General features: G+C 35.0%; 2 protein-coding genes and 1 pseudogene across 3 annotated transcripts in view; all 3 read right to left on the reverse strand.

The window, feature by feature from the left end:
• LOC143245307 (retinoic acid receptor RXR-like) overlaps positions 1 to 20,645 on the reverse strand; it is a 39,676-nt gene extending 19,031 nt beyond the window's left edge. Inside the window, exons 1-3 of one of the 2 annotated variants that reach the window (XM_076491498.1) lie at positions 20,476 to 20,645; positions 1,829 to 1,962; positions 506 to 621 (exon numbers count right to left, since the gene is read on the reverse strand). In XM_076491498.1, the coding sequence (XP_076347613.1) occupies positions 506 to 621; positions 1,829 to 1,962; positions 20,476 to 20,494 (269 nt within the window). In that variant the 5' untranslated portion in view covers positions 20,495 to 20,645. The remainder of the gene's footprint in view (positions 1 to 505; positions 622 to 1,828; positions 1,963 to 20,475) is intronic. The other variant, XM_076491499.1, reaches the window with a different exon arrangement.
• Positions 20,646 to 37,735: 17,090 nt separating this feature from the next.
• Positions 37,736 to 41,764, reverse strand: LOC143245627 (SNW domain-containing protein 1 pseudogene; annotated as a pseudogene).
• Positions 41,765 to 47,387: 5,623 nt separating this feature from the next.
• Positions 47,388 to 50,073, reverse strand: LOC143245308 (beta-1,4-galactosyltransferase galt-1-like). The gene is made up of 2 exons (XM_076491500.1): positions 49,985 to 50,073; positions 47,388 to 48,737 (listed from the first exon to the last, which is right to left on the reverse strand). The coding sequence occupies exon 2, from the start codon at positions 48,673 to 48,675 to the stop codon at positions 47,401 to 47,403; it is 1,275 nt and encodes a 424-aa protein (XP_076347615.1). The 5' UTR covers positions 48,676 to 48,737; positions 49,985 to 50,073; the 3' UTR covers positions 47,388 to 47,400.
• Between the last annotated feature and the right edge of the window lie 21,651 nt (positions 50,074 to 71,724).

Raw genomic sequence — 71,724 nt, forward strand, 5'->3', positions numbered from 1 at the left:
ATAACATAACATTCAGAATATATACATCTACTAACTACAAAGAGGAATTCTCCAAATACTTATAACAGCTAGGAATTTATATGCCCTGCTGACAAAAATAGTATCCGACAGGACACAAAATTCTTTTGTTTTACAAAATAAAAACTCCACTATATTAAAATAAAGGACTTTATAGGATATTTAGGGAAAATAAAAATTTCAAAAGGTTCCTATATAGGACCTGCAAGAAACATTTTAAAATGTTTGAGTATAAAAAATTACAAAACAAAAAAATACAACATGCTAGTGGCCAACAATATCTAAAGTAGTATACAGTTTTATAAATAGTTCAAACAAATTCAAATAGCTTGCCAAAATCATCACTGCTACTGATACAGCTGAGCCACCTGGTGGTTTTAAGTAACTGGGATCATTTTGAACTTCAAAGGTTTCATTATTTGGTAGAATGAAAAGAGTACTTCAACCACAATGATACCACAAAAATGAAAACAGGACTTTAAAGTACCTAAATAGGCCATAGTGTTTCCCAGATGCTTGGTCTCCACAGATGGAACACAGATTCTTTGAAGTGTTAAGTGGATAACTTGGTTGTGGAACATGTACATCTTGATGAGATGACATCTGAAAGATGTTGAACCACATTACAAAACTAAAACTATTTCACAAAACTTAGTTACACAGAAGTTTCTTTAACATTTACTGTGATCTGTAGAATACTTGTGTTGTTACAATTTAAATGTTATGTGAAAAAAATGTAAATTCTAAAAATGGTAGGAAAATATAAGCAGTTGTTTTTCAAAGAAGAATCTTCAAGTTAAGTTTATCCAAAGTTTTATGAAATACACAGTCAGGAAGGTAACTCACATCGTAGTTTTGTTTATCCGAAATGTAATATTTTAAGACTTAAAACAACACAGTGAACATGACATGCTAATTAATATTAAGATATTAATGGAAGATAAATATACGTACATTATTCTATGTAGTTGATGATACATTTAGTTTAATACTTGGTTGCCTATTAAAGCCTACTATGGGTTGGTTGGTTGGTTTGTTGTTTGGCATTTTATGGTGCAAGGCAACTAGGCTATCTCCATTGCCTACTATACGAATAACATGTTTCTGGTATACATGCTTTATTGTTTGGACATCTGTTAATATTTACCACTACATATAAATGTCATGAAAAAAGGTCCTTTGCTGCATACAATGTCAGATTTAGGCACACACAGGTAGTCACTGTTTTTACCTTTCAAAAAAGTGCAACAAAACATGTGATATTTAATCCTTTAAATAAAAGATGGATCTTGATTTTTATTTGGTGGTGAGAGAAGTCCCTCTAACTTCCCCCTAGCACAACGACTATCAGCCATCTGTCTAATCTGTTTACAATACCATTCGTATGTTTACAATACCATGGTGTATGCTACGGCTACCACTAACTGCTTGAACTTGTACCATATTCAACTGGTAAAATAACAATAAAACTTAGTGCTTGATAAGACCAGCATTGAGTGGTTAGTAGTAGTAGATATGTGGTAATTCTACACATATAAAACAAATTGGATATTCTTGGTGACAAGAAACCCACTTGAAGTAAAAATGTATCTCAGAATGGCTGGTATGGGTATTAACACTTTTACTAATAAAGCAGAGAACATTTTGACTTTTCTAGGTACTGTGAAATTCCAGGACTCTGATACAATGTGCATGTTTTAAAGATATAAAAATATACATAAAAAACATTAGTACAATAGAATAAAACTTTCTACTAATAACAACAGTAACACTAAGAATTTCATAGCATTATAAGTATACAATACTCAACATGAGAGCTTGGAGAGAAAACTCCATGAATCCCTATTGTTGAAAATCTGTTAATCCCAGCAGGGCTCTCCACTGACTCTGGGGAGAATCCAGGACTGCTGCTTGTGAGAGAGTGACTATCGTCTAGTGCTGATCCTAAAAGGTTGAAGGGGAGTAACTGTTTATCATTTATGAACCCAATACAACTAAAACTTTTCCCCTAATAAAGAAATATAATAATGCGGAAAAGGTTTTAGGGTCTACAGGCCAAAGTCACACATGTTATTTGTATCTCAAATCAATACATTTTAGCTAGACACTTGTTTAAGTCAAATACACTAAATTTATGTACAAGTTCAAGAAACCTTTATCCTCCAGCCGTCATAACTTGATTACAAGCATAACATGTGACAGGAAGGAAAATGCTGATCAAGTTATATCTAACTAATAATACATCACAATTGATTAAAAATATGGGACTTAAAAATTTTAAGCTATAAACTTTTTTATATAATGTTTAAATCAGACAGATGTCTAAATAAAAAAATGAAACTATTTCATCTTAACAAACACTGATAAAACACTCCAAGGTTTTCATTGGTTTTAATGAGGACAGTGGAAACATGTTAAAAAAATTACTAAATCACAAAATATTCAATGTTACATTTACTCCAAATCCTTTAGAATGTGCTACAAAAGCATAATATTCTACACAACGAAAACAATCTGTTTCTTAATGTAACAAAATGCACAATGTCCATGAATTATATCACACTGCATCTAGTTGACTTTGAAATCACAAGTTAATGTTTCTGAACATTATCTATATCTGACCAAGTAAACATGTTTTTCGTAAACTTGCTTTATCAAAACTTGCACATCTGTACAGTTTACTGGTATGGACAATACAGGCCTAAATCATAAGTGAAACAGACTCGCCTGTATTACTCCTACTGCTGAAAGCATAAGTCAGTAAGTACACAGATGAATGAATCCCAACAATAATCACAGAGAAGTTTAGTATATATTTGTAAAAAGTAACAAATATATCAATATTTCATTTTTTATACGGGCAGGTTCCTTCCCACATAAAACTATTACAACTGGCCCAAGTTACAAAACTAAATGTTTATGAAATTACTTATAAATTTACAGTTTAACTTTTTCATGGGAACGATAATCTACAACATTAACCTACAATTTTTTTTTTCTGTGTTATTACAGTGTTAACAAAACACATCAAGTTTGAAGAGCTTCATGATGTAGTTACTGAACCACCACAAGTTTCACACACAGTCAAAATGAATGACAGACTTTTATCAAAACTTATCAAGTGTGAGAAAAAAATCAGATTTTAGAATTTATTACTTAGAGAGGTGTACGTAGTACTGTGAATATACATCACTGCAAGCTTCATGATGTTAACAATGGATGTACAATGATGTATAGGTTAACAAAAACAGTTGAGTATAACATGCAGATTCCTAAACACATAGGGTTTTATTGAACATTCAAGCACTTGTACAATGTTTAGTCTTAAGACTTAATTTTTTGAATAATAAAAAAAAATTGTACTTAGAAGAAACGTTTTAATTGAAAGCAAATAGTCTACTGCTAATCACGGAATAATTTCCACAAGCAACAAACTACTGGCTAAAATATAATTAAAATGCAATTTTGAAAAAACCAACAAAACTGTGTGTGTGTGTGCGTTTTCTTATAGCAAAGCCACATCAGACTATCTACCGAGTCCACCGAGCGGAATCGAACCCCTGATTTTAGTGTTATAAATCTGTAGACTTACCGTTGCACCAGTGAGGAACAAAAGTGACACCTCACTGACAGTCTGGTTTGGATTACTTAAAGTTTATAGTATAAAACTACTTACAAACTGTGCATGTTCCAGATACTGCAACCAAGATGGGTGTTGAGATACTCAACTAAGGTTTTACAGCATTGAAGATTAAGTACCTGCAAACTGTACACGTCCTGGATACTGCAACCATGGTGGGTTGAACTTTGCAGATGCTATTCTGCACAGCAGTGAGGTGACGGTCAAGACCGGACGATTTTTCCTCATATTGTTGTTTGAAGTTTAAATTGATTTGAACATCAGAATGTTCAAGGATCAGAAATGTAAAACAATGGTGAACAAGTATGACATTTCAAAAAGTTATGAAATACTCCAGTTTGTAGTTTTGAGAAAGTTTTAGGAAACGTGTTAAAAAATTTCTAATTACAATAAAGGGTGTAGATTGTATTAACTAATTACGTTTCAAAACATACAGTCTGTTAACTTAACCAACAATCTGCAAAAAAGAAATAAAGATCCCTAAAGGATTACTCCTTTAAATGGATTATACAAATAATATTTTTCAAAAGCTAAAGGCAAACTGACAACAAAAATTACTGCTTTCAAAAGGAGTTTCTGACTGATTAAACAGTTGAGATCTTTGAAAATTTAAGTTAAATTTGTTTTATCCAATTATCAAATAGAACTTGATAGTGTGTAACATGTAACACACGTGATTAACATCCTGTTTATTAATTTTATTTTCACTTGCTACAATTACACTCCACTGTAAAAGTTCACTAAGAAATGGGTTGGTATCATTAATCAATTAGTGCTGTGGGATATCAGGTTAACAGTTTGGGAAAATTGTAATATACCAACCAAGTTCCATGACCAAGAACCAGTTTTACCTACTAACACCTATTTTCTAAGTTCCTCCTTAATACTTTGTACCAAAAACATAACGCGAATAATCCGGATTTTCGAACAGTTTACCAAAAACCATGCAGTTTCTTGGACTGTAGTCTTCTAACAGAGTATTGATGTTTTTTTAGAATTATTTATGGATATTCACACTAAAGTTTCGTCGTTCATTATTCATCGCATTAACTGTTTTAAAATCACCTCGATTATTCAAACACAGGAAGATATGTATCGTGTTTCATTCTCTTTGACAAGAATGGTAACTACTTCGGATGAGGCAGCTCCAAATATATCACGAATACGCGCATCTTAACGCTCTTTTGGTAAAGAGAAGCTCACTTAGAAAATGTTCCAACTAGACAGCAGTTGAGCTCAACTGATTTGAAAAGAAATACACTCAGTTCTTACTCCCGCGTTTAATAGCAAGACATTAGCTATACTTTGTTAGGCTTACCGCACATTACTTTTTCCAAGTAATGTATGGTTTTTACTTGTAGTTCGACTTCATTTAACGTCAAAACACAAAACCCTTTTCACGTGCATGTTGCAATTCAATAACAGAGCTTCATTATAGTAGTTACGTGAACTTAGCAGGACAGCTTTACAAAATTCTGTCTCCAGAAAATGGAAGTAATCACCAATTCATGTGATGCCGGCCTTGTGAAGTATGAAGCAAGTAATTTTGTGAAACACTTAAAAATAAGTGAAGAAACATAACGTTACCTATTATTACATCCTACAGTACGTCACAGGAGGTGGTTGATTATTATGGTCTGTTACCACGCGACGCTCTCGATATCCAAACGATTTTTGATTTTACTTGACGTAATGTGTTTGATGTTTGTTGTATAGGATGTCGCAAGCTAAACGTAAATTTCAGAAACTGGATGCATGAAACACGGAGGTCTAAACTGTAGGGCACAAACAAACACGTGCCAAGTAGACAGTGGGAGGGGTTAAAATGAAGATTGACAATGTGCACCACACAGTATCAGAAAATCACAAACGTTTTATTGAAGCTAACAAAGAAAGTACAGTTTCACACGCAATCTGTCAGAAAAGAATATAACAACACAATAAAAGTTCATGAAATAATCCATAACTTTCATTTTATTTACTATACATGGTGAGAAAATTATATAATTTCTTTCGTGTCTTAGAACCACTTCTAATGAAATATTAGAATGTCGTCCATAATAGACATACAAAAACATAAAAATCATATACTTGTGTATAGCATGAATAAAAACGCGCTTGATTATTGAAGATACTATATTATCAGAAGCGTTTATATATATTCATTTACTTAAATTATTAAAATCACAATTAAAACTGGCCTATTGATTATCGTACCTATAGCACGAGAACACGCTTAGCAACTATCATTCGTACAGCATACACAAAAGTGGAACAGCTGCGCGTCAAATGCTTTCAGACGTGATAAATCTCCTCCGAATAGCAAAATATGTACCTCACCAAATAATCATTTCTATACATTAATAATGCAGAACCTTTGTCTATTCATTAGAAAATGTATGCCCCAAACACAACTGAGGATTACGGTTTGAACCAACAGTCCAAACTATGAAAAATGTAAAAATAAGACGATGGAAACGTTGAGTCTAAGAGATTTAGAGTATCTATAATATAAACAGTCAGTTCTTTGAATTAACAGACTTCAGATCAATAACAAAATCCAACCTGTAATGTACTGTTTTTAGTTGCCACGTAAACTAAACTCGAAATTAATTCGCTCATCGTGAACCGTCAATAAAATATTCAGTTCCGGATCAGATGAAAGACTATATTGTTTGTAAATAAATCTTTATTTGTAATAACCGTTATTATAAACTGAATTATTGTTTGTATGTTAAAATGTATATGTATTAACAAAGAAAACTGTGTATCAATCTTGTTGGCAAATATCATAAATTACAAATAAAATACAAGTCAGGTTGGTTGATTTATATGGATTATTTTGTCGGTTAAAACCGAAGACGCGAAGCCCTAGTTTAGAGGACAACAACTCTTCATATATATAAGAAGAGATTTTTTTTTTATAAGATCGAAACAGTTTGAGCCACACTATCTCCTAGCAGTCGTAATGACGCCATTACAGTAACACGTGGGCTATTTTGATGTTTAACGGTACAAATCAACTAGGCTACCTGCGCCAAACAACCGGTAACAAAGTAAAAATAAAAGTACCTTTATTAAAATACATAAAAATGAATCGGGTTAAACCAAAAAATACAATTTTCGAATCAAAAACTTAAGAGTTAAAAACCGATGGCCCTTAAAAATCTAAAAATGTAACAGGTAGAAAGTGTTACCATCGCCAATGACACTGTCCAAGTCAAGGGTGAACCATGGTAAAAAATACGTCTAAAATGGTGCCGTCGCTCACGGTCATAACGACGGCATAATAGTAAAATGTGGCTTACAGTGACCTGAGTTACACAGACCGCACATTGGTGCATCAGTCCCAGATAAAGGAAAACGATGAGTTAAAAAACTGACCAATGCATAGCGGAGTCAAAACAGCTTCCTCCTTCTGATCCTTGCAGAAGTAAGATTGCCATGGAGGAATAGTAGGTTTGATCTGGAAAATCTTGTTACCATGTTGTTCACTCCAAGTTGACTGGCAACTGGCGCGGAGCCGAGCCTTAAATACAGGACCGTAGTGCATGTATGGGATAGGCACGCCTGTAATAGCACCAGAACAGACAGACTTAGCTGCAATGTCAGTGAGCTCGTTCCCACAAATACCAACGTGGACTGGTACCCAGAAGAACTAGATAGAAGTAGATGATAAAGAGAGAAACGGATCAGATGGTTTTGAATATCGATGAGAACAGGGTGAGAACCATCGTGAAGTGATTCCAGGGCCAACATAAAACTAAGCAAGTCAGTATAAATAGTACAATTCGTGTACTGCATAGCTTTTATGCGATCCAGGACAAAAGAAATGGCATACAATTTGAGAGTGAACACAGAAACTGCAGAGGAGATTTTGTGTGCAATCACTGAACCACAACATAACATGGCAGATCCCACAAAGTCACCTGATTTCGAAAGATGTTCGGTAAACAATAGACAGTACTTCCAATCACGGGTATCTGTCTTCTTCAGATTATTTACAGAAAGGTCACATTTGAGGATATTAATAAGCCAAGGTGGGATGGGCTGACCAGTGGATACAGCAATGTTCTTCAAGGACGGACCGAATTCATCCACCTATGATTGGATACAAAGACCCAAAGGAACAATGGCAGACTGAATATTCTGAAAAAGCACGGCCCACTGAGGAAGGAAACACAACCTCAAGTGGGATGCTGTGATAAGGATTGAAGTTTTGAAGCATATAGTAAAAACAGTTGCAAATGGTGGAGGGATAGAGGGGTTTTATAAGACTCAGTGTACAAACTCTGGACTAGAGAAGTGCAGAAGGCCCCTCTGCAGAGCCAAAGCCCCTGATGGTGAACAGGGTTCAACATCTTCAAAACCGAGGGCCTGGAAGAGCCACAGACCAGAGATCCATAGTCCAGTTTCGTTCGAATCAGGGTACAATAGATTTTTAGCATACAATATCAATCTGCTCCCAAAGAGGTGGAAAAAGGGAACAGAAGATATTCAGTGCCCTTGTACACTTGACACATAGTTGCTTGTGTGGAATAAAGGTCAGCTTACAATCAAAGATAAGCCCCAAACACTTTGCCTCGGGAACCATGGAAAGCATAAACTCTCCAAGACGAAGCTCGGGGATCAGGGTGAATACCCTGTTGGAAGCAGAAGTATGCAAATGATTCTAGATCAACATCGAAATGGGGGCAGAAGCATATTGTACACTGACCTTTCGAATCTTGCCCCATATGACTTTGGAACTGATGGTAGAAGAGATGATGGATGAGTAATTAATCCAAGATTCTTTCACGTTTTAACGCCTGAACTGCCGAGCATATACGTGGGCCCACTGAAGAGCAATATGGTTTAAAAGTGTGGAATATATATAAAAGATATCCCAGGCCCGTTTCTGAGCCTTCCATGCCATGTGGCAGGTAGGATTCTGCCAGAGGAAGATAGTGTGAAAACGTGTCGTGGTTTTAGGAATACACTGAGCAACTTGCCTGGACAATACAGTCAGTCACTGCTGCCACACAGTCGTCTAGCGATGACTGACAAATGACAGCAGGATGAAGTTCTGAGAATGCAGTGAAATAATGTCAGTACCATCAAGGCATGGATGTCGGATGGCATCGACCACAGCAAGTCTCTATCAAGATGAGAAGAAAATGATCACTGCCCCGTGAGTTATTGTCAACCTTCCAAAAAACGTGAGAGAAAAGTGAAGGGGAGCAGACGGAGAGCTCAATAGCAGTAAAAGACTGAATAGGTGCATAAAAATAAGTATAAGAACCAGTACTGAAGAGAGAAAGTGTGATTTAAGAGCATACACTCCATGAAACGACCCCTTCCATCAATATGTGTACCACTACAAAGAGAGTATGTCCATTAAAATCCTCCAGGTTTAAAAAAGGAGATGACAACTGCTCAATGAGGACGTCAAGGTCTGATTGATCATAGTTGTCTTCAGAAGCCAGATACAGAGAAGAAATAGTAATGGTACAACCCAAGGAAACACAGATGGCTACATCTTCCACAGGTGTATCAAGTAACAAAGATAGGATGCCAGGTACAGAGAAGAAATAGTGATGGTATGACCCAAGGAAACACAGATGGCTACATCTTCTACAGGTGTATCAAGTGGCAGAGATAGGATGGGCACGTGCTGATCAATTAGCAGTGCCACCTCTCCATGCACTCGTCCATCACACAATCTGTCATTTATGTACAAAGAAATCGGCTGAAGGGTGAGTGTATCGGCAGGTTTTAGAAACATTTCCTGTAAGGAGACACACACAGGATAGTAAAAATCAATAAAATCCTTAATCTCATCTATATTTGAATAAAAACCATGACAGTTCCACTGTATCAAAGTGGCCATTTTTGTTAATGTGAAGGAGAATGGGGTGGGGAGCCCTTCTGTTTTCGATGTTTTTTCTTTACTAGATGGAGGTCTATGGTCTATGAACCTCTATGGATCCTGCCTTGGATCAAATAAGCAAATCTCCATCTGGAAACAAAGATTCCAGTGACTGAGGGCGTGAACGAATAATCGTTTTGCATCTTGGGGCAACAGAAGAGGATGGACCTGAGGAAACACCTGAACCCGAAGTCAAAGGAAGTGAACCCAGGCGATCACTGAAAGGAATGATGGATACAGAGATGGAAGAAGGCGTAGATATGTCAACTCTCTTAACCATGGAGGACAAAAATACTCTTCAGATGTTTTGCAAACGACTCTGTTAAAGGCACGGATAGATTTGTCTGCACTCCCACTGTGGGAGAGGAAAGAATGCAGCAATGTCTGTTTGAGATGGAGTGAAAAACAATAACTTCCAAGTATCCGGGTAGGAGATATTGTTTCTAGTCTTCAAGTGTTTCACTTCTGTCTCCTCTACCAACTAAGGGCAAGAAATAGAGTAAGAAAGATGCGAACCACAACAGTTAACACAGTGTGGTTCCAGTTTGCACTCGTGGGCGTCGTGGTCTTTGTCACCACAACGAGCACATGTTAATGAACCACGATATGTCGTCTTCGAGTGACCGAATCGCTGTCATTGGAAACATCCGAGAGTTCAGAAAACCTGCTTTGACTGTAACAGGAAGACGCTGTGATGTAAACGTCAGTGTCAGAATATTATTAACGAACTTTAAAGTAGCAATATATGATTAACGCAAACAGTTACTATTCTAAGGAGGAGATGTTTTTTCTTATAGCAAAGCCACATCAGGCTATCTGCTCAGCTCACCGAGGGGAATCAAGCCCCTGATTTTAGTGTTGAAAATACGTAGACTTAACGTTGTACTAGCGGTGAGCATTCTAGAGTAAAAAAACCCAATTAGTTAATGATCCGTACACGAAGAAATAAAATGAAACTACACAGTTCTCTAGATATGTAAACACTATTATTTCTCTTTTCCTTCGATTATATTTTAAAAACGGTAAAAACTAAGCTACGTAGCAAGAATAAATATACTGCACTTTTATACTTATGGTAAAGCTACCACAGCTGTCTTCTGCCGCCCGTAAGTATAAATTATTGGTAAGATAGAAGGCAACCAATCAGCATCAATCATTCATCGACCCAACATCCTTAGGTGATTGGTTGTCACTCGTACAAAATACTCAACTTAAGATACAATATTTTGTGTTGAAAAATAATTTAAAACACTTATCCGCCACACACTTTACGTACATATACAAACATGTAAATAAAGTCGATAAAAGCATACGAGTTTTCACTACGGAAAGCTGCTAACGATTAAAAAATATATATACTAGCGACAACTAGAAGTAAAACAGTTTCAATATAATCTTGAACGGGATATAGGATGATATATATATAATAATTAAAAAAACTGGAACGGAAATTAACATCATACAATTTGTTTTCACGCAATTTCACACTACAATATTTCATTGGTTGGTTAATCGGTTATTGTTAAGTGAAAAACTAAATAAGCCCACCAGTAGTATCGAAACATGAAGGAATACAAGGCAACACATTCACATTGTGTGAGATTAGGATAGGACGCACGCACAACGTTTGTTTGCCTTTAAAGTAATATTAAGTAAATATTTTAAGAAACAGATAGATACGTGGTAAAACCAAATGTTCGTCGGTGGACTTGTAATGCTAAAAACCGGCTTTCAATACTCGTGGTGGAGCAGGACATAAACAGCCCATTGTGTAGCTTCATGCTTAAGTACAAACAATTTCTCGTTAATTAGGCCCGACATGGCCACGTGGGTTAAAGCGTTCGACTCGTAATTTAAGGGTTGTGGATTCGAATCTCCATCGTACCAAACACGCTCGCCCTTTCAGTCGCGGAGGCGGTATAATTTTACGGTCAATCCCATTGTTCGTTGGTAAAAAGTAACCTAAGATTTGGCGATGGGTGGTGATGACTAGTTGATTTCCTTCTATTCTTACACTGCTAAATTAGTGACGGCTAGCCCTCGTGTAGCTTTGAGCGAAATTCAAAAACAAACAAACAATCTAGCTAATTAAAAATGAGTCACAAATGTTGCATGTTAATTTCCAAAGTTTGAAAACAAATGCAGTTCTTAAACCTAATTCGTACCTAATTCTCCAACATAATTTCGGTTTTCAGATTGGAATCGCATCATGCAAACTCGTGCGACACGATTTGTTTTTTTTTTTTGTGGGGTGGGTGTTGTACTGTCTTTCCTCTCACTTCTGCGACCTGAAAGGTGTGCAAGGTCAGACAGTGTTGAAATGATGAAACTTGTCGATATGCGACACCACTTTATCCGTCAAAATTGTTGAGATTCTTTATACCTTGCATAAGAAAAACAAAACTGTGCAATCTTTAAACTTGAGCGCATTTGAAATAAAAATATAACACAGGAGGGGGGGTTTAGAACGTCCATCTTAATATTAATACAAACTCTTAGAGGTCTACCCTCTTCCTATTAAAAAATAAACATTCGACTTTAATGTACTCACTTAGATTATTCCTGTAGAAAAAAAGGTCCACTTCACCTAAAAGATTCCTCCAACACATGCACACAGTAGCGATGGCTAAATAAACCCCTCAATGACTTCCAGTATTTACCTCTGACAGAAGTACAAACTAAACCTCCCAAGCTGAGAAACATCCACCAGTGAAATATTTCAAGTAGTTATTTCTATTCACATTTGCATGTAGATATGAGAAGTAACAAGCAAGATTTGAGGAATTTACCAATACCACATCTTAATTACCTGCACAAGGTTGAAGGGAAAAGTTAGACCACCACCATAAAAATCTTTAAATAAATGTATTCACTAAATTAGGCTTTATGTGGCTGACCCGGACGGCAAATATTAATTAATTGTGAAAATTTACAAAACAAAGATCTCGAAAGCTTTGGAGGTTCAGGAATAACCCAACCGTTATCGTTTAGTTTGGTGATGTTTGAGTGATATATTTTATTAAGCAGAGCTCTCACTAGAGAGACTTGGGAGAAGTGGTCTCCCAAAACAGACCAAACCTCACCCTTCGTAAGCTCAAGGAAAAGTCATCTCATACAGATTATATTATAGAAGAAAAGAATGCTATTGACTGTAAACTTTTCCATAATTTTGTAAAATTAGAGCAAAACTTCTCCCTGGTTTGCAAGTCTAGAGAGACCCCTGTTTAGCAGCATGTAATAACAATTACTTTTAATTTAGTGATTCGTCTTCCCATGTCATTATTGTAATGATTTGTGTGTGAAAAACATTGAACTTTGTTACTGTGAAACTGTTGTTTTATAATAAATTTGATAAATGATAAATTCATTGAAATAAAACGTATGATAAGAACTTAGTTGTCATTTATTCTTTGACTGTCTTATCGTATGTGACTGGCTGGAGGGTTGGATACGGATCAAACCTATCTGGCTAAAATTGGCTACCAAAAAAATCATTTGGCTAATAGTCTGGCTACAGAAAAATTTAGTCCAGGGTAAGTCCTGGTAAGGATAGAACTAAACTAAATGTATGTGTAAAAATATATATGTAAAAACGGCTCGTTTGGGTTGAGAACATTTTTATGTAGAGGAGCGAACAACGTTTCGACCTTCTTTATTTTGTGTGTGTGTGTGTGAACCTGACGATGACCGAAGAAGGTCGAAACGTTGTTCGCTCCTCTACATAAAATTTTCTCAACCCAAACGAGCCGTTTTACATATATATTTTACTCTAAAAGTGGGTTTTCTCGTCATTACTGATTAATGTGTGTGTCAGACAAGCTGTAGTACCTAGCTACTCACGGTGTATGTTTTGTTATTTATGTCAACCCAGTATGCTATAATTTAAAACAAAATGTTTTGTTCATAGCATTAAAGGGGTAGATATTATTGCATACCACTTATCTGCCACAACAAAAAACTAGAGAAACTACGATACAAACAACAGAAAAGACACCAACACGATAAACCGTTGACTAACCTCATAATTAACAGATCCGACCGACAATTAAACACAGACGAGATACATCTACTTAACAAAGGACTTAACTTCACAATAGCACCTAGGTACATTCCAACCTTAAAAATTAAAACATGTTCTGAAGATCTAGCCAGGAGACTTGTGATACTCTCTACAGAAAACAAAAACAAGAAAACAACCAACAAAAAGAAGACAACTTAGATAACTTCATTGACATACAACAGCCAAACTTTCCAGAAAAAAATTAAAAATTTATATTTTCCAGAAACACCTAAAAACAACATATTAAACGATTTTTACAAATAATTTTCTCACAAAACCATCAACATAATTTCACAAAACAGAAAGCTAAAATATAATCTTACAAAGAGACATTAATTCCATTAAAAACCTAAAACAAGACAAAAACATAAAAATTCTAAAAGCAGATAAGGGTAACGCTATAGTCATAATGAACACGAATGAATACATCTAAAAAATGAAGAACATCCTATCAGACACGAACAAATTTAAACCAATACACACAAATCCAACAAAGACACACGAGACGCAACTGAACAAATTACTACTACAAATGAAAAAAGCCAACATAATTTCACAAACACTTTATTCCTACCTACGTAAAACCGACCCACGCACACCACAAATATACGGCATCCCCAAGCCTCATGAACCAGATTGTCCATTACGACCAATAATGTCCACATATGAATCGTTTAATTACAATCTTGGTAAATACATAGCATGAGCATTCTCCAAATATGTAAGATCAGCCAGCTCATTCATCAAAGACTGTTAATTTCAAGTCTAATCTAAATCAACTTAATCATAAAGCCTTAATGGCCAATTTCGATGTTATATCCCTCTTTACAGAAGTTCCAACCACTGAAGCCTGCAAGATAGCCTTAGAACTCTATATCTGAGACCCTAACCCAACTATAGACATTCCCAGCAACCAATTAGCAACCCTCATAGAATTCACCACAATGTAGACAAACTTCATGTTCAACAATCACAACTATATACAAACAAATGGCCTAAGCATGGGCAACCCAGTATCACCAGTTCTAGCCAATATTTTTATGACAAGTTGAAACACAAACAATTAACACAGCATTATATCCACCACTATACTGGTACAGATATGTAGACGACACGATTGCGCTATTCATATCTACAGAACATACACTTAATTTTTTCAATCGCATTAACTCTATACATCCCAAAATTAACTTCACACGTGAACAGGAAGAAAGAAATCAAATATCATTTCTTAACCTCAAAATTACAAGAACCGACACACAATTTAAAACAGAAATCCACCGAAAAATCACCCATACTGACTACACATTTCTTGGGACTCAGCACATGAAAGAAAACAAAAACTCAACATACTAAAAAACCAAATATACACAGCCATAAAACTATGCTCACCAGATAAAATTAACGACCGAATTTATTCAAAAACCAGGCACAAAACTAAGGTCTATATTATGTGACAAAACAAAAACTCAACATACTAAAAAACCAAATAAACACAGCCATAAAACTATGCTCACCAGATAAAATTAACGACCGAATTTATTCAAAAACCAGGCACAAAACTAAGGTCTATATTATGTAAAAACTACACTGACAAACACCACATCAACATTATTTATAAAATACAATGTGATAACTGCCACAACTTCTATATTGGAGAAACAAGTAGAAAAATGGAAACCAGATTCAAAGAACATAAAAAGTCACCTTCACACGTTTTCGAACACTGCAAGTCAAATAAACACAACATAACCATAGAAAACACTCAAATACTAAATAAAGAAACAAACATAAACAAACACAAAATTAAAGAAGCCTTACTTATACAACAACTTAAACCCAAAATAAATCAATACAAAGGAACACCTTTATACCTATATTAACAAATATAATCAAACATCTAAGCACGCCCTCAACATTCCTACACTCAATTACACAACTTCCTTTAAACATGTGGTCAGCTATCGGTCAGTTACCTCTTTCTTTCTTTGTGAACCTGACGATGACCGAAGGTCGAAACGTTGTTCGTTTCTCTGCATAAAACATTTTCTCGACCCATACCAGCCGTTTTTACACATATACAAAGTTGTTTCGTGATTTTTAAAATAAATTTATCGTATTTTATGCGATAGCTCAAATTCAGGTTATATTTACTGTTGTTAAATACATTAAAGTGATAACCTATAGGTCGGAGAAAGAAAGGAAGCCTTCAGTTATTTTATAATAGGTTGTTAATTTTTCTTCATGGTTTTCAAAGTACAAAAATCTGCGTCCTCTGCTAGCTAAGTGTGTATGTAACTGTAGGCCTCTTAATATATCAATTTGGTTCTAAATGTATTTATAAAGCCTATTCAGAAATCTAACTTTTCATCTTCATCTGACAATCACACATTAGAAATCTAATCTTTCTGCAATACCTCTGTGGACGTAGAGCGGAGCGTGGCCAACCATGCAATACGTTCGTGAAACACAGCCGATATCAAATAGGTTTAAATTTATTTCAACTTAGAAAAAGTCCTCTCAGAGCAGGATTTGTAAGTTACACCATGTTACACCCAGAGAAAAGTACATACCTTGAAATATACATGTATGCTAAAATGTAAGCAAAGCGCAGTTGACTCAGAGCTGGAAAAATTGTAGGTAGAATTGCATTTGTTTTCTCGGCCCTAAATGGCCAGGTGGATAAAGCGTTTGACTCGTAATCTGAGGGTCGCGGGTTCTAATCCCCGTCGCACCAAACGTGCTCGCTCTTTCAGCCGTGGGGGCGTTATAATGTGACGGTCAATCCCATTATTCGTTGGTAAAAGAGTACCCCAAGAGTTGGCAGTGGGTGGTGATGACTAGCTGCCTTCCCTCTAGTCTTACACTGCTAAATTAGAGGCAGCTGGTGCAGATAGCCCTCGTGTAGCTTTGTGTGAAATTTAAAAACAAAGAAACAAGCATTTATTTTTAAGGTAAAGCAACATAATGAGTAACCTATGCTCCAACTGGATTTTCATCAGGTGGATAAGTGCTACCAGAGTACGTTTAACAATGGCACCAGTCACCAAACTCAGAAATGGTTCATAACTCATACATTCGAATCCTTAGAATTCAGACATTGTGGTACATTTTCATCGATAATATGTATATACATTTCAAAAACGTACTTACACCTATGAAATTAGCATTATAAAATTATTTTCAAAATCTCTGAATTCACAACCTTGTCATGTTGTCACTATCTTTGTGTCTGTTTACTTTCAGGGTTTGTTTTTGTTGAATCATTGTTTTTAAAAAATGAATTAGTTTTTCAATTTTCCTGTTTTGTCGTTTTTAGTGTAAAACTAGCTATACAATGAGCTACCTGATTTATCCACCAAAGAGAATTGAACTCCAAATGTTAGTTTTTTTAACTTCGTAAAATTACTGCTGACACACCAGAGATTTAATCTGTTTGTAACTGTTGTTTACAGGGCCAGATTCATCTTGCTTTGTTGGAATAAAGCACATCAGAAAGGCACGTGACAAGCATAACTGATATAGCTATAGTAGAATATATCAGAATTACATTTATACAATGGCTTTGCATAAGTAGTGTTTTGCAACCAATAACTTGATAATGTTTTGGAAGGGTATGTAACAGCCTTGTTAGATGCAATATATTTGTATACTGATATCATAATATGTTAAGATCAAGGGTATAGAATTTCCAAGAGTGGCATATCAATCATATGCAAGGCCACTGAAAAACAAAGGAATGTGGATGAAATTGAGGTACCAGGACCATCTATAAATAAGCATGCAACAAGTCTTACCCCATCCTTTAACACATGTAACAAAATCTTTGCTGTGAACTTGAACATTAATAACCAGCTATTTCTCTTAAGCACTTTTTAAAAATTTCTTTCATATTATTTATCAAACTTTATTAAAAATATGAATTTTTCAATCTATCTGTCATTTTAAATATACTGCATTTATCTCTGATTTCCTAAGTCTGTAGTAAGCAGGTCAGACATGATTTTTTCCCAATTATCTTCTTCTCTTTATAGGAAGATGCCTATTTTGAATTAAAATCATTTATAAAATTTCCAAATCAGTCCCACATCACTTTTTAAACTAATTATTCCTATTCACTGGTAACATATCTTGTCTCATGGTTTTAGAACTATCTGTGCCTTTCTGAACATTAGGAACTAATATTTCATTTCTTTTTATCTCAATATAAATAAAAATAAAAACCTTATTATCCAATTATCACTTTTATGCAAGTGTTCTCAAACTTAAGTTCATACAATTGCATCCTCATTTGTGGTTAACAATAAATCAAAAATGACATTTCCTCTGTTTGGTTAGTCTTCTGATCATCTGCCATAAGAAAACCATCTCAAAAAACTATTCCTCTTCAATGTTCGACTTCGTTTAATTCAAACCACTGTTGTAGAATGTTAAAATATCCCATAATTATTGCATCAGTAACTTTATTAACAACTCTGTTCTCATTATACAATATCTCATTAATATCACCTGATCAGGTAGCCCATAATTCTTGAAACCATTGACTGTAGTCCATACAAATTCAACTACTTACTTGACTACCATTTTTTATTATTCTTTCTCAAGAGGATGTAGTTCATCCTTGATACAAAAATCCACCCAGCCCCCTTTTAATATATATATATATATTATTAAACAACTTATAATTTGAAATTTCAAAATACCTTCTACTACCAACATGCCCAAAGTATAAATCAGCTCCAGTAATTCATATTATATCAAAGTCTTCAGTTTTAACTCCAGTCCTAAATTCATCATTTTCATGCCCAATACTTCCAACTTTAGAATACTAGCAACAAATTGTACCCTTAAATCTGGCAGATTTATCCTTAAGACCTATTTACATTAGCTCTAATCTTGCTCCAACCAGTACACCTATTGTTTTAAGCATACCCCAGGCAATATTTCACTAAAGCCTTGGATTCTACAAAGCAATTAATTTCCATACCTAATCCAACAAATTATTCCTAAAATATTTCTCTTTCTATCTCAAACTCTCAAGGAATTCTTTAAACTTTTTAATCAGACCTTCTGGTTGGCATCTTCTAATATTAGACAATCCTGCATACACAAAAAATATGGAATTTTCCTTGATTCCAGAAACTAAACTGCCAACTACATTTTGGCAGGTGGCAAGCAACTTCTAAACCTAGTATTTCTGTATTACTCAATACTTTATCAGTATGCTAAATGAGGTTTCCTACTATGGGCATCTCTTGATTTATCTCCATCACTTCAAACAGCCACAGTTAAAATATTAAAAAAAGTGCACCTCAGTGCTAACTAAACTTACTTTTGGCACCCCTTCCTTTTAACTAACACCTATAAATCCAAAACATTTTTCCTTACCATTTCTTAAATGTGAAAGCAACCTTTATCCTTTCTTAAAAATAAAAGCAACCTTTACCCTCTTTCCTATTCTCTCTTGTTTCATTAATTTCTGCTTCTTATGAGATGCTTCCTCCTCTTGACATAAACACTTGTCATATGTGAATATTTTAAAACTGCTTTGAGAAACAAATCTTCATAAAAATATGTATACAATAAGATACGTAGCTAAACATGTTTACTACCAAGTTCTGCATTCTGCTACAATAAGCAGAAAGAGAATTGAAGTTTCTCCTTTCCCCATAACACAGCTGTAAAAACTGCATTTCATATGTTGTACTTTATTTATACCCAGTTCAATGTAGATACGTATAACAAATGCTGGATATACATTTTATTCTGGACGTACATATATTTTAGTTTTATTAACTAAAATAACACCAATCTCGAAAGTAAATAATCTTGTTCTCCGTAATGAACTACTCAGCTAGTTTATCAAAAAGTGAGATACGAACATTCAAGAAACTAGCTGTAACTTCGAGGCAACCTGGATGTTGAATGGGATGTACGTTTTCCTATACATTATTATTCACATAAACTTATTTAATTAACACTAAACAAATTAAAACAACCTGTACTCATGTTAATCTCTTAGCGACCTCTCTGTTAGTGATAAAGACTTCAAATGCTTAGCTTTATAAATTATATTTATTCTACTTGTTGCTATTTTAGAGTTTTACACATGTAGGTTTCTTTCTCCAATAAAGTCCCGACAAGCGACTTACGCACCCCATCAGGTCTGGCAACAAGCGGTCCTATCCCAGTATGTATCAATTAGTATAACAATGCACGATAAATTACGTAATTTTCAAGCGTATATGCTTGTAATTATAACTAATACGAATATAAGTATCAGTGAACATGTTCTTGTGAATCATAAATAATTAGTACTTCACTAAGCTATTGTAAAATTAGCACAAAACGCAATCTCAGATCATCTATTTTTCAACATTTTCGTAGGGGTGTCCCGAGACCCCTAGCCTTGGCATACTTTTCACGTCAAACCCAAAGTGTGCTTTGCTAACCAGTCCGAGTTGTCTGTTTTACATAAAAATGCTTATTCCAACCCTTACTTACGAACTAACGACATCAATTTCAGGAGGTTCCTATAAGCACTAAAATTTTTCCTTGGCAATTTAGTTACTACTAATTGTTCTGTAGAATAATTTACTATATTACAATCATATTTCAAACTAAAAAAAAAAAATGAAACAAACATTGTCTCTTAGTTTCATCAATAATTCCTAATGTTCAGCTTACAAAATCGTCACCCAACAATCGAGAAGGCTAACAAAACCCGCTATCTACCGTTGGCCTTTCACATTAAATCCTAGGTCAGTGAACCTGATAGTGTTTTCAATGCGTCAGAGAATAAGGAAAACAATACATTTAATGTTTCCAATAAAAATTAATATATTTTACCTTGATCTTGATCAGCCATAATCAAAATACCTGCCAGAAAAAGTCTAATTGTTTCTTAACTCAAATAACTGTTATTCTCGTTCACACATTACACCTTACTCTGACACGTTCCATATTTTAACGAAAACTATCCAGCGTCTGCTTTATCAGGAGCAAAGCGACATCTATACTTATAAAGTTGCTTTTCTTTTAATAACAATGATGCTGACAGAAATTATAAAATAATATTCTCAGAAACGCAATAAACTCCGCTATTTCTTCAAACATGGAACCTCGTAAATTTAGAATTTTGTCTGTAATTAACAAAACAACTTGTGTTATTTCGTTATTATAACATTTTTGTTTTATAGTCATTCATAGAAGTGAATGTATATATAGTCCATGTGAATCAAACTCCAAAATATTTACTAAAATTATATTTTGAGTAGTATAGTTTGTAAAAACAATATTGATCATACCTTTCTTGGTTTATCAAATTAGACTACTTTTACTTATATGTTTACTGGATATTTCTCAAACGTATATACAGTTTTCATGCCCACTAAACGATTCTGTAGACAGATATTTTATTTTCTAACTACAGCAGTTGACTTAAGATTTATTTGCAAACATTAATTTTTTCTCTTTAATTTGGTTTGTTTTGAATCACGCGCAAGGACACACAAGGGCTACCTGCGCTAGCCGTCCCTAATTTAGCAGTGTAAGACAAGAGGAAAGGTAGCTAGTCATCACCATCCACCGCCATCTCTTGGGCTACTATTTTACAAACGAAGAGTAGGATTGATCGTAACATTATAACGCCCCCACTGGTGAAAGGGTGAGCATGTTTGGTGCAACGGATATTTGAACTCGCGACCCTCAGATTGGCAGTCGAATGCCTTAACCCACCTGGCCATGCCGGACCCTCTATTTAGTACCAAAAAGTATGTAATACTTTCTTTCTATGAGCTTTTACAGAACATATACACTGCTGGCCAAAATCTTAAGGCTAATGAACACAAAGAAAAATATGAATTTTGCGTTGTTAGACTCAACCACTTATTTGAGTAGAGCTTCGAAAGATAAAAATAAAAAAAGGGAAAATAAAAATAGAAATAAAAAGCTTTTTTGGCATTTAATAGGGAAAATGTGAACATTATGAAATTAGCTTAAATACTAGTTGGTCAAAAGCTTAAGACAATACCAAAAAGAAGTCCTAAACAAGGTAGGAAATGTCCAAAAAGAGGCCTCAGTAGTGAGTTGCGCAGTCGTCATTGCGAATAACTGCAAACATTCGCTTTGGCATGGTCAATATAAGCGTTTGCAGAAGGCTGGCTGGAATGTTATTCCAAGTGGTGATGATGGTTTCACGAAGATCATGCACTGTTTGGAATTGACGTCCATTTCTATAAACTTCCCTTGCCATCCAACCCCAAACATTTTCAATGGGTTCAATTCGGGCGAACACGCTGGATGGTCCAAAAGAATCACGTTATTAGCCATGAAAAAGTCCTTTATCCTGCGGGCATTGTAGATTGCAGCGTTGTCCTGCTGAAAGATCCAGTCATTTCCACACAAGCGAGGGTCTTCAGTCAATAAGGATGCTCTTTCTAACATGGCAATGTAGCCAGCTGCTGTTTGACGCCCCTGTATAACCTGAAGCTCCATTGTTCCATGGAAGGAGAAAGCACCCCAGATCATGATGGAACCACCTCCACTGTGTCGTGTAGAAAATGTCTCCGGTGGGATATCCTTATCGTGCCAGTAACGTTAGAAGCTATCTGGACCATCCAGATTACATTTTTTCTCATCAGAGAACAAAACCTTCGTCCACTTTTCTACGTCCCAAGTTTGGCGCTTCTCAGCAAAGTTTAACGGAGCTGTTTCGTGGTGTGGAAGGAGGCGTGGTCTTTGAAGACGTTTACGGTTTTTAAAGTCTTTCTCTCGTAGATGCCGACTTATTATTCTTGAACTGCATACTGCGTCCGTAAGGGCCTTAATCTGGTTTAGCGATCGGCTGGTGTTTTGCCAGATAACCCATCGAATCCTCTTGCTCAACGCCGGCAAAATTTTCTTGGGCCGACCACTTGAAATTCTCGTTCCGTATCCCTCAGGGTCTTGTAAGAAATTTGAAACACCAGTTTTACTACACCAAATCTCACCAGCGATGGCATGTTGAGAGAGACCTTGCTTTCGCAGATCGTCAATTTTGCCACGTTCAAACTCTGTCAACTTTTTAAGCCCTTGCCATGTGTTTTTACCCAATGTAACAAAGGAGATGTCAGTGGGAGATCTTGACAACGCTAATGCTTGAACCCAAATGACTAAATTTCGTTATGTGTTTACCGATTAACGCTTTGTTTCATTATGGCCTTAAACTTTTGACCAGCTGGTATTTAGACTAACTTCTTAGGGCTCACACTTTCCCCATTAAATGGTAAAAAAAAATATTTTTATCTTCCCTTTTCTTATTTTCATTTTTCGAAGCTCTACTCAAATAAGTGGGTGAGTCTGACAACGCAAAATGCATATTTTTTCTTTATGTTCATTGGCCTTAAGATTTTGGCCAGCAGTGTATATATTAAAGAAGTGGTTAAACATATGGTCATGCAGATTAAGAGCTAATTTTTGGTGTTTCACTCGAACATGGTTTTCTATTCTCATTTTTTCAGGACACCAACTGGGAATCTGGAGAACTGTCAAATAGAATCAAGGCATTGAACCTATGTGCCAATGCCTAATGAAACCTCTGTACATATGGGTTATTCCATGTCAAATCATCCAGGGAGCTGCAGGTGACCCCCACAGAATGCCTTGAAAACATTCACATGTGCTCATCTACCCATATAATGAAAAACTGCCAAAGATTAGATCAATATCTCTAATAGTTTGATTTACAGTCCTGTAAAATGTAATGAATTTTTTTTTTGGCGAATTCATTTTCGTGCAAGTTTGGCTGCTTAAAGCTGCAAGAGTAATGGTGGTAGAAGACTGAAATTTGCTATACTGACTGAATTAATTAATCTCACAAAATTCAAAAATGGTCTCAAACCAAGTTTATCTCTCTAGAATTTTCATAGTGAGGCTGTAAAGTCACCTGAAAACCCAAAATCATAAAAAAAAACATTGGTTTATTTAATAAGTCATAGCTCTAAGACTTAATATGATACAAAGCTGAATTTTTTTTAAATTTCCTATAACATATCAGTTGATAAATCAGCAATTGTTGTAATTAAAAGCCTATTAGATCTCCTGTAAAAAATGTATCTGCATGCAACTTTTTATGATTTAGCTACAAATAACCCTACTTCAGGCCACAGTTTGACCATGTCACCAGTTATTCAGCCTTTTCAGATTTTTACCATATATTCTTATATCTCTGAATATGATTTAGAAAATAAATTAGGATGGTGTTCAACCTACATTTTGAGTTATAATTTTTTAAAGTATCCTCTGACCATACGTTTTTTATTTTAAAAAAAATTCAGTTCAGGTGTGTTACTGTGAACAAATATATCCATACATTTTTAAAATAATTTATGAATCTCATTGAAATATTCTAATCAGCCTTTACCATATATTTTTACATCTCTGAACATGATCTTCAAAAAAATCAAGGTTGTGAAAAATAATAAATTATCAAATTTTAAGTGTCTCTGATATATACCTATTGGACAAAGGACCACATTCAGGGCATCCAGTTCTTTCTTGTCAATCAGGAATTAGTCCTGGAGAATTGTGTAAAGTTTGGTCTACTTGAGCACTATGAAAAACACAAAACTGTGGCAGGTATTAGGTCACATCATAGCTTTATTCTACCAACACATTCTATATGAGAAGGTGATGATGTGTACACAGTTGTAACTGTTGGTAGTAGCAGTGAAAGTGATGCTACAGCAGCTCAAATAGAGTCTAATGATAGCAATGACAATTATCAGCCAGGGAAATATGTGACATGCTTATACGATCATGAATGGTATGTGGGAAACATAAAAGATAGATCAGATGAACATTCTGATGTGTCGGTGTCATTTATGAAGACATCAAGAAATGAACTGTTCTCATGGCCTACAAGGTCACGTAAAGATGAAAGCTGAATTCCTTTCCAACATATTCTTTGTCTGATAAGTGCACCTTCCGTCCAAGGCAGTAGTGCTCGCCACTATGTTCGAAGTCAAAGTGATCTCAACATAATCAAACTTAAATTTCAGAAATTTATTCAAGCTGTCTGAACAAAACAATGTTTATTCAATGTTGTTAAGGCTAATTTAACACCAAAGCAGTTTTTGAAACATTTCATTGTCATGATTATTGCAGTTTGGTGTGACTATAATCTTTCTCAGTTATCCCCTGTTGTAGCACTGTGCTTTTTGTGAGTGATTTACCTTTGTATTTATTATATTATGAATCTTAAACTCAGCCATATCTGCATAAGTGTAATGCATACACAATATATTTCCATTGCCATGTGATCTAGCTAGTTATGTCAATAAACTTGTTCAGAAATGAATTAATTCTTTGTTGTTTCTTACAACTTCAATATTTAACATTGTGAAAGGTTGGTTAGAATATTACAGTGGGATTCATAAAATTCTGACAAGTAGTTCTTTAATATAATTGTTAAATATACAGAAACTATGAGATATCAGATGTATAAAAAAAAACAATGAAATTTGAGATTTTCATTGTCTTGTTTGGACTGTTTTTTTATTGTTGAATGAATTCAAATGTTGTAGGGTTATCATTTATTACGAACATATGAAGTGCATTTTGCAATTAAAAATAAAATACAAATAATTGTTATGAGTACCAATAGTTTTGACAATAAATACAGCTGTATATGTAAATATAGCACCATGAACATGATGTAAATTTTGAAAATACAGTAAATATATAAATTTACAGCAAATACGCTGGATGTCATGATGTTATGAATTGCTTAGACACTATGATCTGTAGTTCAAGAATCACTCGTGTAATTCATTATTGATATATGACAGTATCTAATATGGAAATTGTTTCTTAGATCAGATATTTTAATATAATTTAGATACAAAACCAAACTCATAGAACTGAAACTAAATGTGTAATTTAAAATAATTATCTGGAAGGTATAACTTACTTTATAGTGCATGAATGTCTTCGTATAAGTAATGTGGAGACAAAAACTTACATAACTGATTTGCAGAATAACAAAAGCTTTGGGTGAAAGTGCATTTATAGGCTTTAGTTAGTGCTGTTACCAATATATGTCAGTTAAATACCTTGTGAATATGTCTAAAACATTAAGAATAGCAGTAAATGTTTGCTAAATACATTAGTGTCACTACTGCAGCGAATATCTGTGGTTTTTGTAGAAAAACTTAGTTTTAAATTTAACTTTGTTTCATTTATCAAATAATTCTTTTAAATTTATTTGACATTTGAGTTAAGTCATTTCAATTCATTATTGGGAGTTCATCGTCGAATAGAGTGTGAACATACCTTTTAATGCCATCACAGGTTCAACAAAAAAGTTTGAAATGTTATATTATGTTTTCTCATTAAATTCTTAAGTACTGAATTTGCTACTATCTCCCATACATGCAGTGGTATAGATACAAAAATGAAGGTTTATAGAAAATTAAGTGTAATAATAATGGAATATTTCATGAGTTACAAAGTAAATAAAAAAAAATGTTTGTTAAGTTTAATATTAATATAATATGCTATAGAACCAATACCAACAAGTTTTAGAATACATTTATTTCACAGAAACTGAAATGAAAAGCATTTATTTATTATAGGTATGCATTACACATCTAGTATCCATACAACCATATGTAATATATCTGGTAATGTTCATGTTGGTGTTTTATGTAATATGAATTGTATGCATATTTTTAAAAATTTGCCTATGTGATGTAAGGAGTTTTTAAAACAATTTTTAAGATCCTGTGATAACATTCCTCAACATTCGAGTTAGAAAGACAAAACTTGGTAGGTTCTGGTATATCACATACAGCTACAGGTACTTATGGTATAGAGAATTTCAATCTCCACTAGACTTGTGATGTAGGAAGTGTCTTTTAGTTTGAGAAAAAGAAGTGTAATTGGTTAAATTTGTAGTGTTTTTATACTTTTGTCGATAAAGTTAAGGTCGTGTAGTTTGTGAAATAATGTGTTTAGCTTTCTTTATTAATTTTAAATGTATTATCACCCCAAATGCTGCATTATGTACAGTTATTTATGTTCTATGAGTGAAGTTGGTAGTACCATAATCTGTAATAATATCACACAACATAATTATGTAACCACAATTTGTTTATTAGTGAGTGTAACTGAAATTAGAGTTTTTTGTTTTTTTTTAAGGGTGGGGAGGCTGTTGAAAACTATGCTAGGAGACTAAAAAATGTCTCAGACTAGGGAAGAATAAGCAAAGGAAAGATGTCTTGGTGTAAGATAGTTTAGTTTATATGTTTGTTGATTAGTTTGATTAATTGAAACATTATGAGGAAAAATAGATAACAACAAGAAATGCAGGTTAAGTAAGGAGCTCTTAAGTGAATGTTTTTGTCTGTCCAATAAGATCATGGTGATTCTAAGATTAGTTAGACTTACTTCGTACAAACAATATAATAATAACTGTCTTGAGAGGTATTACAACAGCCAACAGAGTTTATCACTTTTTAGGAGTGGCACATGCATCTGAAAGTTGTAGGATGGATATGCAGTTACAAACAGTGGCATTGACAAGGCTATAGGGTATAGATTTTTTCTTAGATCTGGAATAGTAAACTACCCACTTAACCCTTTGGTTGGGCATTATGTCTCATGTCAAACAGACTGGGATTTACCTATTTTAAAATAGATTATAGCCACCTGTTAAGTTGGTCCAGCTCAGTTGAGAATAGTTAGGCATATCCTACCAATATGATATCACAAAATGGGAATGGTCCATGTGTAGGGATTTTCACAATAAAGTTGAAGAAGATAACTGCCAATGTCATCCAACAGACAGTCAATCTCACTCTCCAAACTTGACCACTGGCTAGCTAGAACTGAATGGAACATGTACACACTAAAGAAACATAACCTGCTTTATTACGTGGGCAGTGTGTGTATTGTTGTTAGGGAAGACAAACACAAACATTCACACCTAAGGTATCTGTGAAGTAGGCTTTGAGTTGGTTTATTAACTATTTTCTTGACCAAACACACACACATCCTTTCCTATGGCATATGGTACTATGATGGACATGCTATATAACCTTTGTTTTAGCATTCAAATATTAACTGCATGTGAGTTTGAGATTTTGTGGTACCATGAAGGATGTATATTTCTCTTTAAACTTAATAAAGTTTAATCAGTTGCAAGTTTCATATAAGTAATGAAATATTAAAATGTGTCTTTTCTTTTCTATTGTGTTAGTTGAAATAAAACTGAAGTTGGTTTATCTGTATTCATGGCAATAAAACAGGTTGTTAGTTAATTTCTCAAACGATTACAGATGAGAAAAAAAGTTTTGATTGAGTTGACTTGTGTATATTTGCAATTAATTTAATTTTTCATCTGTGAAAGGTTCCTGTCATCCAATATCAAACAACATGGATCTTTTTTAACTATTCCAAACAAATTGTGGTTACATAATTATGTTGTGTGATATTATTACAGATTATGGTACTACCAACTTCACTCATAGAACATAAATAACTGTACATAATGCAGCATTTGGGGTGATAATACATTTAAAATTAATAAAGAAAGCGAAACACATTATTTCACAAACTACATAACCTTAACTTTATCGACAAAAGTATAAAAACACTACAAATTTAACCAATTACACTTCTTTTTCTCAAACTAAAAGACACTTCCTACATCACAAGTCTAGTGGAGATTGAAATTCTCTATACCATAAGTACCTGTAGCTGTATGTGATATACCAGAACCTACCAAGTTTTGTCTTTCTAACTCGAATGTTGAGGAATGTTATCACAGGATCTTAAAAATTGTTTTAAAAACTCCTTACATCACATAGGCAAATTTTTAAAAATATGCATACAATTCATATTACATAAAACACCAACATGAACATTACCAGATATATTACATATGGTAGTATGGATACTAGATGTGTAATGCATACCTATAATAAATAAATGCTTTTCATTTCAGTTTCTGTGAAATAAATGTATTCTAAAACTTGTTGGTATTGGTTCTATAGCATATTATATTAATATTAAACTTAACAAACATTTTTTTTTATTTACTTTGTAACTCATGAAATATTCCATTATTATTACACTTAATTTTCTATAAACCTTCATTTTTGTATCTATACCACTGCATGTATGGGAGATAGTAGCAAATTCAGTACTTAAGAATTTAATGAGAAAACATAATATAACATGTCAAACTTTTTTGTTGAACCTGTGATGGCATTAAAAGGTATGTTCATACTCTGTTCAACGATGAACTCCCAGTAATGAATTGAAATGACTTAACGCAAGTGTCAAATAAATTTAAAAGAATTATTTGATAAATGAAACAAAGTTAAACTTATAACTAAGTTTTTCTACAAAAACCACAGATATTCACTGTAGTAGTGACACTGATGTATTTAGCAAACATTTCCTGCTATTCTTAATGTTGTAGACATATTCACAAGATATTTAACTGACATATATTGGTAACAGCACTAACTAAAGCCTATAAATGCACTTTCACCCAAAGCTTTTGTTATTCTGCAAATCAGTTATGTAAGTTTTTGTCTCCACATTACTTATACGAAGACATTCATGCACTATAAAGTAAGTTATACCTTCCAGAGAATTATTTTAAATTACACATTTAGTTTCAGTTCTATGAGTTTGGTTTTGTATCTAAATTATATTAAAATATCTGATCTAAGAAACAATTTCCATATTAGATACCGTCATATATCAATAATGAATTACACAAGTGATTCTTGAACTACAGATCATAGTGTCTAAGCAATTCATAACATCATGACATCCAGCGTATTTGCTGTAAATTTATATATTTACTGTATTTTCAAAATTTACATCATGTTCATGGTGCTATATTTACATATACAGCTGTATTTATTGTCAAAACTATTGGTACTCATAACAATTATTTGTATTTTATTTTTAATTGCAAAATGCACTTCATATGTTCGTAATAAATGATAACCCTACAACACTTGAATTCATTCAACAATAAAAAACACTCCAAATAAGACAATGAAAATCTCAAATTTCATTGTTTTTTATACATCTTATATCTCATAGTTTCTGTATACTTACCAATAATATTAAAGAACTTATCACTTGTTAGTAATGTACGTTACATAACATTATTTTAGATTGTTCTGACAATAATACCTAAATACCACAGAAACAATAACTGTATTTATTTACATGTGCAAGTTATTACCTTTTACAGTGCCATTCAACATGGTAATTTTCATTTAACCTACACTGTTATTTTTAATTACAGTTAACAGTAACAGAAAGTATATATGACATACAGAGTTAGTTTGTTGTTCGGCATTTTATGGCGCAAATCAACTAGGCTATTTGCGCTAAACAACCGGTAAAAAAAAAAGTAAAGTAAAATTATTAAGGTAAAACAAAGTTTAAATTTTGAATTAAAATCGCAAATAGCATTAAATCCAATTTTTAAATCCAGCTCACAACAGTAAGAGAGGAAGTAAAGTAATACAAGTTTCTTTCTGTTGCATAATTTTAATTATTATGACTCGTCAGGATGACTAACGGGTTAGTTCAAACACGAACGCTAGTCAGCTGAAGTTGGCCCTTTCAGACCTGATTTCGAGTTATTTGACGTCATGCCTATTTTCTAATTTCGTATCGAACTAATTTTACTTTAATTCATGAAAAGGAATCATGTAAAAAAGTCTGATTTATGAATTAAACGCTTATATAGCGTTAAAAAGGCCAATGGCCTTTAAAAACTAAAAACATTTGTAAGGTGGACAATATCACCATCGCCAATGACGGTATCCAACGTTACAGATAAGCCTTTGTGCAAAACGTATCTAAAATGGTGCCATCGTAGAGAGTCGTAAAGACGACATTATAGTAAAATGTGGGCTATTGTGACCTGAATGTCACACAGACCACACATTGGTGCATCAGTCCCAGATAAAAGAAAACTATCAGTTCCAAACACTGACCAATGCGTAGTCTAGTCAGGACAACTTCCTCTTTCTGATCTTTGGGGAAACAAAGCGGCCAAAGACCAATAGAGAGTTTTATTTGGAAAAGCTTGTTTTCACGTTGCTCACTCCCAGTTAACTCCTAAATGGCACGGAGCAGAGCCTTGAATACAAGATCATAGTCCACGTATGGAACAGGCACAGTGGCGGCGCCAAGGGGGGTCTTGGGGTGGCTTGAGCCCCCCAAAATGAGCCAAGCCCCCCTCTCCCTCAATATTGTTACCTACATATATTCATAAAATATGGAAAACACTTCCTCTTTTACATATACGCATATTTTCATGCACAGATTGTTTCTAATTTGTAATAGTGAATTATTAATCAGAGTATGAGTTTTCAATGAAAACTGCATTGAAAATGCAGTTCAAAATAGCACACTTTTCTGAAATGTACCTTGGTATTTACATTATTATAATTTAACATCTATACTTCATACTGATGGCATTTTGGAAAGCCCCTCCACAGTTTACCTCGGCCCTCCCTCAGCCCCCCAACAAAAATATCCTGGTGCCGCTACTGAACAGGCATAGCAATGATAGCCCCAAAGCAAATAGACTGAGCTGAGGTGTCTGCAAGCTCGTTTCCGAAAATATCAACATGGCCTGGTATCCAAAAGAACTGGATAGAAGTAGATGTGAAAGAGAAATGGACCAGTCGGTTTTGGACATCGGCAATAACAAGGTGAGAACTAATATGAAGTGATTCCAGGGCCAGTAGAGAACTAAGCGAGTTAGTATAAATAGTACAATTTGTGTACTGCTTATATGTGATACAGAGCAAGAAAAATGGCATAAAATTGGGCAGTGAACACAGAAACTATAGAGGGGATTATGTGTGCAAACGTTGAACCACAACAAACCATGACAGAACCCACAGGGTCACCTGATTTCGAATCATCCGTATAAATTGGAATGGAGAGATGGTTCGAAAGGTATCAATTAGAGGTATCTTATCAATTAGAAAACGGATTTCACACCTAATGACTCTAACCAGTAGACAATCGAAATGCTCACCAAACACAATTATCCAAATATACAAGGCTTACATCCGTCCACTAATAGAGTATGGATGTCAAATAACATACAATATGTCAAATAACACACTCCAGAAAATCCAAGTTAAACAGAACAGAATACTGAGATCTGCATTCAGCCTACCGTCATTCACACCAGTAAATTATGTACATCAAATCAGTAACTTACCAACACTAAGAGATAGACTAACGGAAATATCACACAAATATTATTTAAAAGCAAAAAACAGAAACAAACTAACGGCATCACTCTACAAATTAACTAGTGCACCAACAAAATACATTTCACCTTACAACATATTTCAAGAATCACAAATTACACAACAAAGTATCTAAAAGAATTAAACTCATGTTAATAATATGTATTCTTTTTTTTCAGATATCGGGCACAGTTCGGCGCCTGTCCTGTGAAAGTGGGTTTTCTCGGAGCACTCCCGTTTCCCCCCTCAGCAAAAATTTAAGCATTGGATTTTTAGATCCCAGCACAGGCAACTTTATTGCCAGACCCTGAGTCGGGTCGTTTGAGTTCATGTTCATATTTACTTTGACTTCTGCCTTTCGGGACGGGACCTGGCCGTTCTCTCCGGTGCTGCCTTTGCTTCGGTCTAGGATAACATTAAGAATGACCTCCTTTACCCAAAAAAAGAGTAAAAAATTATTTAATAAATAAATAAATAAAACTAAACCTAATAACCTTTCACGAAAGGGACGAAGAGGAACCACAGCGTTCCTGAACACCCCAGTTGGAGAGAGAATTCTTACGATTTCTCTCTCTCTAAACTAAACCCCTGCCACGTTAGTTTGCGTTTGCGTTCGAAAGGTATTCAGTAAATAAAAGATGGTACTTACATCAGAGAGTATTTGCTTTTTTTCAGATGACTAAAAGAAAGATTAAATTTGGGGATTGTAATAAACCATGGTGGGATGGGCTGACCAGTAGATACAGCAATGTTATCCAAGGACAAACCCCATTCATCCAACTGTGCCTGAATATGAAGGCCAAAAGGAACAATGGCAGGTCTTCTGTTCTGAAAAAGCATAGCCCACTGAGGAAGGAAACATATCCCCAAGTGGGATGCTGTGGTAAGGATAGAGGTTTGAAAGCATACAGTAAAGACAGTTGCAACTGGTGAAAGGTATAGATGAGGTTTATGAGACTCAGTGTACAAACTCTGGACAAGAGAAGTGCAGAAGGCCCCAATGCAGAGTCGAAGTTTCTGATGATGAACAGGGTCCAGCATCTTCAAGGCCAAAGTCCTGGCAGGACCATAGACCAGAGACCCATAGTCTGGTTTTGATCAACTAAAAGCACGATAAATCTTTAGCATAGAACATCGATCTGCTCCCCAAATGGTGAAAGAGAGGACACAGAGGATGTTCAGTGCTATTGTACATTTGACTCACAGCTGCTTGATGTGTAGCATAAAGGTCAGCTTACAGTCAAAGATAAGCCTCAAAAATTTTGTTTCAGGGACTATGGGAAGCACAACTTCACCAATACGGAGTTAAGGATTGGGGTGAACACCTTGTTGATGCCAAAAGTGCATACAAACGGTTTTAGAGAGGGAGAGAAGTTAAAACCAGTTGCTGTGGTCCACTACAGTAAACGATTGAGGGCAGACTGTAGCTGTAACTCAATTAACCTCATGTTCAACAACTGACATGAGATGTGGAAGTTGTCGTCGTAGAGCTTGTTTGCAACAGTAAGAGGGAGTTGTTCAGTGGTGGCATTAATCTTTAAACTGAAAAGTGTGCCATTCAAAACACAGCCCTAAGAGACTACAATTTCCCATAGAAAATAACAGGAAAGTGTCAAACCCACATGAACTTAGAATCACCTGCTCATTAAAATGTTTCAATAAAAATGGACAAATGGCCACGTAACCCATATAAGTGAAAGTCTTGCAAAATACCATACCTCCATTTAGTATTATAAGCCTTCTCAAGGTCAAAGAATATTGATATAAGGTGTCATTTGAGAAAGGCTTCTTTGATTGACGTTTCAAGTTGAATAAGGTGGTCCATGGTAGAGTGTTGTTGTCAGAACTCACACTGGGTGGGTAAAGGAGGTTGTTTGATTCGAGGAACCAAACAAGATGAACATTAACCATAATCTCTAAGGTCTTACAGAGACAGCTCGTCAAAGCAACTGGATGGTAGTTTCAGGGAATTTTGGGATCTTTCTCAGGCTTAGAGAAAGTTAGGACAATAGCCTGGCACCATGCATCAGAAAAAAAAATTTTCCTGCCAGATACTGTTAAAATCAACCAGTAGAATAGCAAGAGAAGCAGAAGATAGATGGCGCAGGGTTTCATAGTGTACATCATCAGGTCTGACTGATGTACTGCCAGACCGATGAAGCTTTCATTGAGAGTATTGACGATGCTCCAGGCATCAGCTACGTCTTGGCCATCAAAGAGCAAGATCGAAAAAAGGACAGAATCACACTGCCCACTGACTTTTCGAATCTTGTCCCATATGACTTTGGAACTGGTGGTAGAAGAGATGCTGCTTATGAATTTAATCCGAGATTTTTTCTGGCTTGAACGTCTTACCTGCCGAGCACGTGCATGGGCCCGCTGAAAAGTGATGTGGATTGAGAATGTGGAATACCTACGAAAGATATCCCAGACCCGTTTTTGGGGCTCCTGTGCCATATGGCCGGCAGGATTCTACCACGGACGAGGATATCGTGGAAAACGTGTCAAGGTTTCAGGAATACATTGTATAATACTATATAATACTATCAATCACTGTTGCCACGCAGTCATCTACCGATGGCTTACAGACGATGGCAGGATAAAGTTCCGCGAGATCAGTGAAAGGGGGTAGTTGGCTTGATGCAGCTTCCACTGGGGCATGCGGGTCGGGTGGCAGTAATCTCAGCCAGTTTCTTTTAAATGTTAGTAAAATTACCACTGTCTCGTGGGTTACTGTCAGCCATCCATGAAAAGTGGGAGAATAGTGAAGGGGAGCAAACCGAGAGATCAATAGCAGTAAAGGACAGACTAGGTGCGTAAAAATAAGTATAAGAACCAGTATTGAAAAGAGAAAGATTGTGATCAGAGATCATACACTCTATGTGAGAGAATATGCTCCATGGAACGACCCCTTCTATCAATATCAACACCTCTCGAGAGGGGATTATATCCATTAAAGTCTCCTAGAATTAAAAAGGGAGACGGCAACTGTTCAACGAGAGCATCAAGGTCTGATTGATCATAGGTCTCTTCAGGAGACGGGTAGAGAGAAAAACAGTGATGGTACGACCCAAGGAAACATGGATGGCTACACCCTCCAAGGGTGTGTCGAGTGGCAAAGACAGGGTGAGCAAATGCTGAACGACCAAACCAACAGTGCAACCCCATCATGCACTTGTCCATCACACAAACTGTCATTTCTGTACAAAGAAAAGTGACTGTATCAGCAGGTTTCAGAAATGTTTCCTGCAAGACATACAGGATGGTAAGAAGCAATCAGTGCTTTGATGCAATCCAGATTAGAACGTAAACTTGACAATTCCATTGTATCAAAGTGACAATTGTTACTTATATGTAGGCGAACTGGGTGGAGAGTCTTTCTGTTTTCGACCACGTCTTTTTGCTTTATTCAAGTGAGGTCTATCGACCTCCATGGATCCTGTCATTGGTCGACTGGTCAGGTGTCTCTCGTTGGAAAAAGATTTCAGCGATTGAGGACGTAAACAAATGATCGTTTTGCATATTGGGGGCCAGAGAAGATGTACCTTAGGAAATATCCGTACCAGAACCAAAGGAAGTGAATCTGAGGCTTTGCAGGAATGAATGTAAGGGACAGAGAATGGTGTTGACGTTGATTCATTAACTTTCTTAACCATGAAGGTAAAAAAACTTTTCATATGATTTGAGAACGATTCTTTCAGAGGCAAGGGGAGATCCGCCTGCACTTCCACTGTAGTAGTGGTATGAGGGGGCACACTACAATGACAAATAAGGACATTGCAGCAACGCCAGGGTTTCGTGAGCACTGTACCCAAACACCAACATCAGATACAATGTCCACAACATCTGTTGAGAACATCTAACACTGGTACTTGCTTGACCGTAGCCCAAGTGGACCTGCTGATTGACCCAAGGGGGCCACCCCAAAACGGACTGTCTACAGGAATTCAAGGCCAAAGTGGTGTGTTAGGGTTGGACACCTCAACCACCAGGAAGCTCTCCTCCCCTTCACGGGTCGCCACGCACGACAAACACGTGGGTGGATGTTTAGATCTCAGAGGAGGTAAACTGAAAGTATAGACCCTTCTCTGGGAGGTCCCCTTACCACGTACAGGAATCCACACCGAGGGGCAATACAGAGGGATAGTGAAAAACTGTAGATATGCATTTCAATTTCTTTGGATTGTGTAAATGCAATATTAGAACTGTTTGATGAACAGAAACATGCTTGCTCATCACATGAATATCACTTTGTAAGGTTGATGTCATTGGGTGAAAAACCTATTTTGAGTTAAAATACTTTTGTAAAAGGTTTAATTTTTTGTGTACCTTTTACTAAAAACTCTCCAAAAATTCATAATTATACCAACACCTAATGGATTTGCCCTACACATTCTGATAACATCCAGATCTCTGGATGCTTAGAATAATTATTGGTTTTCACTGCATTTCTATAATCATTTTCGAAATGCTATGTATAATAAGAATTTATAAATAAAAAATATTTTATCTATATATTTATAATGATGTTCATACAGTATATTATTCAGTTTCACAATGTTTTATACTTTATTTTTATTTCATATTGTTTCAACCCAGACAATTTAATTTTTTGAACATTAAAAAAGTAAAAACATATATACAATCTACTTTCTACAGTATTTATTGAAAATGATTGTTTGTTCAATATTTTATTTGCTAATCATTCAGGCCAGGTGGTTGAGGCAGTCGACTCGTAATTCGAAGGTCGTGTGTTCGAATCCCCGTCGCACCAAACATGCTCGCTCTTTCAGCCGTGGGGGCATTATAATGTGACGTTCAATCCCATATTCGTTGATAAAAGAGTAACTCACGAGTTGGCGGTGGGTGGTGATGACTAGCTGCTCTTCCTCTAGTCTTACAATGCTAAATTAGGGACGGCTAGCGCAGATAGCTCTCGTGTAGCTTTGCGCGAAATTAAAAACAAACAAACAAATAATTATTCAACTGGATATTCAAGTTCTTAATGAGAATATTTATTTATTCTCGTTTTAGGTGGGTGGGTGAGCCTTAACAATGAGGCTTTCCAATGAATAGGATATTACGTTCTCGATGTTAGAAAAGCACGTAGTTTGATAGAAACGAATAAAAACCTCAGGTTATAAGGTTTTTATTCATTTCTAGGATACAAAGTGGAAATCCTTCGAGTTAGTGAGACTGAAGGACCTCGGGATAGTAGTGAATAAGTTATGTCTTGAAAACAAGAGAATACAAGTTTAAAATTTAGAAAAGAAAAATCTATTACAAGGAAACTGACTTATGGGATGAGTTGTTAATAGTGAAGGCCAACATTCCACAGGAGCTTAGGAAGGAAATCAACAATTTCTTAAAAAAAAGGATGGTTTTTAAATAATTTTTCTCCAGAACAACCTTGGATACCTACACAATTACTTGCTTTCTTCAGTTCTAGAAATCCATTCATATTATTTTATATAACTCCAGTTCTAATTAATGTTCAAAGAGTTAAGTGTCAAAATGCTTTCACGAAAACGTAATTTTTTTTTTCAGATAAATGCATACACAGAACTAGAGAATGTCAAATGTGGTTTCATTGTTACATCATTTAAAATAGTGTTCACAGTTTTCAAGTTGAAAACTTGACTGAAAAATTACTTCTAAAAGAATTAAGGATAGCACTGTGCCAAAATGGTTTGCACAAGTTTATAACATTATCTTTAAACTTTTATTTGTGATGTCTTTCTTATTCGTTTTTTATTTTTAAATTTTTTTCACAACAAAACAGCCAGTGCAATGGTCCAGCTTGTTTCACTATTATAATAATATCAACCCCTTTTCCTCTTCCTATGGTCTTTGCTTTCATTAGTTGGTCGCTTGCTGGCACACTTAGCCTCTGTCAAGAATTTATCTATTCCAAATAGATTCTCTTCCTCTTGTTTTTTGAAAGCCATTGGCTCTTCCCTATGTACGTTTTGATCAGTCCGAGAAAATTCCTTATCGGGAACAAAACGAGAAGTTTTCATCAACCTTTCGATATTATCACCACATCCATCTTTGTTTTGGTTACGAGGACGATAACTGCTCTGGCCAACATTTTGACTAGATCGTCAATGTTTGTCATAGGCTATATAATTTTTTCTTCCCCCAAACCATTGTCCATACTTTTAGACTGATTAAACAACCTCTGATCAAACTGTAATTCACCACCCGTTTGTCTGGAATTAGGCATACCTAGAGTAATTTGTTCGCTAATGTATCTCACGTTGCCTCTCGAGCTTGGAACGTTTGTCAAGAGTTGCTCTTGCTAAATTTTTCTTCGTCTTTCATGATGTATCCGATCACGACTCACAGTTTCTTCACCTCTTTCTAGAACAATATGAGTGTATATATCATGAGCTTTCTGAGCCAACTATCCAAGATGCTCCTTTCTCTTTTTGGACAAGCTTCCTTCCAAAGCTTCTCCTGCTTTTCTGTCACTGATATAAAGAAACTCTGCTAGCTTGGCAAAATTTTCATTAATGTATACCTGTTGAAGGACTCTTCCATCAGCAGCCAGACGTTTGTCCAAATGGACGGTGTAGTCTTTTGCATTCTTTCAATTGGATTGCATGGTGATATACACCAAACCTCTTGCTCTTCCACTGTAACTTTTCTTGTTGAGGAGTGCATTACTGGTACTGGTGGAGCAGGTGGTCCTCGTGACATTGTTTTTTTTGTTAACCATGGTGGCTCTATAGAAATTTGTTAAACCTCTACCATTTGAATAATTATTTGCTTAGCACCAAAACTGAAAGCTACAACTTGTTGTGATGGGGCGCTGTTTCTCTCTGCAGCACGAATTGATATGGTAGCTGATATGTTTGACCTTGTATGCTTTTCTAGAGCCTGCTTTGTGCCTGGTGTCTTCTGTGGTTCCTTCAACTTCTTCGTCTGTTGGTTCTTTAAGATCTGGATCGTCTTCATTGCTCACTTCTGTGTGAAAAATATATTGATATTTATGGTAAATAACTTTGTCCACACTACAACCTTGTCGAAGAATGGTTTCTTGACTGTCAAGCTGAACAGGCAAAGAATTTGACAAAGTTTTCCAAAAGATACTGGGCCACAGGAAAAGGTTCGCCATCACTATATTCTTCCTCGTTCCTTGGGATCCATCCTTTTCTTCATAGGGCGAAGCAGCTTTAATGATGATAAAAGTTGTGAAGAGGAAGAAATAGCTCGTCGTTCTCTATTTTGTCCAATCCTGTCACAAACAAGATTTCTTGGAGTTGTTATTAACAATAATAACAATGCCTTTTCAGTTTGTGACATCACAATACACGTCTCGTCATCTATAAAATATCATGCTATTAACATATTACATGAAATCATGTGTAATAAGTTTTAAATCAAAGAACAAAAGCTAACCTTTATTTATATTAGGGTAATTATACCAAGGATACAATTAAAAATGAAGATGCTATTGCCAGATTGTTACACATAGAAAAATAAAATATGTCTAAAAAAATAGAAATAGAATACATAATTTATTATAACTTAGGCGGTTGTGTTATTGGCACATTTTAGTACACATTCTAACGAAAGATTACGTTAAGAATATAAAAAAAAACAATAACTCCAACCATTTTTAATCTTTCTTTCCTAACGGAACAGTTATATATTTTGTTGAACACCAGCACAAATATTGTTTGTGTAGCTTTACGATAAATTTAACAAACAAACAGGTTACACTTCTTGAGTTTAATTGTTTGTGTTTCATTGATTTTCTATACTTAGTAAATAAACAGTTATTATATAATTCTTAACATTATTTCCAAGTCACGTTTCACTTAATACCAGAAAATAATGAACGTGTGAAGCGATTATAAATTGTTTTTGGTTTTTTTAACTTTACGTTGTTTAGATTTTCATTAAAAGCCCCCGGCATGGCCAGGTGGTTAAAGGCACTTGACTCGTAATCTGACGGGCGCAGGTTCGAATCCCCGTTACACCAAACATGCTCGCCCTTTCAGTCGTGAGGGCATTATAATATGACGATCAGTCCCACTATTCGTTGGTAAAAGAGTAGCACAAGAGTTGGCGGTGGGTGGTGATAACTAGCTGCCTTCTCTCTAGTCTTATACTGCCAAATTAGGGGCTGATAGCACAGGTAGTCCTTGTGTGTAGCTTTGCGCGAAATTCAAAAGGCAAACAAACACGTTCATAAAAATTGGTCATTGTGATGTAATATGTTTATGCACAGCCTGATAAATTTTACAGAGATTTATTTAATTTATAGCAGTTCTAACAAACTTATTGATTAATTTTGCTTCATCAATGTTCTTTCGATCATTAACAACTCGATATTTCATGCACTGAAGATTTTACTGAAGTGTTAACCAAATAGTTTATTTTTTTGAATTTCGCGCAAAGCTACACGAGGACTATCTGTGCTTTGTAAAGACAGAATGGTGTTGATTAAACAATAAGTACGACCAAAGTACTGCTGTGACATTTATCTTGCAAGGTAATCGAACAGAATTTCGTTCTGTGACATTGTGTAATAGCTACTCGGTTATGGTACCATTAAGAGAGCTCATGTTAGTTGGTACCATGAGTAGAAAGTCAGCAACCTGTACACCTGGTGATGATCTCAAACTGAAAGAAGGCTTTATAAACTGTTGGAAAACTTTATTTTTGAAGTTAGATGCGTGTTCTACATTTTTTGGTAATTCGTCTCTTGGTCTTTTTGAGAAGTTCAGTACCTTCTGCAAAGCAGAAGTTGGCAATAAACCTTTGATCCAATAACTTTGTGGTGTTGCTTACCATCACATTGTTTAGACTGAACTATTATAGAATAGCCTACGAAGCACAGCTTGAGATCGCTATTATGTATGAGTGTGTGTGTGAGAGACTCCTAATGTGAAGTGAACCAGTAGCAATGCTAATCGGAATAGATCGTTAATATAAATCTATTCATGAAAGTCCTTGTTTCGTGAGGTTTTGTATGTAATTTGTTTTTATTCTTGATGCTAATGGTAAAAAATTAGATTGACTCACTAGTGGTAGTACAGAAGAACATATGAATGGTATGGCTATTGGTGTCTGTGGCCATTTAGAAGAGTGAATGCATTCTGCTTCTACAATTACTTATTGTGAATATTGTATTTAACCTTTACAAGTCTGAATGCAGCAAACAACACGAATATTAATGCAAGCTAAAGGAATTTCAGCTGAAACGTTTTAGCTGCTTCGCGATGACTCAACCATAAATCAGTAAGTTTATAACTCTAAACACCAGCTTTTGGTACTCGCAAAGAGCAAATAACACATGATGTAACTTTGCACCTTACAACAAACAAACGAAATGTGTTAATTTGCAATGACGAGTGAGCAAATTTATTTTTGTTTTGTTTTTTCAATTTCGAGCAAAGCTACACGAAGGATATCTGCTCTAGCTGTCCCTAATTTAGCAGTATAAGACCACAGGGAAGACATCTATTCATCACCACCCACCGCCAACTCTTGGGCTACTCTTTTATCAACAAATATCAGGATTGATCATCATACCGTAACAACTGTTTTCACTGTTGAAAGAACGAGCATGTTTGGTGTGAATAGGATACAAATACGCAACCTTCAGATTACGAGTCGAGTGCACTAACCACGTGGCCATGCCGAGCCTTGGCGAGAGAGAGCTGAACTTATTGATCTATAGATGACAGGCCGGTATCGGATAGACTACCGAGATATCATAGGCTAGTCAGTCTGGCAAGGTTATTATGGTTACGTAAGTAAGAGCATTGGTATTATGTTTAGCATTAAAAGCAAATATGTGTGATGCTGATACATATGCATATGGATACTTACAGCATATAAGTCTTTGCGTGTGGTGTTTAACATCCACACAGACACAACTTAAAGTCATTCAGAAATGTGTTATTTTAACGATTTATTGATACAACAAATGAATATAAAAATGTAGAATATGATCTGGTGTTGTTTTATGAAGTAACGCGTGGTTTCTAATTTGTATTCCATCACTGGAACATGCATTGTACTTGATATTTGCAATCATCTAGATAAAGAATATTTATATTTTCAGTTTAAGTTTGTGTCATTTAAAGTATTATTCCACTGAAAAAACCAAACTTAAAGCTCAACATGGTTTTCAGTAATGAACGTGAAGAAAATTTAGAAAGACTGTATTATTAAATAAAAGCAGTCACTGGAGAATGAAAGTTCCTGGTGAAAATAAAACCCACCACAGAGATCATATGTCACGTGAACATGGCGCATGCAACCATGATATTATAGGGTTGAAAATATAGTTTGATCCCAGATATACAGTTGTGACATTCCACAAACCACTATGACAGAAGACCATAATGCAATAATTCACACGATATGTGTCTGAACATATGTTTAATTAATCAGATTAAATCACTAATTTATTATTTGTTTTAGGCCTGGCATGACCAAGTGGTTAAGGCACTCGACTCGTAATCTGAAGGTCGCGGGTTCGAATCCCCGTCACACCAAACATGCTCGCCCTTTCAGTCGTGGGGACGTTATAATGTGACGATCAATCTCACTATTCGTTGGTAAAAGAGTGGTCCAAGAGTTGGCGGTTGGTGGTGATGACTAGCTACCTTCCCTCTAGTCTTGCACTGCGAAATTAGGGACGGCTAGCACAGATGATAAAACAACGTCGTGACATCTTTCGTTCACAATCCATGGAACCTGTTAACATGAAAATTTAGAGATCGTTGACAGCATTCCTCAGAAATATAAAATAAAGGTGAAATTCTACTAAACGTGATACGTTCCAGTGGGTATCTAACGTGGAATGATCGCGGAGAATTAATGATTAGTGGTAGATCCCTCCAAAACAGTAACATTCCGCTCTATTCAATGACGTGCTATGAAAACAAAGGAATTTTAATCCTAGAGGATGAAAAAACTGCAGAACGAGTATCATATATGAATACTTCCCAACAGCGTTTTAGAACAACATGTTAGAAGGTATGTGAAACATGTTAGAAGACAAATATACGGTATTTCAAAGGGATCATTTTTGTTTTTACTCGAGTCAGCATTGTGAGCTTAGTTATATTTTGAGTCATCTAAGAATTATAATTATTACTATTGTTAGAGTCAAATTTTATGGTAAAAATGATATAAAAGTAAATGTCGTAGAGAGTAATGGACAATAAAACTGTACAATCTATCTATTGTAAACATGGCCGAATTAAGGGTTTTATTGGCTATAGGCTTTTCAACTTATAGATGCCCCCTCGAGACAGAACTTCTACGTGCAATACATTTATAGTTATAGTTTGAGGCCCCCAAATTACTGTGAGGCCCTGGGCTTCAGCCAGATAAGCTCTTGCCTTAATCCGGAGTTGATTATAATCTTACACATCCTGATAGCGTTGATACAGTGCAGTCTTTATTTATTTCCGTGGAAATAATAAATCAGTGTAAAAGACTGGTTAACTGAAAAGGATACATACACTCTACACAAAACAGTGAAATCTACTTTTCGTTAAACTGAGTTATTGCTTCAGGAAACGATAAACAATAACAGGCGAATTTGGTGAATCTCGCTAACTTAAGCCAATATAACAACTGATTTAAGTATTTACTCACGTCTATAACCAGGTGGGTTAAGGCGTTCGACCCGTATTCTAAAGGTCGCGTGTTCGAATCCTCGTTGCACCAAACATGCTCGCCTTTTCAGCCGTGGGAGCGTTATAATGTGACGATCGTTGGTAAAAAAGTAGCCCAAGAGTTGGTGGCGGATGGTGATGACTAGCTGCCTTCCCTCTAGTCTTACACTGCCAAATTATATTGACGGCTAGCGCAGATAACCCTGGTGTAGCTTTTCGCGAAATCCAAATATAAAACAATCAAACTATTCTACGCATCTTCCAAGATCTGCTAATCTTGAGGGTTCATGTTAAGTGGACTTGGTCGAATTACATTATCCACATACTTGACATAACGTGCCTGATGGTACAGAACGAATATCATACATTCCTGGCTCCCATTTTACTACAGGGTGTTCGGAAAGTCACTATGCAGTTTTGTATGTTAATAAATATATAAGTGCGCAGTGACTTTCCGAACACCCTGTATAATAATAAACTATACTGGACAAGGTTATTACAAAGAATTTGAAGCTTCAATTAGAATCTTAAACCAAGTATCAGATACACTGCCTAAACCGGTAATGAACGTATATTTACTTATGATTTGTTCACCCAAAAGGTAAGCTTTAACGCAAATGACGGAGGTTCACTGACACATTCAATATCAGCATAATATTGAATTTACTATTAATCAAATGATAACAGAACCCACTATATCTTCATATTCTGTTAATATACATGATGAATGTTATTCATTCTATGTTTACTTTCATATTGTGGAACCTAGTATTGTTGGTCATACAGGTTACCACTGATACCAATCGATCGAGTTAAAGGTCAAGATGGAGACGTCATCACTGAAACCTTTACTAAACATCAATACAGACCGGTTTCTAAACAAATTTTTTAGACGATATAGATCGACAAAAAGCACGACATTGGTCGACCTATCTCATTTGAACAAGGAAAAATGGTCGTAACACATCATCTTCGCAGTCGTGAAAGTTCCTTCCTATGAAGAACCAGCCGCCTATGAGGCATATTACGATTATCAAGTGAGAAGCGATTCAGTTCCTTATGCTGCTTGTCAATAGTAATGGACACACGAAACGGGAGTCGTTTTAAGTATCTAGTTTCGTTCAGCTATACTATTTCTGGAAACCAAGACAAGCATTAGTCTTCCTAAGACATATTTTTCAGTCATGCATATATTTAGCATCTGATATCAGTCATGGAAAACCTTTCGTCGGCGCTGGAAAAGAATGAGAAATACGTGGAGATCAGAATCTCGCTGGACAAGAAGATGAAGAAACAGAAAAATGCCATGTTCAGAATATCCAAAGATAAGATACAAAGAACATCGACTCGAGACTTTTTTGACAAGTAACGATGACTTTCCTACCACATAAACGTCCTGTCAGTGTACAAAGTCTGAGGTAGACGTACTTTCTTTCATTCTCATACAAATAGTGATTGTAAAAGGTCATTGGGTTGAATATCATCTATTATCTTCAGTGAACGACCTAGGACCTATAGTATTTTATACATCAGTGAAGAAAGAAGGTCATTGGGTTGAATATCATCATTATCTTCAGTGAACATTCTAGGACCTATAGTATTTTTTACATCAGTGACTGAACCAGGTCAGTGGAATAAATATCATCTATAATCTTCAGTGAACATTCTAGGACCTATAGTATTTTATACATTAGTGACTGAAGAAGCTCAATGGATTGAATATCATCTGTTATCTTCAGTGAACGACCTAGGACCTATAGTATTTTATACATCAGTGAAGAAAGAAGGTCATTGGGTTGAATATCATCATTATCTTCAGTGAACATTCTAGGACCTATAGTATTTTATACATCAGTGACTGAAGAAGTTCAATGGATTGAATATCATCTATTATCTTCAGTGAACGACCTAGGACCTATAGTATTTTTTACATCAGTGACTGAACCAGGCCAGTGGAATAAATATCATCTATAATCTTCAGTGAACATTCTAGGACCTATAGTATTTTATACATTAGTGACTGAAGAAGGTCAATGGATTGAATATCATCTATTATCTTCAGTGAACGACCTAGGACCTATAGTATTTCATACATCATGATGAGGTGATAAATATTTATATTCGACACAATTTAAAGACAAGAGTTGTTAAGCCTCGTGGGAACCGATGATTTGAGTGGTAGTTTCGAATCAGGCTTTAGAGGGACAGCTAGCGCAGATAGCCCTCGTGTAGCTTTGTGCGAACTACAAAAAACAATTTTTTTCTTCCTATTGGCTCGACCGTAAGTGTGAAGGCTCGTGACACCTAAAGGTGAAGTTTTGAGACTTATGATTGGTACAGAACGGATAGCAAGTTTTACTGCTCTTTTGCTTTACGACTGATAAACGCACCTTACTACTCTGGAAGGAAAGAATAAACAAATCCGATTTTGTACATTTTATTATGTATTTCATGGTGTACATCTTTGTACAGTTGTATTGTTGTTTATGGTATTAAATAACGGAATAAATAAAATTTGAGCTGGTTGCCATCTGTGAGATTTGTTTGAATTAAACACGAATGCATTTTTTCTAAGCATTTTTTTTTCAGTTCATCTTTCTAACAAAAATTGTGTTACTTAAAAAGATTTATCATTTTAAAAATAAACCATAAACATAAATGAAGTGGATAACCTGTTAGATTCGAGTCTACATGCAGCTGGCTTTATTTTAAGATATCTTATAATTACAATAAAATTGTATGTTTACACTTAAAAAAATACATTGTTAAACCAAAACAAGGAAAATTATCAGCTTTGTTATGATGTGGAGTAACCATTAAACTCTTTAAGTTTCATACAGTAACTTTTTAAAATAATAAAAAACTGTTCAATAAGTGGACTAATTTCATCTTGTAATTAATTCTTTAATATCTGGACTTTTCCAAGAAATTGTCATTTTTAAAACATTTTATTTACCAAACGCAAATCCCCCGCTGGTCTACGGATTTACAACGCTAAAATCAGGCCTTCAATTCGTCTCTGTGGACTCAGCAGATAGCTTGTTTGTTTTGGAATTTCGCACAAAGCTACTCGAGGGCTATCTGTGCTAGCCGTCCCTAATTTAGCAGTGTAAGACTAGAGGGAAGGCAGCTAGTCATCACCACCCACCGCCAACTCTCGGGCTACTCTTTCACCAATGAATAGTGGGATTGATCGTAACATTATAACGCCCCCACGGCTGGGAGGGCGAGCATGTTTGACGCGACTCCACGACCCTCAGATTACGAAGCGCACGCTTTAACGCGCTAGGCCAGGCCAGGCCCCCCCCAGCAGATAGCCCTCTATGGCTTTGCTATAGGAAAAAAAAACAATCTCAAAAACCCACATGAAATATTTTTAAATATCCGTATAAAGGTGAAGGAAAACCTTGAACAAATATTAGTGCTACCATATCCTTGTTCGTAAAGCTTCCAACTATCTATAGTTTGGTTTGTTTGGTTTTGAATTTCGCGCAAAACTACACGAGAGATAGCTGTGCTACTCGTCCCTAATTTAGCAGTGTAAGGCTAGAGGGAAGGCAGCTAGTCACCATCATCCACCGCCAACTCTTGGGTTTTCTTTTACCAACGAATAGTGGAATTGACCGTAAAGTTATAACGTCCCCACGGCTGAAAGGGCGAGCATGATTGGTGTGACGGGGATTCGAGCCCGCGACCCTCAGAAAGCGAGTCGAGTGCCTTGACCATCTGACCATGGCCGTAGTTTGGAAAGGAAAATAAAAAAACAAACAACACAACACACTGCACTAATTAAACGTAACTAAATATTTATCTGTTACCAGAACCTGTTATTAATTTTATTAGAACAGGAGTTTAACAGACTTTAATAAATCTGTTTTAAATCTCAAGGCCGTCTTGTCTGTTTCCAAATTTCCTCTACAAAAAATCCCAGGACGATAATGTTGTAAGATGGCAACAGAAGGCGATATGACAACTGCCTCTGAATCGTTAAAATGTTCATGGACATAATGTATACCGCAGATTACTATCTTAGTAGGTTGAACTATAACCTTGGATCTCTTTTTCGCCGACCATATTCTTTTCTGGTGTTGTAAATGAGTCATTGTTCGAAATGACTCCGTAGAATTTGACTCCTTTTCAGCAGAAGATCTGGACTTGCAAAAAAACGCATTTCGAAAGACAAGACTGCCCCAGTTTCCATTTGATATCGAGGATATCATGGCTTGAAGTGTTGAATGTTTCCGTGGAAGAATTATCTCGTCCACGTCCACAACGGCTAAATACTTTAAATCGTACATATGTCTGTAAACGCAGTCTTCTATGCTGACGTATTGAGCTCCAGCCCAAGTTATACCAAACAGTGTAGCAGGCAGATTCCACGGAAGGATTTCAATTGAAATTCCTTTCTGTTGCAAAGCGTACAACATCTTTTCTATACGGACATTCAACTGATATTTGTAAAATGTGAAGTGTCTAGCACCTAACATGTAATATACGGCTATAAATTCTTTCAGTTGAGAAACAGCATTAAAATTTTTGAAAAAAGGACGGACGCACAAGCCAAGTTTATCTTTGATTTCCGTCAGATTTATGTGGGTTCCAATACGAACCGTAAGCCTTGTCGACTCTTGTAGAGTTCGGCTGTCACGGAGTGTTACTTGTTTAGGAAGCGGCTGTTCTGTGGGCCAATGACATAAAAAGAAAGTCGCAGCATTTTTTCTGCCATGGGCATCTCTCACAGAGATGTAAGTCGTCTGAACTGCTGTGCCAGTATCTGAGGAACTATCCACATAAACGAGGCAGACAATGGTCTTCAAATGTTGAGCATTTCGTGGTGCGGTACCAATCACTCGTACAAAACTGTTATTAGGGCCAAGTCTATCGTCCCAGTACGCTGAGTATACGAAAGTGTTTTCATTAACCTTCACAAAACCTTCCACGATTGTAGTCGTATCTTCTTCACTATCAGTAACACTGATTTTAGCTTTTAGGTTTTTAATCCACAAATTTGTTCTTAGGCTGACGTTATAGGTGAGTATTACACAAAATGCGACGACAATTAGAGCAAACACTTGATAAGTTCGGATAAATACCAATTTTTGTTTGTATGACATGATTTTTGGACGTGCCCTCTACTTTATGTTTCTCACGTTGTTTAAACTGATGTAGTCGGAATCTGTCATGGAAAGAAAATATTGTAATTCATTTTATAATGAACTGTTAAACGTAAATACGATACTCACTTTAACAACAGATAAAGCACTTATGTTCGGAAACGCGTCATGCTAATGCAATATTAAATTATCAAGGAACGAATTGAAAAGCATAATGAAGCAGGGTTTTTTTTCATGGGGGGCATTGATCTCTCTTTTTCAGGTTGTTTGTTTGTTTTGAATTTAGTGCAAAGCTACACTAGAGCTATCTGCGCCAGCCATACCTAATTTAGCAGTGTAAGACTAGAGGGAAGGCAGCTAGTCATCACCACCCACCGTCAACTCTTCGTATACTCTTTTACCAACGTATAGTGGAATTGATCGTTGCATTATAACGCCCCCACGGATGAAAGAATGAGCGTGTTTGGTGTGACAGGAATTCGAGCCTGCGACCCTCAGATTACGAGCCGAGCGCACCCTAACCACCTGGCTAATCGCTTTCTCTCTAGTCTTGCACTGCTAAATTAGAAACGACTAAAGCAGATAGCCCTCGTGTAGCTTTGCACGAAATTTGTAAAAAAACAAACTTGAATGACGAGTTACTGAAATCTGTCCGTGAAGTTTACGGATGATGTGGTAATTATTATCATATTAATATTAATAAATAATGAAATGTATTATTGTTACAGGCTGAAACTGGAGATATTGGTTGGTGTGGCGTTTTATGGCGCAAAGCAACTAGACTATCTGCGCCTCAAATAAGTGTGAAACAACACCTATTCTTAATGGACCATTATTTCTTTATTAAATAGATTTGGACCTTGAAGTTTAGTTGTCTGTTTATACGTGTGTGTCATTTTGTGTACTTGAAGATTTAGTTGTCTGTTTATACGTGTGTCATTTTGTGTACTTGAAGATTTAGTTGTCTGTTTATACGTGTGTGTCATTTTGTGTACTTGAAGATTTAGTTGTCTGTTTATACGTGTGTGTCATTTTGTGTACTTGAAGATTTAGTATATAAACAGTATTTGTTATGCAACAACGATATGAGTACGACTCAAATCCCATGATTCTTTTATTTTAGGGTTAAAGATGATTTTAAAGTTAAGCAATTCTAGATTATGTAATCTGCTTCGATTAACCATAGATTAACATATTTTGACTCCGGCTTTTCTAATGCCTGCTTATTTAGCTTTCGTCATTGTGTAGACATAACATTAGTTATTGATAAGTAAATGTGGAGGGTAATAAATGATAATGAACAGCTTACCTTCGAAACGTTTCCTTTGATGTGGAACGGATTTTTATTGTAGCCTATCTGTCTTCGTTTGGTGTTGCTTGAAACCGTGTGGACATGCGCATGGGCTGCATGTATATATATATATATATATATATATGTGTGTGTGTGTGTGTATGTGTACATACGAGCTTAATAAACAGTTCGTGCAAAGTGCTGCATATCGTAATAACTTATATCCCACGTTTTTTATTGTTGTTAATAACTGTAAGCATTATAGAATAATTTAATGAATAACAGTATTCGATAATTAGTCCAGAAAAAATATTAACCATTTCGTATAGTGTAAAATTTGTTAAGAAAATAAAGAAACTGCTTAGAAACTAAATAATTCTTCAATATATATAAAAAAAAACACGTAGTTGAATTTCTATTTGTGGACGTTGTTTAGTCAAACTGCCATCTCTTTAAGTTACATCGTTTATTATTCATATATAAAAATTACAACCTCAAAATTATCACTTGCTGATATATTTTTTTTTTTTTTAATATTCTTAGGACAAAAAGACAAGCTTGAAGGAAAGCTGGTGTTTCTGAATGGTTATAAAAATTAATTCAAGTAAAAATAAATTACTAATAGTTGTAATAAATGAAAAGACTGTATTCAAAATGAATTAAACAATTGTTCTGATTTGTAAATAACTTGACTATCCCAGCATTCCTTAGCTTTACCATTGTGAGAAAAGTCCGCCTTATTAGGCCTAGTCAGCTCTTGGTACGACATGTATAGTGGCGTTGAAATGTTGTTAAATATTCTTTTTTCGCTCTAACCTACAATTCTTAGATTTAAAAAAAAATAATAAATGTTTATTTGATAATTAGGCAGAATTGTTTGAATTATTTGATTAATATATAAGAGAGAAGTAAAAATAAATCTTATTATCTTTTTGAATGGCTCCAAATATTATTAAATCACTTGCTCTCGGAATGTGATTGTTTGACTTTCTTCGGGCGATTTATGATTTAAAAAAACTGTGATGGTTCCAATTAAATATGTTTATAAACCAATGTATTAGGTAATGTACAACTTCTAGATTGTAATAACGGTCCTAACAACATCATCTGTATTTGGCAAGGTTTATTTACCGTGTAGTATATTTCACTATCAATAACATTTTCTCTTAGGTTTATAAGTCGTTGTTTACCTACATTTTCTTAACAAAAAATATATTAATTCATCGTTCGTATTTGTTACTTGTCGTAGCAGCGTATTCTAAGGATCATTGTTGCATAATAATAATAAAATAACACAGTAACGTGCAAAAAAATTAAGAGAAAAACCACAGTAAACAGAACAAGCTGTCAGAGTTTTATTTCAGAGAAATTACTTTCAACATATTCGTGCGTCCTTTTTAACTTCGTATTGTCTTCTGGCAAGAAGAAAACTCCAAAGGCCAATTGAACTAGAAAACCTCTTGACATCTGTGCTCTAAGGGAATCCCAAGATCAGAGGTGACGTAGACGTTTGTTGACCAGTTTTGTTTTGTTTTTTTTTGTGCCAGAAGACAACGTGAGAGTTAAGTGGGCACACGAATGTGTCGAAACTAATTTCTCTGATGTCACACTTGTGACAGATTGTTGCGTTTATTGTTTTGTTTCTTTCACCAAGTGTTACACGAGTTATATGTGTTATTTTCGTTTACTCGAGTATGTAGTTTTACACGAAAAAAGGGCAATTAACTGTAGTTCTGGCCTATTTTTCTCAGACGTTTCTATTGTTCTTTATTTTAATTACTTAGAATTTGTATTCAGAGCTTACCAATGTCACCTTTGCACATAACATTTTCAGTGAACAAGTCGGCATCGGCAACCAGCATATTTAAAAATAGTTTATTTTGCACGTGATAGATGAAAGCAGCTGTAAATACATTTTTTACTATTTTTGTATCGCACGTGTTGCCCGCGATATTCTGTATTCAAGTACAAACTTATATAAAATTAGACACAAAATTCAGTAATTTCAGTTGCCATATTTAAATGTATTTAACCCTTAAGCGTTGTTCTCAAGACTTAAATACTAATTCGCCAAATGATTCTTTTATCTCATCGCATGTCCCAAATGAACAAAAGTAAATATATGTTGTTTATGTTACTATTTTGTTAATGTTTTATCAAATTATATATTATTATAGTGATCCAGTTCACTTGAACTCATATAGGTGGAAAGAGGTGTAATAAGAGTCCTCGGATTATTGCCATTACGTTGAATTTATGTCGAATTTTTTTAATGGCCAGATTCTTTACTGTAGGTGAATGTAACTTGGAGATAAATTTTAACAATAAACGGTTTGCTTTTGTTTTGTTTATGAATTTCATGCAAAGCTACATGAGGACTGCCTGCAGTAGCTGTCCCTAATTCAGCAGAGTAAGACTAGATGGAAGGCAGCTAATCATCATCACCTACCGCCAACTTTTGGGCTATTCCTTCGCTAAAGAATAGTGGGATTGACCTTTGGGGTTTGAGTGTGTGTGTTTTCTTATAGTAAAGCCACATGGGACTATCTTCTGAGCCCACCGAGGGGAATCGAACCCCAGATTTTAGCGTTGTAAATCCGGAGACTTACCGCTCTACTAGCGGGGGGCTGCGGTTTGAGAGACAACAAGGGGAGCTTAGAAACTTTCGTTTCTCTTCAGCCCCACTAGCGAATTTAAATTTTGTTCTACTGGGAAATAATGCCGGTGTTACTTGGTAAAAAATAACGAACTACTTGAAGATCTAGATTAATACTGTGTGTTTGTGTTTATAACAAAGCCACATCGAGCTATCTGCTGTATCCATCGAGGGGAATCGAACACCTAATTTTAGCGTTGTAAATCCGAAGACTTAACCACTGTACCAGAGGGGAATAGATTAACATTAATATTAAACAATTTGAGGAAGTTGTGAACCAGGATGGAAGACAGAGAAGAAGAACTGGCCTGGGAGATCGGCAATGACAGCTTGGAGGACGGCTAGGTGGTCCTTGGATGGTGGTGGAGACCACTTAGTATTGAGTTCCTGGATCAAAGGGCTACAACGCAAAATATATTAAACTGCTATTGATTAGAACAGGACTTTAGATCTAAAATCTGCCTAGACAATGGTTTTAACTTAAATAAGAAGGCACATTTTCGAGGCGGGGATCCAAATTCTGGCTCAAGGCGATAATTTTAGTGTGTGGGAAACTTTTCTTTCAGTTTAGGCTGTAATACAGAGAAAAATCTGGGTGAATTCGCCACGAAAATTCATAGTGTTTTCTCTAAAGCAGCTGTGATCGCTGTAGTAAATTTATTGTATTTCCTGTAAAATAACTTTGTTTCCTGAAGGGTGTGTCAAAGTTTGGGAAACAACCAAGCTATTTGTTTAAAAAGGAATTTCACATTTTGAAACTTTTGAAGACAACTTATAACAATCTTATACGAATGATTGACTAGCTTAAGTTTGTCTGATTGTCTTCCTACTAAGAAAGAAAAAAATAGGTCATCCATAGGTTTTCTATGAGGTTTAGCTATAGTTCATAAGCAGTTAACGATGATTCACTTCAAATTCACAACTGGGACACTATTTTGCGAGATAAATGTATGAAGAGCTTCCTGCTGTGTTATTTCAAGATCTATGGACGATAGCCGACAATTCTGTAAGATCACGTGCTTCAGAAGAGAATCTTCAACTGCTTTATTACCACGATTCTTATTCTACCCTTCCACTGATCCATACAGCAGCTCCCTCTACATTTCTGCACCCAACCTTTGGTTAAATAAACAACGATTTTTTTTTTACGTGCAGTTAACTCGCAACCGTTACTCACGTTGTAGCTTCTAAATCCACTCTCAGAAAACCTCTATTTGTAGCCCAAACATGACTGATTCAGTATCTAGACAACCTATGAAGCTGTTGATGTAATAATAAGACAGTTTAGCATCATTCATGAAACATAGTTGAACCTACAGGCGGTAAAACAGATGAGGATTTTAAAGTAAAGAGTGAAGAAGCTGGGTGATGTAATATATTTTTTCAACACTCTACATTGTAGGTTCGATGAACAATAACATGGCTATCATAACACGGAAATGATAATGACAAACGTTTTTTATATAAAAATGATATGAAAGAGGTTGTTGACACACGTTATAACAACTGTTTGTCTTTATCATAACCATAGTATTACGTAAGTGTAAAAATTTTCAAACTAAAAGCACTGTGTCATATCATTTTGACAGCTAGAGGGAAGACAGCTAGTCATCACCACCCTCCACCAACTCTTGGGCTACTTTTTTACCAACGAATAGTGGGATTGACCGTAACATTATAACGCCCACGCGGGTGAAATGACGAGTATGTTTGGCGCGACCGGGATGCGAACCCGCAACCCTCAGATTACGAGTCGCACGCCTTAACACGCTTGGCGATGCCGGGCCCCTTTCTCTAATCTTACACTGCTAAATTAGGGACGGCTAGCACAGATAGCCCTCGAGTAGCTTTGTGCGAAATTCACAAAAAAACAACAACAACCATGTATTGTCTTGATTTGCCTTTTTTCCCTTTATCTATTTAATTTTTTTCTTTTATTCCATTTTTATTTATTTTTCACTTTTATTTTTATATTTTTAAAATTTTTCGATGCAACTGGTTAGGCTAATTGGGCGGTAATTGTTTGGTTTATTTGCTGGCTTTCCTTCTTTCTTGAACTGTAATATTACTGCTTCCTTCCAACAAACAGAGGTATATCCAGTTAATAATGATAAGTTAAATAAGGCTGTTAGGTGTTCATATAATTTCTGAGTACCATGTTTTAGGAGGATGGCTGTATCCATTTAACAAAGATCGTTTGGTTTGGTTTGAATTTCGCGCAAGGCTACACGAGGGCTATCTACGCTAGCCGTCCCTAATTTAGCAGTGTAAGTCTAGAGGGAAGGCAGCTAGTCATCACCACCCACTGCCAACTCTTTTATCAACGTATAGAAGGACTGACCATCACTTATAACGCCCCCACGGCTAAAAGAGCGAGCATGTTTAAGGGGAAGGGATTCGAACCTTTGACTCTCAGAATGCGATTCAAGCGCCCTAACCAACTGACCATACCAGGTGTATAGTTAAGAAGAAATCATGTAATCCAGTGAAGCTGTATTGTGTAAGAAACTGAGAAGGAAGTGCGTAATTCGGAAAGGCTGTAGTATAAATGAATTGAGGAAGGAAGCGTGTAATCCACGTAACAAAAGAAACAAAGGCTAAGGTTGAGAGTCTAAAATTATCCAGAAAGTTAGTAAAGTAGTAATTTACGTGGTGTAATTAATGTTTTATTCTTTTTCTTTACTTTGATAATGTAAAGCTGCAGTAAGTTAACTTTAAATTTAACCTTTTATTGTCATGGAACGTTCTGGTAAGTCGTCAAAAGAACAAGACTTGTAGGCTCGGCATGGCCAGGTGGGTAAGGTACTCTACCTCGTAATCCGAGGGTCGTGAGTTCGAATCCCTATCACAACAAATATGCTCGCCCTTTTAGCCGTGGGGGCATTATAATATAATGGGTAATCCACTATTCGTTAGTAAAAGAGTAACCCAAGAGTTGGAGGGTGATGACTAACTACCTTCCCTCCAGTCTTTCATTACTAAGTTAGGAATGGCTAGCGCATGTAGACCACGTGTAGCTTTGCGCGAAATTCAAAATATATTGAGGATAAAGAAGCTTTATTAAAAATGTTTAAATATAATAAAAATTAACGATAAACCTTCAGCAACAATGTGCGTGAAGCGTTAAACTATAAGTTTGATTAACATGTTTTTATGCTAAAACTTTTGTCAAAAATAAGTTACATTTAAAATCAGGATTACGAGCTAGGCATTGTGAATCAATAGACTAAATATTTGTAATCGTTTGTTTGTTTAGGATACTGGCGCAATGCCGTGCGATAGTCGTTTATATTAGTTGTTCCAAATTTGGAACTTGTAGACAAAGCTGAGGGAAAGGTACCGAATAAGTAATAGTTTCAACTGCCATCTGTTGAACTAGTATTGTCTATCCGAACAGTGGAAATGAACCTTCGCACTTGTAACAGGTGGCAAACCACGGACTCCAGTACTATACGTTAACGTATGGTGCTTTTCAACATTTGTTTTACTTTATCCATTAAGGATCTACAATGACAGGTGTATAAATGGATGAACCTGAAATACTTCTACCAAACAGATCTGGTTCACTGCTATTGAACCTATAGGTTCTATTTACTTTCTCTAACCAACGTGTTAACAGATCACAGCTAAATAACCATTAATATAAACCAACGTGTTAATAGATCACAGCTAAATAACCATTAATATAAACCAACGTGTTAACAGATCACAGCTAAATAACCATTAATATAAACCAACGTGTCAATAGATCACAGCTAAATAACCATTAATATAAACCAACGTGTTAATAGATCACAGTTAAGTAACATTTAATACGAACCAACACGTCTACAGATCACAGTTAAGTAACATTTAATATAAACCAAAGTGTTAACAGATCCCAGTTAAGTAACATTTAATATGAACCAACACGTTAACAGATCACAGCTAAGTAACGTTCCATACAAACCAACGTGATAACTGAGGACACTTTCTACCGTGACAGCAGATCATACTAATGTGTAACGTGTGAGATCAAATCAGAAGCGAGGTGCATCACAACGGGAAACACAAGAACAGATCTTAATTACTTACAGCATTGACAGAAGACCCTAAGTAACTCTAACCATCGTGACGAGAAACTGTCACGCATTAACAGATCATGATGAGTAACAAATGTTTACTGGAAACATTAATATTATATGTCACAGTCTAGCAAAGTAGGTCATGTCAAAAGCAGTTTGTTCTTAATCGAATGGCTTCGCATGCACTTTGGAACATCCTTGACAGTGTAAAGTTTCGAACTCGAGAATCTGATACACTAACTACTAGTGTAAGTAGGCTACTTACGTGCATAATACGTCATTTCTAGGTGTAAGACCAACGTTTCATAGCAGCTTTTGATAAAATTTAGAATTACATCACTAAGTGAGGAACATTTCAGTTCTTCCTTTCAGGCCAGGTGGTTAACATTCTACTAATACTAGTACTACTGGGTCAGGTGGTTAACATTCTACTAACACTAGTACTACTGGGTCAGCATGGCCAGTTGGTTAACATTCTACTAATACTAGTACTACTGAGCTAGAATGGCCAGGTGGTTAACATTCTACTAATACTAGTACTACTGGGCCAGCATGGCCAGGTGGTTAACATTCTACTAATACTAGTACTACTGGGCCAGCACGGCCAGGTGGTTAACATTCTACTAATACTAGTACTACTGGGCCAGCACGGCCAGGTGGTTAACATTCTACTAATACTAGTACTACTGGGCCAGCACCGCCAGGTGGTTAACATTCTACTAGTACTAGTACTACTGGGCCAGCACGGCCAGGTGGTTAACATTCTACTAATACTAGTACTACTGGGCCAGCACGGCCAGGTGGTTAACATTCTACTAATACTAGTACTACTGGGCCAGCACGGCCAGGTGGTTAACATTCTACTAATACTAGTACTACTGGGCTAGCATGGCCACATGGTTAACATTCTACTAATAATAGTACTACTGGGCTAGCATGGCCAGGTGGTTAACATTCTACTAATACTAGTACTACTAAGCCAGAATGGCCAGGTGGTTAACATTCTACTAATACTAGTACTACTGGGCCAGCATGGCCAGGTGGTTAACATTCTACTAAACTAGTACTACTGGGCCAGCATGGCCAGGTGGTTAACATTCTACTAAACTAGTACTACTGGGACAGCATGGCCAGGTGGTTAACATTCTACTAATACTAGTACTACTGGGCCAGCACGGCCAGGTGGTTAACATTCTACTAATACTAGTACTACTGGGCCAGCACGGCCAGGTGGTTAACATTCTACTAATATTAGTACTACTGAGCCAGCACGGCCAGGTGGTTAACATTCTACTAATACTAGTACTACTGGGCCAGCACGGCCAGGTGGTTAACATTCTATTAATACTAGTACTACTGGGCCAGCACGGCCAGGTGGTTAACATTCTACTAATACTAGTACTACTGGGCCAGCACGGCCAGGTGGTTAACATTCTACTAATACTAGTACTACTGGGCCAGCACGGCCAGGTGGTTAACATTCTACTACGTTTTCTATATACTGCTGTATACCATATATTCCCGACATCAGCAAACAAATAACCAACATTTGGCAAAAATTAGTAACAAAATATGACATTCCAATTAATACCAAATTTATTCAAAAACCCGGCACAAAACTGAGGTCTATACTATAGAAAAACTACACTGACAAACACCACACCAACATTATTTATAAAATACAATGTGATAACTGCCACGACTTCTATATTGGAGAAACAAGTAGAAAAATGGAAACCAGATTCAAAGAACATAAAAAGTCACCTTCACACGTTTTCGAACACTGCAAGTCAAATAAACACAACATAACCATAGAAAACACTCAAATACTAAATAAAGAAACAAACATAAACAAACGTAAAATTAAAGACGCCTTACTTATACAACAACTTAAACCCAAAATAAACCAATATAAAGGAACGCCTTTATACCTATATTAATATAATAAATAAAATTATATATTCAAACATCCAATACCGCCCTCTACATTTCGACACACAGTTACACAACCCCTTTCAAACATGTGGTCAGCTTCCGGTCAGTTACCTCTTTCTTTGTGAACCTGACGATGACCGAAGAAGGTCGAAACGTTGTTCGCTCTTCTATGTAAAGTGTTTTCTCAGCCCAAACGAGCCGTTTTTTGCATATAAATACTAATCTAAAGATGAAACTTGGTTCCTTGTTTCAGGACATAATAGCACTAATCAATAGATCAAACTTGGTTCTTGTTTCAGAACATAATAACACTAATCTGAAGATCAAACTTAGTTCCTTGTTTCATAACATAATAACACTAATCTAAAGATCAAACTTGGTTCTTGTTTCAAAATATACTAACACTAATCTAAAGATCAAACTTGGTTCTTGTTTCAGGACATAGTAGCACTAATCTAAAGATCAAACTTGGTTCTTGTATCAGGACATAATAGCACTAATCTAAAGATCAAACTTGGTTCTTGTTTCAGGACATAATAACACTAATCTAAAGATCAAACTTGGTTCTTGTTTCAGGACATACTAACACTAATCTAAAGATCAAACTTGGTTCTTGTTTCAGGACATAGTAGCACTAATCTAAAGATCAAACTTGGTTCTTGTTTCAGAACATAATAACACTAATCTGAAGATCAAACTTGGTTCTTGTTTCAGAACATAATAACACTAATCTAAAGATCAAACTTGGTTCTTGTTTCAGAACATACTAACACTAATCTAAAGATCAAACTTGGTTCTTGTTTCAGGACATAGTAGCACTAATCTAAAGATCAAACTTGGTTCTTGTATCAGGACATAATAGCACTAATCTAAAGATCAAACTTGGTTCTTGTTTCAGAACATAATAACACTAATCTGAAGATCAAACTTGGTTCTTGTTTCAGAACATAATAACACTAATCTAAAGATGAAACTTGGTTCTTGTTTCTGGACATACTAATCTAAAGATGAAACTTGGTTCCTTGTTTCAGGACATAATAGCACTAATCTAAAGATAAACTTGGTTCCTTGTTTCAGGACATAGTAGCACTAATCTAAAGATCAAACTTGGTTCTTGTTTCAGAACATACTAACACTGATCTGAAGATCAAACTTGGTTCTTGTTTCAGAACATAACAACACTAATCTAAAGACCAAACTTGGTTCTTGTTTCAGAACATACTAACACTAATCTAAAGATCAAACTTGGTTCTTGTATCAGGACATAATAGCACTAATCTAAAGATCAAACTTGGTTCTTGTTTCAGAACATAATAACACTAATCTAAAGATGAAACTTGGTTCTTGTTTCTGGACATACTAATCTAAAGATGAAACTTGGTTCCTTGTTTCAGGACATAATAGCACTAATCTAAAGATAAACTTGGTTCCTTGTTTCAGGACATAGTAGCACTAATCTGAAGATCAAACTTGGTTCTTGTTTCAGAACATACTAACACTGATCTGAAGATCAAACTTGGTTCTTGTTTCAGAACATAACAACACTAATCTAAAGATCAAACTTGGTTCTTGTTTCAGAACATACTAACACTAATCTAAAGATTAAACTTGGTTCTTGTATCAGGACATAATAGCACTAATCTAAAGATCAAACTTGGTTCTTGTTTCAGTACATAGTAGCACTAATCTAAAGATCAAACTTGGTTCTTGTATCAGGACATAATAGCACTAATCTAAAGATCAAACTTGGTTCTTGTTTCAGGACATAGTAGCACTAATCTAAAGATCAAACTTGGTTCTTGTATCAGGACATAATAGCATTAATCTAAAGATCAAACTTGGTTCTTGTTTCAGGACATAATAACACTAATCTAAAGATGAAACTTGGTTCTTGTTTCAGGACATACTAACACTAATCTAAAGATCAAACTTGGTTCTTGTTTCAGGACATAGTAGCACTAATCTAAAGATCAAACTTGGTTCTTGTATCAGGACATAATAGCACTAATCTAAAGATCAAACTTGGTTCTTGTTTCAGGACATAATAACACTAATCTAAAGATGAAACTTGGTTCCTTGTTTCAGGACATAATAGCACTAATCTAAAGATGAAACTTGGTTCCTTGTTTCAGGACATACTAACCCTAATCTAAAGGTGAAACTTGATTCCTTGTTTCAGGACATAATAGCACTAATCTAAAGATGAAACTTGGTTCCTTGTTTCAGGACATTATAGCACTAATCTAAAGATCAAAATTGGTTCTTGTTTCTGGACATACTAATCTAAAGATGAAACTTGGTTTCTTGTTTCAGGACATAATAGCACTAATCTAAAGATGAAACTTGGTTCCTTGTTTGAGGACATACTAATCTAAAGAACAAACTTGGTTCTTGTTTCAGAACATACTAACCCTAATCTAAAGATAAAACTTGGTTCCTTGTTTCAGGACATAATAGCACTAATCTAAAGATCAAACTTGGTTCCTTGTTTCAAGATATAATAGCACTAATCTAAATATCAAACTTGGTTCCTTGTTTCAGGACATAATAGCACTAATCTAAAGATCAAACTTGGTTTCTTGTTTCAGAACATAATAACACTAATCTAAAGATTAAACTTGGTTCCTTGTTTCAGAACATAATAGCACTAATCTAAAGATGAAACTTGGTTCCTTGTTTCAGAACATAATAACACTAATCTAAAAATTAAATTTGGTTCTTGTTTCAGAACATATTAACACTAATCTAAAGATCAAACTTGGTTCCTTGTTTCAGAACATAATAGCACTAATCTAAAGATCAAACTTGGTTTCTTGTTTCAGAACATAATAACACTAATCTAAAGATTAAACTTGGTTCCTTCTTTCAGGACATAATAGCACTAATCTAAAGTTGAAACTTGGTTCCTTGTTTCAGGACATAATAGCACTAATCTAAAGATGAAACTTGGTTCCTTGTTTCAGAACATAATAACACTAATCTAAAGATTAAATTTAATTCTTGTTTCAGAACATATTAACACTAATCTAAATATCAAACTTGGTTCCTTGTTTCAGGACATAATAGCACTAATCTAAAGATTAAACTTGGTTCTTGTTTCAGGACATAATAGCACTAATCTAAAGATGAAACTTGGTTCCTTGTTTCAGGATATACTAACCCTGATCTAAAGATGAAACTTGGTTCTTGTTTCAGGACATACTAACACTAATCTAAAGATCAAACTTGGTTCTTGTTTCAGGACATAATAGCACTAATCTAAAGATCAAACTTGGTTCCTTGTTTCAAGATATAATAGCACTAATCTAAATATCAAACTTGGTTCCTTGTTTCAGGACATAATAGCACTAATCTAAAGATCAAACTTGGTTTCTTGTTTCAGAACATAATAACACTAATCTAAAGATTAAACTTGGTTCCTTGTTTCAGAACATAATAGCACTAATCTAAAGATGAAACTTGGTTCCTTGTTTCAGAACATAATAACACTAATCTAAAGATTAAATTTGGTTCTTGTTTCAGAACATATTAACACTAATCTAAAGATCAAACTTGGTTCCTTGTTTCAGGACATAATAGCATTAATCTAAAGATCAAACTTGGTTTCTTGTTTCAGAACATAATAACACTAATCTAAAGATTAAACTTGGTTCCTTGTTTCAGGACATAATAGCACTAATCTAAAGATGAAACTTGGTTCCTTGTTTCAGAACATAATAACACTAATTTAAAGATTAAATTTGGTTCTTGTTTCAGAACATATTAACACTAATCTAAAGATCAAACTTGGTTCCTTGTTTCAGGAAATAATAGCACTAATCTAAAGATCAAACTTGGTTCCTCGTTTCAGGACATACTAACCCTAATCTAAAGATGAAACTTGGTTCCTTGTTTCAGGACACAATAATACTATTCTAAATATCAAACTTGGTTCCTTGTTTCAGGACATAATAGCACTAATCTAAAATTGAAACTTGGTTCCTTGTTTCAGGACATAATAGCACTAATCTAAAGATGAAACTTGGTTCCTTGTTTCAGAACATAATAACACTAATCTAAAGATTAAATTTAATTCTTGTTTCAGAACATATTAACACTAATCTAAATATCAAACTTGGTTCCTTGTTTCAGGACATAATAGCACTAATCTAAAGATTAAACTTGGTTCTTGTTTCAGGACATAATAGCACTAATCTAAAGATGAAACTTGGTTCCTTATTTCAGGACATAATAGCACTAATCTAAAGATCAAACTTGGTTCTTGTTTCAGGACATAGTAGCACTAATCTAAAGATCAAACTTGGTTCTTGTATCAGGACATAATAGCACAAATCTAAAGATCAAACTTGGTTCTTTTTTCAGGACATCATAGCACTAATCTAAAGATGAAACTTGGTTCCTTGTTTCAGGACATAATAGCACTAATCTAAAGATGAAACTTGGTTCCTTGTTTCAGGACATACTAACCTAATCTAAAGGTGAAACTTGATTCCTTGTTTCAGGACATTATAGCACTAATCTAAAGATCAAAATTGGTTCTTGTTTCTGGACATACTAATCTAAAGATGAAACTTGGTTCCTTGTTTCAGGACATACTAACCCTAATCTAAAGGTGAAACTTGATTCCTTGTTTCAGGACATAATAGCACTAATCTAAAGATGAAACTTGGTTCCTTGTTTCAGGACATTATAGCACTAATCTAAAGATCAAAATTGGTTCTTGTTTCTGGACATACTAATCTAAAGATGAAACTTGGTTCCTTGTTTCAGGACATAATAGCACTAATCTAAAGATGAAACTTGGTTCCTTGTTTGAGGACATACTAATCTAAATAACAAACTTGGTTCTTGTTTCAGAACACATTAACCCTAATCTAAAGATAAATCTTGGTTCCTTGTTTCAGGACATAATAGCACTAATCTAAAGATCAAACTTGGTTCCTTGTTTCAAGATATAATAGCACTAATCTAAATATCAAACTTGGTTCCTTGTTTCAGGACATAATAGCACTAATCTAAAGATCAAACTTGGTTTCTTGTTTCAGAACATAATAACACTAATCTAAAGATTAAACTTGGTTCCTTGTTTCAGAACATAATAGCACTAATCTAAAGATGAAACTTGGTTCCTTGTTTCAGAACATAATAACACTAATCTAAAGATTAAATTTGGTTCTTGTTTCAGAACATATTAACACTAATCTAAAGATCAAACTTGGTTCCTTGTTTCAGGACATAATAGCACTAAACTAAAGATCAAACTTGGTTTCTTGTTTCAGAACATAATAACACTAATCTAAAGATTAAACTTGGTTCCTTGTTTCAGGACATAATAGCACTAATCTAAAGATGAAACTTGGTTCCTTGTTTCAGAACATAATAACACTAATTTAAAGATTAAATTTGGTTCTTGTTTCAGAACATATTAACACTAATCTAAAGATCAAACTTGGTTCCTTGTTTCAGGACATAATAGCACTAATCTAAAGATCAAACTTGGTTCCTCGTTTCAGGACATACTAACCCTAATCTAAAGATGAAACTTGGTTCCTTGTTTCAGGACACAATAGTACTATTCTAAATATCAAACTTGGTTCCTTGTTTCAGGACATAATAGCACTAATCTAAAATTGAAACTTGGTTCCTTGTTTCAGGACATAATAGCACTAATCTAAAGATGAAACTTGGTTCCTTGTTTCAGGACATTATAGCACTAATCTAAAGATCAAACTTGGTTCCTTGTTTCAGGACATAATAGCACTAATCTAAAGATCAAACTTGGTTCCTCGTTTCAGGACATACTAACCCTAATCTAAAGATGAAACTTGGTTCCTTGTTTCAGGACACAATAGTACTATTCTAAATATCAAACTTGGTTCCTTGTTTCAGGACATAATAGCACTAATCTAAAATTGAAACTTGGTTCCTTGTTTCAGGACATAATAGCACTAATCTAAAGATGAAACTTGGTTCCTTGTTTCAGGACATTATAGCACTAATCTAAAGATCAAAATTGGTTCTTGTTTCTGGACATACTAATCTAAAGATGAAACTTGGTTCCTTGTTTCAGGACATAATAGCACTAATCTAAAGATGAAACTTGGTTCCTTGTTTGAGGACATACTAATCTAAATAACAAACTTGGTTCTTGTTTCAGAACATATTAACCCTAATCTAAAGATAAATCTTGGTTCCTTGTTTCAGGACATAATAGCACTAATCTAAAGATCAAACTTGGTTCCTTGTTTCAAGATATAATAGCACTAATCTAAATATCAAACTTGGTTCCTTGTTTCAGGACATAATAGCACTAATCTAAAGATCAAACTTGGTTTCTTGTTTCAGAACATAATAACACTAATCTAAAGATTAAACTTGGTTCCTTGTTTCAGAACATAATAGCACTAATCTAAAGATGAAACTTGGTTCCTTGTTTCAGAACATAATAACACTAATCTAAAGATTAAATTTGGTTCTTGTTTCAGAACATATTAACACTAATCTAAAGATCAAACTTGGTTCCTTGTTTCAGGACATAATAGCACTAATCTAAAGATCAAACTTGGTTTCTTGTTTCAGAACATAATAACACTAATCTAAAGATTAAACTTGGTTCCTTGTTTCAGGACATAATAGCACTAATCTAAAGATGAAACTTGGTTCCTTGTTTCAGAACATAATAACACTAATCTAAAGATTAAATTTGGTTCTTGTTTCAGAACATATTAACACTAATCTAAAGATCAAACTTGGTTCCTTGTTTCAGGACATAATAGCACTAATCTAAAGATCAAACTTGGTTCCTCGTTTCAGGACATACTAACCCTAATCTAAAGATGAAACTTGGTTCCTTGTTTCAGGACACAATAGTACTATTCTAAATATCAAACTTGGTTCCTTGTTTCAGGACATAATAGCACTAATCTAAAATTGAAACTTGGTTCCTTGTTTCAGGACATAATAGCACTAATCTAAAGATGAAACTTGGTTCCTTGTTTCAGAACATAATAACACTAATCTAAAGATTAAACTTGGTTCTTGTTTCAGGTCATAATAGCACTAATCTAAAGATGAAACTTGGTTCCTTGTTTCAGAACATAATAACACTAATCTAAAGATTAAATTTAATTCTTGTTTCAGAACATATTAACACTAATCTAAATATCAAACTTGGTTCCTTGTTTCAGGACATAATAGCACTAATCTAAAGATTAAACTTGGTTCTTGTTTCAGGACATAATAGCACTAATCTAAAGATGAAACTTGGTTCCTTATTTCAGGACATAATAGCACTAATCTAAAGATCAAACTTGGTTCTTGTTTCAGGACATAGTAGCACTAATCTAAAGATCAAACTTGGTTCTTGTATCAGGACATAATAGCACAAATCTAAAGATCAAACTTGGTTCTTTTTTCAGGACATCATAGCACTAATCTAAAGATGAAACTTGGTTCCTTGTTTCAGGACATAATAGCACTAATCTAAAGATGAAACTTGGTTCCTTGTTTCAGGACATACTAACCCTAATCTAAAGGTGAAACTTGATTCCTTGTTTCAGGACATTATAGCACTAATCTAAAGATCAAAATTGGTTCTTGTTTCTGGACATACTAATCTAAAGATGAAACTTGGTTCCTTGTTTCAGGACATACTAACCCTAATCTAAAGGTGAAACTTGATTCCTTGTTTCAGGACATAATAGCACTAATCTAAAGATGAAACTTGGTTCCTTGTTTCAGGACATTATAGCACTAATCTAAAGATAAAAATTGGTTCTTGTTTCTGGACATACTAATCTAAAGATGAAACTTGGTTCCTTGTTTCAGGACATAATAGCACTAATCTAAAGATGAAACTTGGTTCCTTGTTTGAGGACATACTAATCTAAATAACAAACTTGGTTCTTGTTTCAGAACATATTAACCCTAATCTAAAGATAAATCTTGGTTCCTTGTTTCAGAACATAATAGCACTAATCTAAAGATGAAACTTGGTTCCTTGTTTCAGAACATAATAACACTAATCTAAAGATTAAATTTGGTTCTTGTTTCAGAACATATTAACACTAATCTAAAGATCAAACTTGGTTCCTTGTTTCAGGACATAATAGCACTAATCTAAAGATCAAACTTGGTTTCTTGTTTCAGAACATAATAACACTAATCTAAAGATTAAACTTGGTTCCTTGTTTCAGGACATAATAGCACTAATCTAAAGATGAAACTTGGTTCCTTGTTTCAGAACATAATAACACTAATCTAAAGATTAAATTTGGTTCTTGTTTCAGAACATATTAACACTAATCTAAAGATCAAACTTGGTTCCTTGTTTCAGGACATAATAGCACTAATCTAAAGATCAAACTTGGTTCCTCGTTTCAGGACATACTAACCCTAATCTAAAGATGAAACTTGGTTCCTTGTTTCAGGACACAATAGTACTATTCTAAATATCAAACTTGGTTCCTTGTTTCAGGACATAATAGCACTAATCTAAAATTGAAACTTGGTTCCTTGTTTCAGGACATAATAGCACTAATCTAAAGATGAAACTTGGTTCCTTGTTTCAGAACATAATAACACTAATCTAAAGATTAAACTTGGTTCTTGTTTCAGGTCATAATAGCACTAATCTAAAGATGAAACTTGGTTCCTTGTTTCAGGACATACTAACCCTGATCTAAAGATGAAACTTGGTTCCTTATTTCAGGACATAATAGCACTAATCTAAAGATCAAACTTGGTTCTTGTTTCAGGACATAGTAGCACTAATCTAAAGATCAAACTTGGTTCTTGTATCAGGACATAATAACACTAATCTAAAGATGAAACTTGGTTCCTTGTTTCAGGACATAATAGCACTAATCTAAAGATGAAACTTGGTTCCTTGTTTCAGGACATACTAACCCTAATCTAAAGGTGAAACTTGATTCCTTGTTTCAGGACATAATGGCACTAATCTAAAGATGAAACTTGGTTCCTTGTTTCAGGACATTATAACACTAATCTAAAGATCAAAATTGGTTCTTGTTTCTGGACATACTAATCTAAAGATGAAACTTGGTTCCTTGTTTCAGGACATAATAGCACTAATCTAAAGATGAAACTTGGTTCCTTGTTTGAGGACATACTAATCTAAAGAACAAACTTGGTTCTTGTTTCAGAACATACTAACCCTAATCTAAAGATAAATCTTGGTTCCTTGTTTCAGGACATAATAGCACTAATCTAAAGATCAAACTTGGTTCCTTCTTTCAAGATATAATAGCACTAATCTAAATATCAAACTTGGTTCCTTGTTTCAGGACATAATAGCACTAATCTAAAGATCAAACTTGGTTTCTTGTTTCAGAACATAATAACACTAATCTAAAGATCAAACTTGGTTCCTCGTTTCAGGACATACTAACCCTAATCTAAAGATGAAACTTGGTTCCTTGTTTAAGGACACAATAGTACTATTCTAAATATCAAACTTGGTTCCTTGTTTCAGGACATAATAGCACTAATCTAAAATTGAAACTTGGTTCCTTGTTTCAGGACATAATAGCACTAATCTAAAGATGAAACTTGGTTCCTTGTTTCAGAACATAATAACACTAATCTAAAGATTAAACTTGGTTCTTGTTTCAGGACATAATAGCACTAATCTAAAGATGAAACTTGGTTCCTTGTTTCAGGACATACTAACCCTGATCTAAAGATGAAACTTGGTTCCTTATTTCAGGACATAATAGCACTAATCTAAAGATCAAACTTGGTTCTTGTTTCAGGACATAGTAGCACTAATCTAAAGATCAAACTTGGTTCTTGTATCAGGACATAATAACACTAATCTAAAGATGAAACTTCGTTCCTTGTTTCAGGACATAATAGCACTAATCTAAAGATGAAACTTGGTTCCTTGTTTCAGGACATACTAACCCTAATCTAAAGGTGAAACTTGGTTCCTTGTTTCAGGACATAATAGCACTAATCTAAAGATGAAACTTGGTTCCTTGTTTCAGGACATTATAACACTAATCTAAAGATCAAAATTGGTTCTTGTTTCTGGACATACTAATCTAAAGATGAAACTTGGTTCCTTGTTTCAGGACATAATAGCACTAATCTAAAGATGAAACTTGGTTCCTTGTTTAAGGACATACTAATCTAAAGAACAAACTTGGTTCTTGTTTCAGAACATACTAACCCTAATCTAAAGATAAATCTTGGTTCCTTGTTTCAGGACATAATAGCACTAATCTAAAGATGAAACTTGGTTCCTTGTTTCAGGACATTATAACACTAATCTAAAGATCAAAATTGGTTCTTGTTTCTGGACATACTAATCTAAAGATGAAACTTGGTTCCTTGTTTCAGGACATAATAGCACTAATCTAAAGATGAAACTTGGTTCCTTGTTTGAGGACATACTAATCTAAAGAACAAACTTGGTTCTTGTTTCAGAACATACTAACCCTAATCTAAAGATAAATCTTGGTTCCTTGTTTCAGGACATAATAGCACTAATCTAAAGATCAAACTTGGTTCCTTGTTTCAGAACATAATAGCACTAATCTAAATATCAAACTTGGTTCCTTGTTTCAGGACATAATAGAACTAATCTAAAGATCAAACTTGGTTTCTTGTTTCAGAACATAATAACACTAATCTAAAGATTAAACTTGGTTCCTTGTTTCAGAACATAATAGCACTAATCTAAAGATGAAACTTGGTTCCTTGTTTCAGAACATAATAACACTAATCTAAAGATTAAATTTGGTTCTTGTTTCAGAACATATTAACACTAATCTAAAGATCAAACTTGGTTCCTTGTTTCAGGACATTATAGCACTAATCTAAAGATCAAACTTGGTTCTTGTATCAGGACATAATAGCACTAATCTAAAGATCAAACTTGGTTCTTTTTTCAGGACATAATAACACTAATCTAAAGATGAAACTTGGTTCCTTGTTTCAGGACATAATAGCACTAATCTAAAGATGAAACTTGGTTCCTTGTTTCAGGACATACTAACCCTAATCTAAAGGTGAAACTTGATTCCTTGTTTCAGGACATTATAGCACTAATCTAAAGATCAAAATTGGTTCTTGTTTCTGGACATACTAATCTAAAGATGAAACTTGGTTCCTTGTTTCAGGACATACTAACCCTAATCTAAAGGTGAAACTTGATTCCTTGTTTCAGGACATAATAGCACTAATCTAAAGATGAAACTTGGTTCCTTGTTTGAGGACATACTAATCTAAATAACAAACTTGGTTCTTGTTTCAGAACATATTAACCCTAATCTAAAGATAAATCTTGGTTCCTTGTTTCAGGACATAATAGCACTAATCTAAAGATCAAACTTGGTTCCTTGTTTCAAGATATAATAGCACTAATATAAATATCAAACTTGGTTCCTTGTTTCAGGACATAATAGCACTAATCTAAAGATCAAACTTGGTTTCTTGTTTCAGAACATAATAACACTAATCTAAAGATTAAACTTGGTTCCTTGTTTCAGAACATAATAGCACTAATCTAAAGATGAAACTTGGTTCCTTGTTTCAGAACATAATAACACTAATCTAAAGATTAAATTTGGTTCTTGTTTCAGAACATATTAACACTAATCTAAAGATCAAACTTGGTTCCTTGTTTCAGGACATAATAGCACTAATCTAAAGATCAAACTTGGTTTCTTGTTTCAGAACATAATAACACTAATCTAAAGATTAAACTTGGTTCCTTGTTTGAGGACATAATAGCACTAATCTAAAGATGAAACTTGGTTCCTTTTTTCAGAACATAATACCACTAATCTAAAGATTAAATTTGGTTCTTGTTTCAGAACATATTAACACTAATCTAAAGATCAAACTTGGTTCCTTGTTTCAGGACATAATAGCACTAATCTAAAGATCAAACTTGGTTCCTCGTTTCAGGACATACTAACCCTAATCTAAAGATGAAACTTGGTTCCTTGTTTCAGGACACAATAGTACTATTCTAAATATCAAACTTGGTTCCTTGTTTCAGGACACAATAGTACTATTCTAAATATCAAACTTGGTTCCTTGTTTCAGGACATAATAGCACTAATCTAAAATTGAAACTTGGTTCCTTGTTTCAGGACATAATAGCACTAATCTAAAGATGAAACTTGGTTCCTTGTTTCAGAACGTAATAACACTAATCTAAAGATTAAACTTGGTTCTTGTTTCAGGACATAATAGCACTAATCTAAAGATGAAACTTGGTTCCTTGTTTCAGGACATACTAACCCTGATCTAAAGATGAAACTTGGTTCCTTATTTCAGGACATAATAGCACTAATCTAAAGATCAAATTTGGTTCTTGTTTCAGGACATAGTAGCACTAATCTAAAGATCAAACTTGGTTCTTGTATCAGGACATAATAACACTAATCTAAAGATGAAACTTGGTTCCTTGTTTCAGGACATAATAGCACTAATCTAAAGATGAAACTTGGTTCCTTGTTTCAGGACATACTAACCCTAATCTAAAGGTGAAACTTGATTCCTTGTTTCAGGACATAATAGCACTAATCTAAAGATGAAACTTGGTTCCTTGTTTCAGGACATTATAACACTAATCTAAAGATCAAAATTGGTTCTTGTTTCTGGACATACTAATCTAAAGATGAAACTTGGTTCCTTGTTTCAGGACATAATAGCACTAATCTAAAGATGAAACTTGGTTCCTTGTTTAAGGACATACTAATCTAAAGAACAAACTTGGTTCTTGTTTCAGAACATACTAACCCTAATCTAAAGATAAATCTTGGTTCCTTGTTTCAGGACATAATAGCACTAATCTAAAGATCAAACTTGGTTCCTTGTTTCAAGATATAATAGCACTAATCTAAATATCAAACTTGGTTCCTTGTTTCAGGACATAATAGCACTAATCTAAAGATCAAACTTGGTTTCTTGTTTCAGAACATAATAACACTAATCTAAAGATTAAACTTGGTTCCTTGTTTCAGAACATAATAGCACTAATCTAAAGATGAAACTTGGTTCCTTGTTTCAGAACATAATAACACTAATCTAAAGATTAAATTTGGTTCTTGTTTCAGAACATATTAACA

The sequence above is a fragment of the Tachypleus tridentatus genome, chromosome 2, assembly GCF_004210375.1.
Source record: "Tachypleus tridentatus isolate NWPU-2018 chromosome 2, ASM421037v1, whole genome shotgun sequence".
Taxonomy (NCBI): domain Eukaryota; kingdom Metazoa; phylum Arthropoda; class Merostomata; order Xiphosura; family Limulidae; genus Tachypleus; species Tachypleus tridentatus.

What these genes read in the sequence shown, in the direction of transcription:
- LOC143245308 (XM_076491500.1), bottom strand. Translation starts at nt 48,675, where the DNA reads ATGTCATACAAACAAAAATTGGTATTTATCCGAACTTATCAAGTGTTT.